This window comes from Bos indicus x Bos taurus, chromosome 29 (genome assembly GCF_003369695.1).
Source record: "Bos indicus x Bos taurus breed Angus x Brahman F1 hybrid chromosome 29, Bos_hybrid_MaternalHap_v2.0, whole genome shotgun sequence".
NCBI lineage: Eukaryota > Metazoa > Chordata > Mammalia > Artiodactyla > Bovidae > Bos > Bos indicus x Bos taurus.
The window spans coordinates 12,577,986-12,650,074 of NC_040104.1; the positions used below are offsets into that span (position 1 = coordinate 12,577,986).

Here is a 72,089-nt window from a genome sequence, read left to right on the forward strand (position 1 = left end):
TGTGCTGGGAGGGTTCTGTGCTGCCCAGGGCCTCCTGGGGCCATGAGTTTGTGAGAACTAGACTATCTTAAGATATCTTAAGATATCTTAAGATAGCATATCTTAAGATATGCTAGCTATCTTAAGATAAAGCCTACTTTTGTCTTGATCAACTTTGACTTTGAAGCCTTTAACCCAGAACCCAGAACACATTATTTACTTGTACATTTTGGATGATATAAAATACCTTGTGGATGCATATGACATTTCTTCCAATACTGAAACCATACAATTGAAGTACTACTCTGCCCTAAATCTTTGATGCAGACTGACATCATAGACTGCCCCTGATATCTGCCATTAGACCCACTACCTAAAGCCTGTTGTATGTCCCTGGGCTGTCCCTGAAGTCTTCACTTCGCAATTTGACAACTTATCCTCCTAGCAATCTCCTCTCCAATGAGGACAGCAACGCATTGTCAGGGTCCAGCCTCAGTAGAGTCCAGGGATACCCTCAGGATGAACAGGTCAGTGAAAGATGACACGGGGAGACCAAGCTTAGGTGAAGTGGGGTCTGCAGCTTTATTTTTAAAAGGAGCTTTTATACCCTGAGTTACACATTTCCAAAAGTGAAAGATGCAGAGTCATGCAGAGTCAGCTCAACATTCCATCAGTTTTGACCTTTATCGAAACCAGGATGTTTTCTACATACCTTTCCATTTACAAGGGTCTTATGTTATGTACATTATCTTTTGGCCCGGAGGCCTGTTGACATTTTATGACACTTTTCTGGTAAAGGTTGGTCAACCAGAAAACTTGTTTTCCCTTAAAGTGTTTTTTCTTTATTTTTTCAATCTGTGTCAGCCTCAGAAAGTACTAAATAAAGTTACATTCTTATGGAGCAAAGGTGCAGTGGGTTACAACAACAACAACAAAAAGAACTTATTAACTCAAAGGTCTAATGTTGTTAATGCCAAGGCTACTACTTGTTTTTCCTACATTCTAACTATATTAACTAATGCACTCCCAGGCACACAATGGATAAGGGATATGGAAACTTGGCAGCAAGCATTGGCTCAACAATGAAACCCTTCACCAGTACTATTCTAATAATTTTTCACCCCCCAAAGGGCTCTATGCCCATTAGGACTTTTAGAATGCTCAGGCTTCCCATGCCTTTTATGGTTGGGAAGTTGTGAACAATCATGTGAGTTAGTTGCAAGAGTATGGATAAACCCGCCAAGCAAGCTAAAATGCCAACAGAGGGGTTTGAATTAAAATATTCCTTTCATGCCCAAGAGACTTATTAACTAGAGCCCTAAGTTGATTTTCTTCAGAGAAAGGTGGTCAGGGATGCTGCTACTGCTAAGTCGCTTCAGTCGTGTCTGACTCTGTGCGACTCCATAGATGGCAGCCCACCAGGCTCCCCCGTCCCTGGGATTCTCCAGGCAAGAACACTGGGGTGGAGTGCCATTTCCTTCTCCAATGCATGAAAGTGAAAAGTGAAAGGGAACTCACTCAGTCCTGTCTAACTCTAGCGACCCTATGGACTGTAGCCTACCAGGCTCCTCCATCCATGGGATTTTCCAGGCAAGAGTACTGGAGTGGGGTGCCATTGGTCAGGGATAGCCCCCTGTTAATGTCAGAAGAGTTGGTGAAAGGCATAATATAGTAAACAGTAGACAGACAGACTTTGGTTTCAGGGTAGATGCTCGAGCAGGTCGACGGAGTCCCTCGAGTCCTCATCAGCCTTGCCTGTCAGGTCTCCTCCACATGACCTTGTCATGGGTGGGATCTCCTGTGCTGGCTCCCGGCAATGCATATCTCATGAAGTGGCTAGGAAGATGACATGAAACCATGAATGTCAAGCATGGTCCTTAGTATCCATTTTCATGATGTTCTTAGCAGTTTTTTTCTCCAGGAAGGCAAGGTTCTCCATCTTCTTAGATGTCCATACAGATCAGTTTGATTTTCCAACCAACCTTCAAGGAAGAGATTGCAGTTGAATTCTCTGTATTCTGAGAAGCTTCAAAGTCCACTTACCAAGGACACTAATGAAGGAGAGATTTTGTCGAGACCTTTGTGTTTTTTTCAGACCTATTTTTGGCCTAAAGGCCTAAACTTCAGCATGTTAGAGCATATATAATTAGGGACTCTGGGTCACCACTACATGCTAAGAACCTGAACTTTCCTGAGTACTTGGAGCCAGGAGAGAAGCATGAAGTGGCTTGCGCTCCTCAACCTGGTAGCCTTCTCAGATTGCAGGGTCATGTAAGTATGGAGACTGTAAGCCACATCATATTCATTTCTGTGATTTTTCTTTTCATCTGATTATTATATTTATCCATTTTAGAAGGGAATGGTATATTTCCTTGACAATCTTAAAGTTCAACCTTTACTTATTGATAAGTACGTTGCTATAGGAACTGTGGGTCCCAAGGGTCGTGGTGTAGATTTGCATAGCTGCACAACTCTTGGGGTCCAGTCATGTCATGACCTATTGAAATTGGAACTCCTTGCAATTGTTCAGTGCACAGTCAATGCAGATGTAGGTGTGGTCCTGTGGAATAGCACTTTTCTACATTTTATTTAGCATGTTCTATTTGTTCCCTCTCTATTTCAGTGTGTATATGTCTATGTCTGCATCTCTGTATCACTGTCATTTATCTCTCCATCTCTTCGGAAGGCTCTGAGTGTATTTCTCTCTGTGTTGTTTTATTTTAACTTTTCATTTGACTCATCTTTCCTTCTCAAGCCTCTACATTTCTATAACTTGTTCCCTATCTCCTGGATTCTTTTTTCAACTATCTCTTCTCTTTCACCTTGGAGAAACATTGGGAGAGCTACTTATACACTGTTTTATATCTGACAAGCAGTGTGACCACAGCCAATTCACAAGCCTCTTGCATTTCTAATTCCTCCCTTGTAAAAAAGGATAGGAATCCCCCTTCTGCCTCCTTTCCTGAGATTCTATGAGAAGGATACAGTGGAATGGCAACAGCAATGCTAGTGGCTGTCATTGTTGAGACTTCCTATTTATCAGGCACCTTATATCCATCACTTCACTATCCCCAAGATATCCTATTTGGAGGGTTTGAATCATTACATTCCACTATTTTACCAAAGGGGAGACTGAGAACCCACATGGTCATATGGCTTACCCAGCATTACAGAACAGAATCTTTATTCAAACCTACGTCTTTGGGTTCAGCAATACGTGAACCATCAACTTTCAGATGTTCAAGCTTGTTTTAGAAAAGGCAGAGGAACCAGAGATCAAATTGCCAACATCTGCTGGATTATGGAAAAAGCAAGACAGTTCCAGAAAAACATCTATTTCTGCTTTATTGACTATGCCAAAGCCTTTGACTGTGTGGATCACAATAAACTGTGGAAAATTCTGAAAGAAATGGGAATACAAGACCACCTGACCTGCCTCTTGAGAAACCTATATGCAGGTCAGGAAGCAACAGTTAGAACTGGACAGGGAAAAACAGACTGGTTCCAAATAAGAAAAGGAGTACGTCAAGGCTGTATATTATCACCCTGCTTATTTAACTTATATGTAGAGTACATCATGAGAAACGCTGGGCTGGAAGAAGCACAAGCTGGAATCAAGATTGCCGGGAGAAATATCAAGAACCTCAGATATGCAGATGACACCACCCTTATGGCAGAAAGTGAAAAGGAACTAAAAAGCCTCTTGATGAAGGTGAAAGTGGAGAGTCAAAAAGTTGGCTTAAAGCTCAGTATTCAGAAAATGAAGATCATGGCGTCTGGTCCCATGGGAAATAGATGGGGAAACAGTGGAAACAGTGTCAGACTTTATTTTTGGGGGCTCCAAAATCACTGCAGATGGTGACTGCAGCCTTGAAATTAAAAAAAAAAAAAGACACTTACTCCTTGGAAGAAAAATTATGACCAACCTAGATAGCATACTGAAAAGCAGAGACATTACTTTGCCAACAAAGGTCCATCTAGTCAAGGCTATGGTTTTTCCAGTGGTCATGTATGGATGTGAGAGTTGGACTGTGAAGAAAGCTGAGTGCCAAAGAATTGATGCTTTTGAACTGTGGTGTTGGAGAAGACACATGAGAGTCCTTTGGACAGCAAGGAGATCCAACCAGTCCATTCTGAAGGAGATCAGCTGTGGAATATCTTTGGAGGGAATGATGCTGAAGCTGAAACTCCAGTACTTTGGTCACCTCATGCAAAGAGTTGACTCATTGGAAAAGACTCTGAAGCTGGGAGGGATCGGGAGCAGGAGGAGAAGGGGATGACAGAGGATGAGATGGCTGGATGACGTCACTGACTTGATGGATGTGAGTTTGAGTGAACTCCGGGAGTTGGTAATGGACAGGGAGGCCTGGCATGTTGCAATTCATGGGGTCACAAATAGTCAAACATGACTGAGTGACTGAACTGAAATGATGCATAAAATTCTGATAATAAGTTGAATTATAAAAATGATTAGAAAATCCACAGTGCCATTGCAATGACAGTTATACCTTGACACTGACATCTAATTGTAGCATCTTCTTTGTTTTCTTTGTCAAATGTTCAGTGAAAAAATACCTCTAAGGAAAGTGAAGACCATGAGAAATACCTTCAGTGAAAAAAACATGCTGAACAATTTCCTCAAGGAACATGCTTACAAACTGTCTCAGATTTCTTCTCGTGGCTCAAATATAATTATTCACCCCCTAAAGAACATCACGGATATGAATGTTTTGGGAGGATGGTGCTCCAAAGCATCCCCTGGTGCTCTAGCCTCCCACTGGGGCTCAACTGGAGATGCCAGGTGGGAGGCTGTCGCTGGGGCTCCTGCAGGAGCAGAAGCACTGGGCCAAAGAGGCCCCACGCAGAGGAGAAGGCACTATCATCCTCAACTCTTGTCTTGGTGACTGGGCCCAGAAATTACCAGGTGGCAAGTAAACATCCATTTCTGTGTCAAAGATGTGTCATTAGTTTGAGGGAGATTGTTCCTTTTGAGCAGAAGGCAATGACAACCCACTACAGTCCTCTTGCCTGGAAAAACCCAAGAACAGAGAGGCCTGGTAAGCTGCAGTCCATGGGGTTGCTAAGAGTTGGACATGACTGAGTGACTTCACTTTCAATTTTCAGTTTCCTGAATTGGAGAAGGGAATTGCAACCCACTCCAGTGTTCTTGCTTGGAGAATCTCAGGGATGGTGGAGCCTGGTGGGCTGCTGTCTATGTGGTTGCACAGAATCGGACACGACTGAAGCAAGTTAGCAAAGCAGCAGCAGCAGCAGTTCCTTCTGAACTAAGGGAGTGAACTAGTTACAGATGAAGAGTGAACCATCTCTGATCAGAAGATAGAACCAACTGCAAAGCAATTGTGAATAACCAGGCAGAGGAATTCAGTTTCCACAGATGCAAGAACCACAGCAGTAAAAAGTTACTGAACCCGTATTCTGTGTAAGGCCATAAGAATCTCACATAGTGGTTACTGTTTTTTGATTAGAAAAAGGACTTATTTTGTCTTCAAGAATGCCCATGCCAGCCTCAGAGATAGGCAAAGAGTAAATACATGTCAAATGAAAGGGTCACTTGTATGGTGTTGATTGGATGTGGTCTAAGTTTAGAGGGAGTGGCTGGGGTTGATCAAGAAGGACCTCCTGGAGAAGGGGGTGCAAAGGCTGAGTTTGAAGAGACTACAGAGTTTCTCAAATGAAGGCACGAGGACTTCCCTGGGTGTCCAATGGTTCTGGATGCCCCGTGGTTATGCCTCTGAGCTTCCAGTGCAAGAGGTACCACTTCAATGCCTGGTCATAGAATCAATATCCTGCATACAATGTAGCATAGGAAAAAAAAAAAAATCAAATGCAAGCACCTCTGTGATCAAAGGCTGTGAGCTTCACAGTGGTTGGAAAGTGATCTCAAGAGATATATAGCACCCAGAGGGAGACATCAGTGTGGGAATAGAGGGTAGCCAGTTCTTCACTAATCCACTCCCTCCTTCTATCTGTAGATGCTCTACATGGGTAACATCACCAATGGAACACCCCCTCAGGAATTCCAGGTTATCTTTGACACAGGCTCATCTGACTTGTGGGTACCCTCCCTCTTTTGCCCCAGTCCAGCCTGTTGTGAGTACAGACACCCCATACCCGGACCATCCTTCACTTGCCCTGCCACCTTGTTTCCACCCTTGGCACCTGATGACACTCATCTCTTGTGTCTGCAGCTACACAAGTTAGGTTCAGACATTTCAAGTCTTCCACCTTCCGGCCTACCCAAAACACCTTCTGGATAGCCTATGGATCTGGGAGCTTGAAGGGATTTCTTACTTATAACACTGTTCGGGTAACATGTAAAAAGAAGCTGAGTCAGGACTAGCTATGGAGTGACCCCTGCTTGAAAAACAGATGCAGGACCATCTGGCAGGACCCTTCCTAGCCTAACTCCCATAGGTATTGACCATCTTATCCACAGGATCCTGTCCCTGGGGAGGCAGTGCCCATGGTGACACACAAGCAAACAGATTAGCTAACCCAGAGAGTGACTTGAGGTATGGACTTGCAGCTCCTCTGCCCATGAGCAGTTCAAGACTCATTTTGCTGGGACCGAGAAAAGGGGAAAAAAAAAATCACCTACTTTTATATTCACAGACTGTTCCAGGCAGTTTCAAGTAATACTTGGTTTAATCCTGCAACAGCCCCACACAGCAGGTGGTTTGATTAGCTCATGAGACATATAAGGAAACTGAGGTGCAGACAGCAAGGGCCTTGCTGAAGTCACACATGTTGTAAACGGTGGAGATGGGTTGGCTTTTCAGGACTGAAATTGCTGTAGGGTGTTTAGGGACAGGATAAAACTGATCTGGGGATCCTTGGGGCAGTCAAGGGCTTCAGGTATCCATAGTGGAAACTGGAGGCCGGAGATGTCAAGGGGCCTGATAAATGAGTTTTCACTCTAGGTGCCTTTGAGAGTCTCATAAAACGTATGGCCTGCCTCCCCAAAGTACTTGAGTAGTTCCCCTCTCTCACTTTCTCTCTCATACACACTCACACAAATACACACATATCTCCAAAAGTTAATATCCCAGGCAGCAATTTCTTGATACCTGCAAGAAAGACTATGTTTTTGGCTTCTGTCTTCCTGGACAGATGCAGAATTCACAGTACCTTACAGAGAATTCACTCCATTCCTGTTATTAGGTCACAGTGTTGACAGAAAAGGCTACCTTGCTCTCGACTCATTTTGTCCACAAGGGGGCACTAATAGGTCCTGGCCTGACTCTAGGTTACCCCACCTGTACAGAAGCCACAAGGCCAATTTGACTCACTCAGGTGGTGTTTTTCAGAGGGGCAGATGTTTTAAAATTTACAGCCTCTCACAAATGAAACACAAATTTTCCTTCCAGCATGGTCTAGCCGTTTGAGGTCCACCAAAAACACAGCCCAGCCTCAATTCTTCTCTGAGGACATAATGGCAATGTACCCAGCCCAGTCCTAGCCCCACTTCTTGTATCTGTAAGTGGGAACACCCTTCTTTCCCACAGATAAGGGACCTTGTAAGTACTGACTAGCTGTTCGGTCTAAGCGTTGTGGAATACGAGTGTGAGGGTGTACCTTTTGATGGCATCTTGGGCATACCAGACCACCTGACCTGCCTCCTGAGAAACCTGTATGCAGGTCAGGAACAACAGTTAGAACTGGACATGGAACAACAGACTGGTTCCAAATAGGAAAAGGAGTACGTCAAGGCTGTATATTGTCACCCTGCTTATTTAATTTATATGCAGAGTACATCATGAGAAACCCTGGGCTGGAAGAAGCACAAGCTGGAATCAAGATTGTTGGGAGAAATATCAATAACCTCAGATATGCAGATGACACCACCTTTATGGCAGAAAGTGAAGAGGAACAAAAGAGCCTCTTGATGAAGGTGAAAGTGGAGAGTGAAAAAGTTGGCTTAAAGCTCAGCATTCAGAAAACGAAGATCATGGCATCTGGTCCTATCATTTCATGGGAAATAGATGGGGAAACAGTAGAAACAGTGTCAGACCTTATTTTTGGGGGCTCCAAAATTACTGAAGCCATGAAATTAAAAGATGCTTACTCTTTGGAAGAAAAGTTATGACCAACCTAGACAGCATATTGAAAAGCAGAGACATTACTTTGCCGACAAAGGTCCGTCTAGTCAAGGCTATGGTTTTTCCAGTGGTCATGTATGGATGTGAGAGTTGGACTGTGAAGAAAGCTGAGTGTCGAAGAATTGATGCTTTTGAACTGTGGTGTTGGAGAAGACTCTTGAGAGTCCCTTGGACTACAAGGAGATACAAGCAGTCCATTCTGAAGGAGATCAGCCCTGGGATATCTTTGGAGGGAATAATGCTGAAGCTGAAACTCCAGTACTTTGGCCACCTCATGCAAAGAGTTGACTCATTGGAAAAGACTCTGATGCTGGGAGTGAATGGGGGTAGGAGGAGAAGGGGACGACAGAGGATGAGATGGCTGGATGGCATCACTGACTCGATGGACGTGAGTCTGAGTGAACTCCGGGAGTTGGTGATGGACAGGGAGGCCTGGCATGCTGCGATTTATGGGGTCTCAAAGAGTCGGACACGACTGTGTGACTGAACTGAACTGAACTGGGCTTGAACTACCCCAACATATACGTCTTTGGAGCTATCCCCATCTTTGACAACCTGAAGAATCAAGGTGACATTTCTGAGCCTGTTTTTGCCTTCTACTTGAGCAAGTAAGTCTGAGATGGACACTCCCTTTCTCCAAATTAGCTATAAGATGCTTTCAGTTGCACAAAAATTATTGAACACTTGATAAAGAAGAATCCTGAGAGATAATATAACCCAGGGTAAACATAGCCCCAGGGCTGTACCTGGCTTCACCACTGGTTTTATTGGAACACAACCCTGTTCCTGGGCTTAAGACCAGTAACTTGGTCTAGGGGGTTGAGTGAGGAGGAAGACTAATGGAAGGCCACCTGAAAAAATTTGGAGGAAAAAGCAGTACGATTTGCTTATGAATTTGATCAGGAAGGAAGGAGAAGGATGGTGGATATCTTTCCTTCCTCATTAGCATTCCACTGGGAGCCCTGGCCAGCAACCTAATTTGCAGGAGCCAGTGAAAAATTAAAGTGTGGGATACAAAACAAAAATGTGGGACCTCTTGTTCAAGAAATACAAGGTATTTCAAGACAGGCAGAGCAGAGGTGGGGTCCCTTCTGAGTGTGGCGCCCTTTGAACAGTAGAGGTCATAGGCCAGCAGAGCAAAATCTGGTTGTCCTGAACCCATACCGTTAGAACTCCCAGGCTTTGATTTTCCTTAAAAATGACAAGCTGGACAAGGAGAAAGCCAATATGCTTCAGCACCGTGTCCTCTGAGTGTGTCTGAGCACTCAGGTCACAGAAGGTAGGGCATCTTCAGAAGATAGAGTGGGTGGAGCCCAGCCAGGTGACTCAGCTTCTATCCTCCTCTGTGCCACTAATTAGCCAGTAACCGACCTTGGTCTAGATCTCAATAGCTCCTAGCCTCGATTTCTGCATCTGTACACGGGGACCTTTATTAGGGCCTTGATAAGTGGACCATCACAGCTCTCAGACAGTGCTGTTATTACTGTCCTCCAAGGATCCCCCCTCTCTTCTCTCTTCACATGCAGGTGAAAGGCGGTGAGGTGATGTTTGGTGGGGTGGATAAATCCTACTACAAGGGAGCACTCAACTGGGTACCATTGATCCAAACGGGTGACTGGAGTGTACACATGGACCAGTAAGCCTCTCCCTCTGAGGGTCAGCTCAAGTGATGCTCCCGCTACTGTACATGGACACAGGCAGACACACACAAATGCATTCTCAGACACACAGTCACACAGACATATACACCACCCACAACGACACTGACACACAGACACATTGAAGGACACAAGCAGACACATATAAACATACACAGAGACACATAAAAACATGCATAGCTAGTCAGAGACACACAAGCACTCACAGAGACACATACAAACACACATAAAAACACATATACAAACAAACACACATGCAGATAGATATTCAAATAACCCATGGGTTCATAATCCCCAGGCCTTCTGAGCAGGGCTCTACCAGGTTCCTAAAAGGGTCTGGAGAGGTCTGTGCAGCTGGGAGAGGATTGCACCCACTGCCCTGTGAGGCGTGGAGCATGGCTAGAGGACTCTACAGTGTGATGAACAGAGGATCAGGGAGAATTTCTCCAGCCTGAAGAGAGGTATAAGATGAGCAACTGTCCGTAGCTATCTTCAGCCAAGGAAGTTCTCAGTACAGATAAATGTCAGTTAAAAAACAGGGAACATCCTGAACAAATCACGAGAACTGGTCTCCTAAGGGAGCAACTACTAAGAAGTGTAGAGAGATTTGCTGGAGTCTTAAGATGTGAAAGCAACAAATAAAAAAGATACCCCAAGTTCATGGGCACACAGTGGGGCAGGGGCTATAACAGAATCAGGAAGGTGGAATCCAGGAGTGACCTGAGAACAAGAGGCATAATTGATAGGATTCTGTGTGATACCCTCAGGCAAAAGCTGACCCATTAGTTCTTTGGCACATTTTTTGAATGTGTTGTTTATTTTTTTTAGAATTGAGCTGCAGGAGTTGCTTGTATATTTTTGAGATTAATTATTTGTCAGTTGCTTCATTTGTTAACATTTCCTCCCACTCTGAATGCAGACTTTTCACCTTGCTTATAGTTTCCTTTGTTGTGCGGAAGCTGTCAATTTTGATTAGGTCCCATTTGTTTTCTTTTTGCTTTTATTTCCAATATTCTGGGAAGTGGGTCATAGAGGATCCTGCTGTGATTTGTGTCAGAGAGTTTTTAGCTATGTTCTACTCTAGGAGTTTTATAGTTTTCTGGTTGTACGTTTAGATCTTTAATCCATTTTGAGTTTATTTTTGTGTATGGTGTTAGAAAGTATTCTAGTTCCATTCTTTTACAAGTCATTGGCCAGTTTTCCCAGCACCACTTGTTAAAGAGATTGTCGTTTTTCCATTGTATATTCTTGCCTCCTTTGTCAAAGATAAGTTGTCCATAGGTGCGTGGATTTATCTCTAGGCTTTCTATTTTGTTCTGTTTATCTATATTTCTGTCTTTGTGCCAGTACCATACTGTCTTGATGACTGTGTCTTTGTAGTAGAGCCTGAAGTCAGGCAGGTTGATTCCTCCAGTTCCATTCTTCTTTCTCAAGATTGCTTTGGATATTCGAGGTTTTTTGTATTTCCATACAAATTGTGAAATTATTTGTTCTAGCTCTGTGAAAAATACCACTGGTAGCTTGGTAGGGTTTCCATTGGATCTATAGATTGCTTTGGGTAGTATAGTCACTTTCACCACATTGATTTTTCTGATCCATGAACAAGGTATATTTCACTATCTATTAGTGTCCTCTTTGATTTCTTTCACCAGTGTTTTATAGTTTTCTATATATAGGTCTTTAGTTTCTTTCAGTAGATATAGTCTTAAGTATTTTAATCTTTCATTGCAATGGTGAATGGAATTGTTTCATTAATTTCTCTATTTTCTCAGTATTAGTGTATAGGAATTCAAGGGATTTCTGTGTGTTGATTTTGTATCCTGCAACTTTACCATATTCATTGTTGAGTTTTAGTAATTTTCTGGTGGTGACTTTAAGGTTTTCTATCTAGAGGATCATGTCCTCTACAAACAGTGAGAGTTTTACTTTTTCTTTTCCAATTTGGATTCCGTTTATTTCTTTTTCTGCTCTGATTTCTGTGGTCAATACTGCCCAAACTATGTTTAATAATTGTGGTGAGAATGAGCACCCTTGTCTTGTTCATGACTTTAGGGGAAATGCTTTCAATTTTTCACCATTGAGGATAATGTTTGCAGTGGGTTTGTCATATATAGCTTTTTTATGTTGAGGTATGTTCCTTCTAGTCCTGCTTTCTGGAGAGTTTTTATCATAAACGGATTTTGAATTTTGTCAAAGACTTTCTCTGCAACTATTGAGATAATCATATGGCTTTTATTTTTCAATTTGTTAATGTGGTGCATTACATTGATTGATTTTTGGATGTTGAAGAATCCTTGCATCCCTGGGATAAAGCCCACTTGGTCATGATGTATGATCTTTTCAATATGTTGTTGGATTCTGATTGCTAGAATTTTGTTAAGGATTTTTGCATCTGTTTTCATCAGTGATATTGGCCTGTAGTTTTCTTTTTTAAGGCATCTTTGTCAGGGGTTGGTAGTAAGATAATGGTGGCCTCATAGAATGAGTTTGTAAGTTTACAATTGTCTGAAATTTTCTGGAAGAGCTTGAGTAGGATAGGTGTTAGCGCTTCTCTAAATTTTTGGTAGAATTCAGCTATGAAGCCATCTGGTCCTGAGCTTTTGTTTGCTGGAAAATTTCTGATTACAGTTTCAATTTCCATGCTTGTGATGGGTCCGTTAAGATTTTCTATTTCTTTCTGGTTCAGTTTTGGAAAGTTGTACTTTTCTAAGAATTTGTCCATTTCTTCCAAGTAGTCCATTTTATTGGCATATAATTGCTGATAGTAGTCTCTTATGATCCTTTGTATTTCTGTGTTGTTGTTGTGATCTCTCCATTTTCATTTCTAATTTTATTGATTTGATTTTTCTCCCTTTGTTTCTCTATGAGTCTGGCTAATTGTTTGTCAATTTTATTTATCCTGTCAAAAAATCAGCTTTTGCCTTTGTTGATTTTTGCTATGGTCTTTTTTGTTTCTTTTGCATTTATTTCTGCCCAAATTTTGAAGATTTCTTCCCTTATATTAACACTGGGGCTCTTCATTTCTTCCTTTTCTAGTTGCTTTAGGTGTAGAACTAGGATATTTATTTGACTTTTTTCTTGTTTATTGAGGTATGCCTGTATTGCTCTGAACCTTCTCCTTAGCACTGCTTTTACAATGTCCCACAGGGTTTGGGTTGTTTTGTTTTCATTTTCATTTGTTTCTATGCATATTTTGATTTTGTTTTTGATTTCTTCTGTGACTTGTTGGTTATTCATCACTGTGTTGTTTAGCTTCCATATGTTGGAATTTTTATTAGTTTTCCTCCTGTAATTGAGATCTAATCTTACTGAATTGTGGTCAGAAAAGAAGCTTGGAATTATTTCATATTTTTTGAATTTACCAAGGCTAGATTTATGGCCCAGGATTTGATCTTTCTTGGAGAAGGTTCTGTGTGCACTCGAGAAAAAGGTGAAGTTCATTGTTTTGGGGTGAAATGTCCTATAGATATCAATTAGGTCTAACAGGTCTATTGTATCATTTAAAGTTTGTGTTTCCTTGTTAATTTTCAGTTTAGTTGATCTAGCCATAGGTGTGAGTGGGGTATTAAAGTCTCCCACTATTATTGTGTGTCAGAGTCCAGCTCCAGCAGCCAGGGAATCATCCTGAAGGGGTGAGCGGTGTCAGCAGAGGACGATGTAGCCTCTGACTCAAAGCACGGAACTACATGTTTATTTCAAGCTTCAGGTTTTCTTTTATACTTTCACCAAAGCATTAGGTCAGAGGTTTGACATTTTTAGTTTCCCCCACCCAGATTTATTGCCTCCACAGATCATTGTTGTCTTACAAACAGAGTTCCTGCTTTAGCGATTCTTTCAGAATCCACTTTACTATCTATTATCTACTTTCTCTTAAGTGTCCTATACTTAACTTGTGATTACATTGTAACTCATGCCACATTCTTCAGTTTATTTCTTGTCTTTCTAAATCCTGTTTTCCCCTAGCATCTTAAGATCATTATCTCCTAAAAAGGCTTCTAGCTATTCTTAATTATTCCTAAGCCCTAAACTCAGCAAACTTCTTTAGCTATAAATATTTTCCTCACAAACAGGTCTCAGAAAACAATCCTTCCCATGGCCTCAAGCTGCGGCCTATGGGCTCATCCTGGAACATTCTTTGTAAAGATCCTTGAACAAATGGCAATGGTAACTTTATAGATTACTTTCTAGGCACAACTGCAGAAGGCTTTGTGCTTTCTCATGTTTCTCTCAAGAACAATAAGCACCTTAACATTCTTTTCAGTCAACTCAATGGGAGAAAGGAAAGAACAAGTCAGAATCACAAGACCTAACTCCTTCATCCCGGTTCCATGCCTGAGGAATGAAGAGAGGGTGTTGAGCCCGTGCCTCCATTTTGTCAGTCATGCCTAACGTGGCTCCCGACAATTGTGTTATTGTTAATTTCTCCTTTCATACTTGTTAGCATTTGTCTTACATATTGCAGTGCTCCTAGGTTGGGTGCCTTTATATTTATAACTGTTATATCTTCTTCTTGGATGGATATTTTGATCATTATATAGTGTCCTTCTTTGTCTCTTTTCACAGCCTTTGTTTTAAAGTCTATTTTATCTGATATGAGTATTGCTACTCCTGCTTTCTTTTGGTCTCTATTTGCATGGAATATCTTTTTCCAGCCCTTCACTTTCAGTCTGTATGTGTCCCTTGTTTCAAAATAGTTCTCTTGTAGACAACATATATAGGGGTCTTGTTTCTGTTTCCATTCAGCCAGTCTTTGCCTTTTGTTTGGGGCATTCAACCCATTTATATTTAAAGGTAGTTGTTGATAAGTATGATCCCATTGTTATTTACTTTATTGTTTTGGATTTGAGTTTCTACACCCTTTATGTGTTCCTGTCTAGACAAGATCCTTTAGCATTTATTTGAGAGCTGGTTTGGTGGTGCAGAATCCTCTCAGCTTTTGCTCATCTGTAAAGCTTTTGATTTCTCCTTCATATTTGAATGAGATCCTTGCTGGGTACAGTAATCTGGGCTGTAGGGTTTTTTCTTTCATCACTTTAAGTATGCCCTGCCATTCCCTCCTGGAGTAAAGAGTTTCTATTGAAAGATAAACTGTTATCCTTATGGGAATCCACTTGTATGCTATTTGTTGTTTTTCCCTTGCTGCTTTCAATATTTGTTCTTTGTGTTTGATCTTTGTTAATTTGATTAACATGTGTCTTGGGGTGTTTGCCCTTGGGTTTATCCTATTTGGGACTCTCTGGATTTCTTGAAGTACGTGCTTATTTCCTTCCCAAATTTAGGGAAGTTTTCAACTGTTATCTCAAGTATTTTCTCAAGGTCTTTCTTTTTGTCTTCTTCTTCTGGGACTCCTATGATTCTTATATTGGGGCGTTTAACATTGTCCCCGAGGTCTCTGAGATTGTCCTCATTTCTTTTAATTTGTTTTTATTTTTCCTCTCTGTTTCATTGATTTCTACCATTCTATCTCTTACCTCCCTTATCCTATCTTCTGCCTACATTATTCTACTGTTGGTTTCCTCCAGAGTGTTTGTGATCTCATTTATTGCATTATTCATTATATATTGGCTCTTTTTTAAATTTCTTCTATGTCGTTGTTAAACCTTTCTTGCAACTTCTCAATCCTTGTCTCCAGGCTATTTATCTGTATTTCCTTATTGTTTTCAAGATTTTGGATCATTTTCACTATCATTATTTGGAATTCTTTATCAGGTAGATTCCCTATCTCTTCCTCTTTTGTTTGTTTTGGTGGACATTTATTCTGTTCCTTTACCTGCTGGGTATTTCTCTGCCTCTTCTTCTTGTTTATATTGCTATGTTTGTGGTCACCTTTCTGTATTCTTGCATTTTGTGGAGTTCTCTTTATTGTGGAGTGTTCTCACTGTGGGTGGGTTTGGACGGGTGGCTTGTCAAGGTTTCCTGGTTGGGCAAGCTTGTGTTGGTGTTCTTGTGGGTGGATCTGGATTTCTTCCCTCTGTAGTGCAATGAAGTGTCCAGTAATGAGTTATGAGATGTCAACGGGCTTGGAGTGACTTTGGGCAGCCTGTATGTTGAAGCTCAGGGCTACGTTCCTGTGTTTCTGGAGAATTTGCATGGTATGTCTTTCTCTGGAACTGTTGGCCCTTGGGTGGTGCTTGGTTTCAATGTAGGTATGGAGGAGTTTGATGAGTTCCTATTGATTAGTGTTCCCTAGAGTCAGAAGTTCTCTGGTGTTGTCAGGATTTGGAGTTAAGCCTCCCGCCTCTGCATTTCAGTCTTATTCTTAAAATAGCCTCAAGACTTCTCCATCTATACAGCACCAATGATAAAACATCTAGGTTAAAGATTAAAAGTTTCTCCACAGTGAGGGACATCCAGAGAGGTTCACAGAGTTACATGAAGAAGAGAAGAGGAAGGAAGGGAGGTAGAGGTGACCAGGAGTAGAAGAGGGGGAATCAAAAAAGGAGAGAGCAAGCTAGACGGTAATCACTTCCCTATGTGTTCTCTACAGTCTGGATCCCTCAGAGATGTTCACATATTTTAACAGAGAAGAGAAGAGAGAGGATGGAGGTAGAGTTACCAGGAGGAGAAGAGGGGGAATCAAAAGAGGAGAGAGCAAGCTGGCCAGTAATCCCTTCACTATCTGCTCTCCACAGTCTGGATCCCTCAGAGATGTTCACAGAGTTACACAGAGAAGAGAATAGGGAGGAAAGAGACAGAGGTGGCCAGGGGAGATAAAGAGGGAAATCAAGAGGAGAGAGACAGATCCAGCCAGTAATCAGTTCCCTAAGTGTTCTCAGCAGTCCGGAACACACGAACAGATTCACAGAGTTGGGTAGAGAAGAGAAGGGTTAAGGAGGAGATAGAGGCGACCTGGTGGAGAAAAAGGAGATCCAAAGGGGAAGAGAGCAATCAGGCCAGTGATCTCACACCCAAGTAAAAATGGTTACTGAATATTGGGTTTAAAGGTACAAAATTGAAAACAAATACCAAAAAGCAAAGGTTAAAAATCTAGAGTGGAAGTTGGATTCTCAAAAATACAATATTAAAGGAAAAAAACTCACAAAAATTATAATATATATATATATATATATATGAATTTTGCTTTAAGAAATAGGGTCTTTTTTTTTCTCAAAGTAATAGTAAGTTATAAAAATGAAATTTAAAGGAGTAGTAGAGGATTTAAAAATTAAAAAATTAAATTTAAAAACGAAAATAGTAAAAATATATCTAGGACTTTCTCTGGTGTTGTTGTGGGCAGTGTGGGGTCAGTTCACTTTCAGATAGTTCTTTGATCCAGCTTTTACTTCTCAAGATCTATAGGCCCCTTCCTATGTAGTCGGTGCTAACTGCAGGATTTTAATCTATTGCATCTGTCACTTCCAGGGTGGTTCCCTCTGTTTTAGCTTCTTCTGTTTGCTGGTCTCTTCAGTGTCTAATTTCTGCCCTGACCAAAGCAGGTGGTGGTAGACAATTTTTTAGGCTCACTTGTTCATTCGTTCTGTGGGGAGGGAGGAACACTGCAAACAAATATCACTGGCGTGTGTGAGGAGTTCTCCCAGTGTCTCAGGCACACTGTGTTTGCCCCTGCTCATGGCGTGTGTGCTTTCCCAGTCTATACTGTTCAGGCTCTTGGTTGCTCTGCCGAGAACTGCCTGAGGTGGGCCCTGGGTTGCATGCACTTTCCAGGTCTAAGCCGCTCAGGTTCAGGTAGTCAGGTACTCCTCAAAGGTGCAGACTTGGTTGGGCCTACGTTTTTGTGCCCTTCCATGTCTAAGCTGCTCAGTTGACCAGGTGTTTGGTGAGCATGGTCGCTCGTACTTATTGCCTCTCCCTTCCCTGCTGCTCAGTTTTCTGGGTGTACAACCGGCACACCTTCTCAGGAGGATATTGACCATCCAGAATCCGAAGAAGACTTGGTTAGCAATGAAGCCTGCTTGCAGTTATGTAGATTATGCCTCTCTGGGGCCATGATTGACCCCTTCTGGCTCTGGCTGCACTCGCTCCCCTGTTCCTGGCAGGGGATGGACCAGTCCGCAGCCAGCTACCTATGCTCAGTCCTTTGTTCTGTGAGCAGGCCGGGCAGTGTCTTAGTTTAGGGCTTTTCACTGGGGTAGCAATCCCAGGGTCTGGTTTGCTACCTCCAGTTAGTTCCCTCAGATTGCCCTGGGGCATTCAGGCTTGGTCCTTGCTCTAGCAATGCAGCCCGCACCTCCCTGCCCAGTCCATGCTTGCTAGTGGTGGATGCGGGTGTCTGCACTGCTTCTCTGCTTGGAGTTACTGTTGGGCATGTAATCTGTGGGTTTAAATTATTTATTTATTTTTCCTCCCAAATATGTTACCCTCTGAGGTTCCAAGGCTCACCACAGACTCATCAGTGAGAGTGTTTCCTGGTGCTTGGAAGCGTCTCTGTTTTTTAAGACTCGCTTCTCAGGATGGATCTCCATCCCTGACCATTTTGTCTCTTTTTATCTGTTTCATTTTTTCCTACCTCCTTTAGAAGACAATGGGCTGATTTTCTGGGTGTCTTATATAATCTGTGTGCATTCAGAAGTAGTTTTGTGGAATTTACTCCGCATTCAAATGTTCTTTTGATAATTTGTTGGGGAGAAAGTGTTCTCCCTGTCCTATTCTTCTGCCATCTTAGGACTGTCCCCGAAATTACTCATAATTCCCATGAGATCAATAGGGCCCTGAAGACAATATTGCCTTGCTAGTGGGCAATAGTAAACCTGGTCTAAAAGCTGGTTTAATCTCAGCTTAAAAAACTTTACAGCAAGCATTCAAAAAATTCAATTGTTTCCAAAACATTAACAGTGTTTGCCAACACTGAAAGAAATAATTTATAAAAATTAAAAAACATGCAGCATCCAAAAGTGACCACATCCACAATCCAATTTAAAATTTCCATATAAATTGTAAAAGTATGTGTCCTAGTTTCATCTCAATATTGTAAGGTAATTATCCTCTGATTAAGATAAATAAATAAATTTAAAAAGAAAAAAATCCAGATGCATAAAGAAGCAAGAAAATATCCATAACGAGGGCAAAATCAATTTGTAAAAACACAAGTAAAATATATATGACATAATTAGCAGGGAAGGACATTAAAATGCCTACTACATCAATAATCCTTATATTCATGAAGCTGAAGAATACTAAGTAGTTAAATAGAGACATGTAAAATAGAAATGCAGAGACTGTGGGGAAAATTTAATTTTGCATCAGAGACCTTTGAAATAACTTTAAAAGTGCTAAAATATATGTAAATGGAATCACACAGGAAGTGAAAGACAGGAGAATAGATCAAAGGACTTCATAATTACTGGTTGAAAAATTTCCAGCTATGATGAAAGTTTTAAAGCTGTTAACACAGAAGCTCATTTAACTCAAGGACAAGAAATACGACAGCTCGACAAAGGCACATCATAATTCATGGATTAAGACAATCAACCAAAGAAATGTAACCAGAAGGAAAAACAGACACAGTAGAACAAAAAATGGGAATGACAGCAGATTAGGCAAATGAAAGAAATAATGTTAATCAGGGTACACTGGCACCCCATATTAATTTCTGAGAGAAATATAATTGACTCAGAATTCTATACCCAAGAAAAATACATATCAAAAACAAGATAGAATACTTTCTCAGACAGACAACAACTACAAGATTGCATCCCCACTAACAGACCAATGTTATAAATGTTTTTTAAAAGGTCTCAAGTCAGAAGGAATTTAAAACAAGTGAAAATCTGGATCTACAGGGGGAATGAATAGTACCCAAAATGATAAACATGTAATATGTATTAAAAGGTAAATATAGGGACTTCCTTGGTGGTCCAGTGGTTTAGGATCTGCTTTGTAATGCAAAGCATTTGCAAATGGCAAAGGTTTGTTCCTTTGCCAAAGAACTAAGATGCCACATGCCACTGAGCAACTATGCCTGCATGTCTCAAATAGAGTTTACATGCTAGAAGTACTGAGCTTTCCCTCCTCAAATACAGAGTCCCTACCACAAGAAAGATCCTGCATGCCACACTAAGACCCAGTACAGACAGAGAAATGATAAATGAATAAATAATTTAATAATTATCATAATTAATAATGATAGACTGGAAAGTTAAAGATGCATCCCATAGATCTTAAAACTACTTAAAAACAGTTACAGTGAATAAAGTGACAAAGGATATAAAAGGGAATCATAAAACCTACTCAGTCACAAAGAAGTCAGGGATAAAAAAAGACATAGAAAGAAAGAACATGGGACAAACTGAAGATAAAGAGCAAGATGATAGAATTAAACCCATCTAGAGTTATCCCCTCAGATGTGAACCCACACTGAAGATATACCCCAGGACCAAGATGACAGCAGATCCCCATACACTGCACTGTGAAGCCGAAACAGAGCCTGCCAGGCTCCAGCCCCTTGTGCCTGGGCACAGAACAGCACCAAAAGTTTATAAGGAACAGTAATTTAGAAGACTTCAATCATACAAAGTGCATCCTCTGTTTATAAAAAGTGGCATTATAAATCAATGTTCACTGGACAGAAGAAAAAGAAGGCGCTAGTATAGTGTTGATCTTCCCACTTTTACAACTCTAATTCTGCCCAGGAAGGAGCAGATAAATTATCTGCCCAGGAAGGAGCAGATAAATTATAAGACTTACATCTCTTCAATACTAGACATACTTGACATGCGTAGACAATAGTAGACATACATGTTTGATTTTCATGGTTCAGTCTCCTCTCTTGCTCATCCTGGGCAACAAGGACTGCGCCTCTAAACCACAGCTCAATCACTACACACAAAGTCGGATGATATTTGCCGAGTCTTTCACATAAACCAGTGAAAACGTGTTTCCTCCTATTTCACACTCCTGGCTCTTTTCAACCAACCATGACTCTTGTCCTACCTCCTGGGAGCCTGGTCCTCTATCACTTGCAACCATGTTCCCATACACCAGGCCTCAATTACACCCAAAGGAATTCCTATTCAGAGTGGCCATAATACACGCAAAAAGGGAAAGAAAAGGAAGCTCCTTACTCTACTCTGTTTCTTCACTACATACATTCACTGAAAACCTGTGTACCAAGTTTGTTACATACAAAAGTTCAAGTTGAAAACTTTCAAACATGTAAAAGTGCATTTGCACGTGCAATCACATCAGTTAATTCACAGATCTGACACACATTGTCGTGGGCACATCCAAGACAAGTTGGTGTGCATTTGTGTACTTTACTGTACAGAACTGTACAGAGTACAATAGTGCAGGACTTTTATTTCAAGCCTATGCTGTCTGAATGGAAGCATAAATGCAATTCTATTTTTAAAGGTGTACTTAGTTGCTCAGCTTGTCTGAATTTTCAACATATGGACTGCAGTATGCCAGGCTCCTCTTGCCATGGGGATTTTCCAGACAAGAATACTGGAGTGGGTTGCCATGCCCTATCCAGGTACGCAAGATTTAAAATGTTTCTTTTATTGTTTGTGTTTGTTTTTTATGTATTATTTGTGTGAAAAGTATCATAAAGCTATTAAACTACAGTAATATATAGCCAATTGTCTTAGTTGGCTACCTAATTAACTTTGCTGAATTTATGAAGAAATTGGTATTTTTGAACCCCCCCCCCTTTCAAATGTAACTTGTTCATATACAGGGGACTTACTGTTCTGCTAAAACCTGTGGATCCAAAAGTAAACACATCCCCTCCAGCTCCTAGGAAGTCACATTCTTGGTTGGGATTTTAGAGGAAACGTGAGATCTCCATAATTCTATTTCAGTCTTTTCAAAAGACCTTGATCAGGACAAACAAACACTAAAGTAGAAATAGTAATTGTGTTTCTATCCATTTCTAGAAAGTGTTGCTAACTTCCCAGTACTGGATCTTGTAATGCTGCTGACTGGTTGGCGAAGTGATGTGAAAAGAAATAAGAAAGGTGAGACAGATAGGTCAGGTTGTGAGGTAACAAAGACAAGATATTTAGAAGCTGAAGAATTGAGAGAGATTTGGGACCTGAGTTGGAAAAGCAGTTTTCAAAACAAATTGGGTCATGTGGTATGTGTAATCCTCACTTCATCCCTTAGCAGATCTCTACTGACCAGTCTGCCTCTATATTCTGGAGCACAGTTCAGATCCATCTAGCTGTTTCTCATTGCTGCTCCTTTCTCCTGGCTCCCACACTGTGGCCAGCCGTTTAGCCTATTCCATTCATTTTATTGTTGTTGTTGTTTTGTTTTGTTTTTGTTGTTCTTTAAGGCAGGTGCTGCAGGCTACCTACAAAATGATCAATTCTCTGTTTCTTTTTCAAAACAGAAAATAGTTTGATATATAGCCATGAGCCCAGTAGTTACAGGACTGCACTTCCTACCCACCCATGCTCTTAGTCATGACTGGTGACTTAAAAATTCAAGCAGATCTGTAAGAGAGATTTCTTGGAAGACTGCTTTCAAGGAGCTGATTTTGCTGAGAGATGGGACTCTTCCCTTCCTGACTTTCTTTCTAACTGCAGCCTGAATTTTAGTTGTGATGGCTAGAACTCCTGCAGTTGTATTGGACAATTATGTAAACTTGGAGATGGATACCACCAAAGCTCTCGCTGGCCCACCTCCAGATTTGTTTCAGTGGGAGAGAAAAATCAAGTTTATCTTGCTAAAGTTATAGTTGCTTTAGGTTTTTTCAATGTACATCCAAATTTAATCCTGAATCTACTGTGTGTTTAATATGATATAGCCTTAATATTTTGTTGGGTTTAGTGAATATATTTATATTTACATTTCTCTAATTTTTTATTTTATAAATTGATTCATCAACCATTATACCTAAATTGTATAAATGCAAAATTATGATTATAAGCATACTTTCCTTTTGAATTTTTATACTTTCTTATCTTCTTTCCTTGTTTTCTCCATATTTGTACAGCCTGGGCCATGTCCTCTATTATAACCTCATCTGTATCTATCTCCGCAGGCCAAAACAGGCTTAGAGATGTGTGGGGTGAACCAAAGAAGAATAAATTACAGAGACCTGAATGAAGGGTGGTGGCCCTTGTTACTCATCATGAATGTTCTGAAGTAGAATCACATTTCCCTGCCCTTCTGTGTGCCCATCACCCCCAGGTTTGCCATGACCATGGAAGATACTTTGGCCAGTGGAATTTGAGTAGAGGTGATACGTCACTTCCAAATGGAAGTATTATTTTCTGTCCCACTAGCTGGAATGCAGATGTAATGACAGGAGCTGGAGCAGCCATGTTAGACCAGAGGTAAGTAGCACAGGTGGAAGATGTGACAAGAAACAAGTTGGGCCTTCATCTCAGTGTAAAGACCTGCACTAGCATTATGACAGAGAACTGAAGTTGTATTGTATTTAAAACAATGTTATTTAGGTTTTGATTACAGTCGTTGAACCTGTAAGGGAACACTCATAATAGAATAACTGATCTTTGTGTTAGCTTTGTCTTGACATTAGGCTCTGAATGAGACAATATCTACTGACGTATACTTAGAAGTGAGTCAAGTGACAGCCCTGTTCTCTGGAAGCTATGCTCTAGGGTGGGATTCAGAAACTGAAACAAGAACAAAGCCACATGTCAGGACAGCTTCAAGATCCTGTAGGAAACTTTGGGAGGGGAACATGAATCAGTCCTGATCTCAGGAGGTTGCCTGAAGCAGGGACAATCCTATATCAGTCTCCTCATAAATAGACCATGGTGCCAAGTTTCATGTAAAAGTGATTTATTTCAAATTTTTCCCAGAGTGTTTTCCCTTTTGACCCAGTGCTTAAGATATGCGTTTGAGACCTGGTTTGTGAAGATTGCAAATGCTCCAGGGCAACTAAGCCTGTGGGCCACAACTACTGAGCCTGAGTGTTTTAGAACCTGTGATTTACATCAAGAGAAGCACAGGACTGAAAAGCCAGTGCACTGCAATTACAGAGTAGACTCTGCTCACTGAAAATAGAGAAGCCCTGAGCAGCAGTGAAGACCTGATGCTGCTGCTAAGTCACTTCAGGCGTGTCTGACTCTGTGTGTCCCCATAAATGACAGCCCACCAGGCTCTGCCATCCCTGGGATTCTCCAGGCAAGAACAGTGGAGTGGGTTGCCATTTCCTTCTCCAATGCATGAAAATGAAAAGTGAAAGAGAAGTCGCTCAGTCATGTCTGACCCTCAGTGACCCTATGAACTGCAGCCTTCCAGGATCCTCTGTTCATGAGATTTTCCAGGCAAGAGTACTGGAGTGGGGTGTCATTGCCTTCTGTGCAATGAAGACATAGTGCTCAAAAAAAAAAAAAAAAAATTCTCCCAGGGAAATCAGTGAGGTTTCATGGAAAGTAGGACATGAAAAAGGATGAAACTAGTCTGGGTCTGCTATCATGCAAGTCATGGAGAGGGAAGCTACAGCCTGTTTTCACAGGAACTTGGGACATAAGTTGTGCCTCAAATGTGCCCCAACCCAAGGCTAGGGAGCTGAGATTTCACTCTCCAACTAGAGCCTCCCTCTCATGCTTCAACTAACACCGAACGGGTGTCTCCAATCCCTTGTATTAGATCCTCCAAAGACAAATCAAAGGTGCCACTAGAAGCAAAAGACACCAAAGCTCAGGAAAATGTAACCTCAGATAATGTCTAGATTTTTGCACCCAGTCTGCCATCTCCAGCATCATGTCTGAAATCCTGCTAGTCTAAAGACCTCCATGGGTCTCTACATGTAAGCATTGTTAAAAATATTTCGAGTTTTAGTTTATATAAGAGTATAGTTGATTTACAACATTGCATTAATATTAGTTGTATGGGAATTTAATTCCCTTATACATACGTATGTATCCATTGTTTCTTGGATTTTTTTCCCATACAGGATATTACAGACTATTGAGCAGAATTCCTGTACTGTACAGTAGGTCTTTGTTGACTATCTATTAAATAAAGTAGTATACATATATTAAACTCTCAATTTGTCCCTCTCCCACCTTTCCACTTTGGTAACTATAATTATTGTTTTGATGGAGGGAACGGTCTAGGTACTCTTTGGATGAGGGTCTGTGCTTGTGAGAGTGGAGTGGCCAGGGAAAGCAAGTCTGAGAGAGACCCATTTGAGATGATGCTAAATATTGAGGAGGACATGGCCATGCAAAACCTGGGAGATTCTAGATGTGGGAAGTAGCCCTTGCTAAGGACTAAGGTAACCAAGTTTAATAAATGGCTACCCTCCATGACCTCATCCCATGCTTCAGTTGTGAGTTAGCATCAATGAGTCATGTCAGCCTCCCCAAGAAGGGAGAACCTGGGGCTATCATGAGGCTGAATATGCTCTGGACTCAGGGACATTTACACAAACTGGTTATCACCAGGAGCATCACGTGCCAGGGGCATCACCTCTGCCTCTGACTATCTCCATGTACTTGTTCTCAGGAGAAGAAATGCCAAAGAACTGATAGAGCAAAGAAACAAGTAATGACTTTTGTTTCATCTTGCCCCATGTGATTCCCATGGCCCTTTGACCACATTGCTCTCTGCCCAAAACTCTTTCCTCTTTTGCATCTTCAAAGGTGGCTTGTGCATAACATCAGCACCTGGCTGTGAAGCCTGGTGGCTGGAACTCAACTCACAGTCAGCTGGGGCCCAGAGAGGTCCAGCCTTGTCCTGTGTTTCTGTCCTTTTTCTCCAACCAGATTTGTAAAGCAAAGTCCCTATAAAATATAAGGGTGATTGTAATTATCTCAAGGCCTTTGAATTTCCAAGGTCTCTTTGGCGCATCAAAGAGAGAACACATCCCCTGCATCCAGGCTAGTCTCAGACCCCAACCTCACACAGCCAGTGGTTCCCTGAGAAAACATAAAGCACATACCTAAGTTACCAGAAGGCTGAGAAGAGAAAGCTTCTCGCTGTAAATGCATGTTCATGTTACCCAGTCAGCCAAAGGTCTGTCTTCTGTGAATGAGGAGTGGGAGCTCTGGGGATCTGAGTTGGGAATGATCAATTACCACCTGCATGACTACCTCCTAGAGTCACTACAGCTGGGGCTCTCCCACTGGGCCTGGAACCCAGAAGAAACAGCCCTGAATATTGCTTTCCTGCTCCTACACAGAGGCAGGTGTGCGGATAAAATCGGAACCAGACTTGAGGGGCAACAGGAAAGAAACTTCCACTCTGGTGCTTGCAGACATCTTAGAGCTACCCAGCAGTGGATGCAATTGAGATTTATCTCATCTTTCCCTTCCTGGAAGTCTCCTAGCCTGGGAACCAGAGTTCCTGGGTCCCAAGTCTTCACTAACTTACCAGCAGCTAAGGTGAGTCATACACCCCAGGGTTCAGTTTCCCATCTCTTGGATGAGGGAGGCTGGACTTGCTCCAGAACATTTGTTCCAGATTGAGGCTCAATGCCAATCAGTGAACAAGTGGCTCAGAGGTGGGTGTTGCTGGGGATGATGGTGGTCAGGGAGATGCAACTGTCTGGTGAAGTTCATGGGTCCTGGGCTCAGGGCTGAGAGTGGTAGACCACTTGGCACACAGCTGCTTTGACACCGAAGTCTTAGAGGCCTTGCTCCCTGGAACTTACCATCATTTGGGTTCTGTGGGATGAGATCAGGTAGTTATAAGTCAGAAGTTACCACTGCGGAAGCTTGTAGATTCCTCAGCGGAAACACAAATTAGGCTGATGAATCATCTCTCCAAACAAACTCTGGGAACAAGATATGCCAGGACTCTTAGACATCTTTTGGATGATCTGCCATTTGCTCTCTGGCTTGGGATGATGCCCACTCTTAGAGTGGAATCAAAGGGCCTCTGGGGGAGCCTTTCCCTCTCCCTGTGACTCATTAGCAGTGAGTACAGCTCTCTCCCCTCCACTTCTGCGGCAGGAATTCCAACAGGAGTTACGTGAAATCCAAGTTTAACCAGAAGACTCAAGAAGGTCTTGCCCTCAGGTAGGCACAATTCTTTTCCCAGTGCATCTTCCTTCCCTCCTGGGTCGTGTGCACGCTGCCCACCTCCTGGTTACTGGGTTCTGATTCCTCCTCCCTTCACTTGTAGATATCTTGGCAGTCCCACCTGTGGCTCCCTCCCTACCCAAGCCCAATCCTTCACCTGCAGATGGCACTAAAGAAATGAAAACCAAGACGGGTGTTCCCAGTTCATTCTTTCTAAAAATGTATGCATTCCTTCTGCTTCCAGACCCTGTCCTGAATCATCAACATCTCCAGCTAGATGATTTCAGGTTAGCAGAGGAATGGAGATGCAGATGGAGGAGGAGAGTGGTAAAGGTGTCAGGTGTGGGGGACAGTTTTCTGATGACAAGAGATGAATTGGAGTAAGGAGCATGTGGTCCTCCAACGACTCATTCATTGGGAACCTGCCTGAATCTGTTATCTTGGGCTCCTCAGGCTATCACTAAGACAGAAACTTCAAAATGGACTTTCTATAAACTTCTTACTGCAAAACAATTTCAAACATAACAAATATAATAAAGAAGAGTGTCATGAACCCTATATTTCATCATTCAGCATCAATAACTACAAAACTAACCTCTTAGTCCCACAGGTTGTCATAGACTGGAGACTATGCAACATCAAGGTGGTGACCAATTGAGTTCCAAGCAGAGACATTCTTGACTTGCATCAGTCTTTCTCTTGTTGGTATGTTCTCACATGTGGTGATTGAAGGGAAGGAAGAAGTGGGAGAATAAGAGAGAAAAAGAGGGATAGGCTAATCCCACCATGAGGGACCACCATCAAAACCCCATGTCAACCTGGGTACCTCCCAAAGGTCCTACTTCCTAATACCATCACATTGGGAGTCAAGGGTGGACACAATTCAATCCATAGCAGCTATGCATAACATAGCAGCTATTTTTTTTTAAATCAAGACAGACCATCATTTCATTCTCTCTTTTAACTCTTATTCATTTTTTCCTGAAGGGTTTTAGGGACAAGACATACATTTCACCAAATGTACATAATGAGTATTTGTGGTAGAATGATAGGATATGAAAAAAATGTTCTTTTGTTCCCACGAAAATGAACATTTTATATCCAGTCCATGTGCAAATTTCCCTGATTCTCAAAAAAGCAGATGTCTTTTCACAGTTTATTGAAAGAATGTAGTCATATGTTGCACTTGGTTCATATCACAGCTCAGATCATGAACTCCTTATTACCAAATAAAGACTGAAATCGAAGAAAGTGGAGAAAAGCACTAGACCATTCAGTTATAACCTAAAACAAATCCCTTATGACTATACAGAGGAAGTGAGAAATAGATTTAAGGGACTAGATCTAATAGACAGAGTGCCTGAATAACTATGGACAGAGGGCTCATGACATTGTACAAGAGACAGGAATCAAGACCATCCCCAAGAAAAACCAATGCAAAAAAGCAAAATGGCTGTCTGAGAAGACCTTACAGATAGCTATGAAAAAAAGGGAAGCAAAAAGCAAAGGAGAAAAGAAAAGATATACCCATTTGAATACAGAGTTTCAAATAATAGCAAGGAGAGATAAGAAAGCCTTCCTCAGTGATAAATGCAAAGAAATAAAGGAAAACAATAGAATGGGAAAGACTAGAGATCTCTTCAAGAAAATTAGAGATACCAAGGTAATATTTCATGCAAAGATGAGCTCAATAAAGGATAGAAATAGTATGGACCTATCAGAAGCAAAAGATATTAAGAAGATGTGGCAAGAATACACATAAGAACTGTGTAAAAAATATCTTCACGACCAGATAATCAGGATGGTGTGATCACTCACCTAGAGCCAGACATCCTGGAATGTGAAGTCAAATGGGCCTTAGGAAGCATAACTGCGAACAGAGCTAGTGCAAGTGATGGAATTCCATTTGAACTATTTCAAATATTGAAAGATGATGCTATGAAAGTGCTGTACTCAATACACCAGAAAATTTGGAAAACACAACAATGGCCACAGGACTGGAAAAGGTCAGTTTTCATTCCAATCCCAAAGAAAGTCAGTGCCAAATAATGTTCAAACTACAGCACAATTGCACTCATCTCACACGCTAGTAAAGTAATCCTTAAAACTCTCCAAGCCAGGCTTCAGCAATATGTGAACCATGAACTTCCAGATGATCAAGCTGGTTTTAGAAAAGGCAGAGGAACCACAGATCATATTGCCCACATCTGATAGATTATCAAAACAGCAATAAATTCCAGAAAAACACCTACTTCTGCTTTACTGACTACGCCAAGCCTTTGACTGTGTGGATCACAATAAAACGTGGAAAATTCTTAAAGAGATGGGAATACCAGACCACCTGACCTGCCTCTTGAAAAACCTGTATGCAGCAACAGTTAGAACTGGACATGGAGCAACAGACTGGTTCCAAATAGGAAAGGAGTATGTTAAGGCTACATATTGTCACCCTGCTTATTTAACTTATATGCAGAGTATATCATGAAAACTCTGGGCTGGAAGAAGCACAGGCTGGCATCAACATTGCTGGGAGAAATATCAATAGCCTCAGATATGCAGATAACACCATCCTATTGCAGAAAGTGAAGAAGAATAAAGAACCTCTTGATGAAGCTGAAAGAGGAGAGTGAAAAAGATGGCTTAAAGCTCAACATTTAGAAAACTAAGACAATCGTATCCTGTCCCATCACATCATGTCCAATAGATGGTGAAACAGTGGAGACAGTGGTTGACTTCATTTTTCTGGGCTCCAAAATCACAGCAGATGGTGATTGCAGTCCTGAAATTAAAAGACACTTAAACATTGGAAGGAAAGTTAAGACTAACCTAGACAGCATATTGGAAAGCAGAGACATTACTATGTCAACAAATGTCCGTGTAGTCAAGGCTATGGTTTTTCCAGTGATCATGTGTGGATGTGAGAGTTGGACTATAAAGAAAGCTGAGTCCCGAAGAATTGATGCTTTTGATATTTGGTGTTGGAGAAGACTCTTGAGTTTCCCTTGGACTGCAAGGAGATCCAACCAGTCCATCCTAAAGGAAATCAGTCCTGAATGCTCACTGGAAGGACCGATGCTGAAGCTGAAACTCCAATACTTTGGCCACCTGATGCAAAGAGCTGACTCATTTGAAAAGATCCTGATGTTGGGAAAGATTGAGGGCAGGAGGAGAAGGGGATGACAGAGGATGAGATGGTTGGATGGCATCACCAACTCAATGGACATGATTATGTGTGGACTCCAGGAGTTGGTGATGGACAAGGAGGCCTTTCATGCTGCCATTCATGGGCTCACAAAAAGTTGAACACAACTGAGCAACTGAACTGAACTGAAGTTGTTGAACATAGTGTCAGATTTCTTTCTTCTTTTTCTTTTCGTTTTCTTTGGTTTTGTTTTTGATGGGCATGATTTTTGTTTTTCCTTAGAAGATATTCCATTCTGAATGTAGAGTCATAAGACTGAATTTTAAAGCCACTTACGTAATGTGTTGTTATAGGTAGCTAGTCAACAACTTGATGCAATTAGATTTATTAGTCTTTGTTCTCAATTTGTTCAGTTAAGTTCAGTCCTTCAGTTGTGTCTGTCTCTTTGCAGCACCATAGACTGCAGCATGCCAGGCTTCCTTATCCATCACCAACTCCTGGAGCTTACTCAAGCTCATCTCCATCGACTTGGTGATGCTATCCAACCATCTTATCCTCTGTCTGTCGCTTCTCCTCTTTTCTTCAATCTTTCCTAATATCAGGGTCTTTTCCAATGAGTCAGCATGTTTAGTATGCATTCAGTCTCTTTTTAAATTAACCAACATGAATTCAATTCCTCTCTGTTACCACTGCACTCCCAACTCTAGGCCAGAAACAAAAAACTGCAAAGACTGAAGGCTGATTCCAGCACATCGCTGTGGAGATTTTGTTCCCACTTATTTTTTGGGAAAAAAAAATAATTGCTAACATTAAAATCAGTAGATTGTACATAAATATACAAACTTCTGATTCTCTTGAAAACATGGCCAACTGGCCTGCTTTCCAGCATGGGTGAAGTGGAGGAAAGTCTGCTCCCAGTGGTAAGGCCTGTGCTGCCCAGATTTCAACATGGTCACCTAGTCCTAGTATCATATCTCCTGCCTCTTGGGGCCATGAGTTTTTAAGAATGAGACTTCTAACTCTCTTAAGATAAAGACTACTTTTGTGTTGATCAACTTTGACTTTGAAGCCTTTAACCTAGAACCTAGCACACAGTTCTTCCTTGTACATTTGTTGGATGATATAAAATATCTTGTGGATGCATATGACATTTCTTACAATACTGAAAGCATGCAATTGAAGTACTGCTCTGCCCTAAATCTATGATACAGACTGGCATCATAGGTGACCCTGATGTCTGCCATTAGACCCACTACCTAAAGCCAGTTGTATGTCCCTGGGCTGTCCCTGAAGTCTTCACTTTGCCATTTTTCAACTTATCCTCCTAGCAATCTCTTCTTCAATGAAGACAGCAATGTATATCTCATGAAATGGCTAGGAAGATGACATGAAACCACGAGTGTCAAGCATGGCCCCTAGTATCCATTTTCATGATGCATTTAGCAGTTTTTTTTTTTTTTTTCCAAGTAGGCAAGGTTCTCCGTCTTCTTAGATGTCTATGCAGATCAGTTTGATCTTCCAGCCAAGATTCAAGGAAGAGATTACAGTCAATTCTATGTATTCTAAAAAGCTTCAAAGTCCACTCGCCAAGGACACTGATGAAGGTAAAGATTTTATCAAGAGCTTTGTGTGTGTGTGTTTTTTTTTTTTTCAGATCTTTTAGTGGCCTAAAGGGGAAAACTAGTGTAGGTCAGAGCATATATAATTAGGGGCTCCCGGTCAGACTACATGCTAAGAACCTAAACTTTCCTGAGTACTTGGAGCCAGGAAAGAAGCATGAAGTGGGTTGTGCTCCTTGGGCTGGTGGCCTTCTCAGAGTGCATAGTCAAGTAAGTACAGTGACAGTATGTCACATCATATTCCTTTCTCAGATTTTTCTTTTTATCTGATTATTTTTCCACCCATCAGGTTGAGAAGAGAATGGAATATTTCCCTAAGAGTCTTAAAGTTCAACTCTTACTTATGATAAGTAACTTGCTATAGGAACTGTGGATCCCAAGGTCTTGGTGTAGATTTGGGTTGCACAAATCTTGGGGTTCAGTCATGTCATGACTTGCTGAAAATACAACTCCTTGCAACTGTTCAGTGCACAATTTATGCAGATGTCGATGTGGTCATGTGGAATAGCACTTTTCTCCATTTTATTCAACATGTCCTCTTTTTTTCCCTGTCTACTTCAGTGTGTATATGCCTATGTCTGCATCTCTGTATCACTGTCATTTATCTCTCCATCTCTTTGGAAGTCACTGGGAGTGTATTTCTCTTTGTGTAGTTTTCTTTTAATTTTTCATTTGACTCTTACTTCCTTCTCAAGCCTCTGAATTTCCCTTCCTTGTTCTCTATATCTTGGATTCTTCTTTCAAATCTCTCTTCTCTTTCAACTTGGAGAAAGATACACTGTTTTATATACACTGTTTTATATCTGACAAGCAGTGTGACCAGACCAAACTCAGAAACCTCTTGCATTTCAAATTTCTCCCTTGTAAAAGAGGATAAGAGTCCCCCTTCTACCTCCTTCCTTGAGGTTCTATGAGAAGGGATGTGTGGGATGGCAACAGCAATGCTAATGGCTGTCATTGTTGAGACTTCCTATTAATCAGGTACCTTATATACATCACTTCACTTATCCCCAAGATATTCTATTTGGAGGGTTTTTTTTTTTTTTTTTTTGTTACATTCCACAATTTTGCCAAAGGGGAGACTGAGACACCACATGGTCATATGGCTTACCAAAGACTGCAGAAAAGAACCTGTATTCAAATCTATGTCTTTGCCATGGTTATAGGCATAAAATTCTGATAATAATGCACCTGATAAAAATGATTAGAAAATACACAGGGCCATTACAATGACAGTTATACCTTAACACTAACAGCTAATTCTAGCATCTTCTTTGTTTTCTTCATCAAATGCTTGGTAAAAGAATACCTCTAAGGCGAGTGAAGACCATGAGAAAAACCCTCAGTGGTAAAAACATGCTGAACAATTTCTTGAAGGAGCATGGTAACAGATTGTCCAAGATTTCTTTTCGTGGCTCAAATCTAACTACTCTCCCGCTGAGAAACATCGAGGATGTGAGTATTTTGGGAGGACTGTGCTCCATAGAGCCTCCTGGTGCTCTAGCCTAGCATGGGGCTCATCTGGAGGTGCCAGGTGGGATGTTGGGGTTGGGGTTCCTGAAGGAGGCAGAGACACTGGAAAACAGGGGCCCTAACCAGAGGAGAAGGCACTTTCATCCTCAACTGTTGGTCTTTGTGACTGGGTTTGGCAATTAACAGGTGGCAGGTAAATATCCATTTCTTTGTCAAATATGTGTCATTAGTTTGAGGGTGATTGTTCCTTCTGAAGTAAGTGAGCCACTCAGTTACAGATGAAGTGTGAACCATCACTGATCAAATGGTAGAACCAATTGCAAAGCAACTGTGAATCCCTAGGTAGAGGAATTCAGTTTCCACAGATGCAAGAAAAACAATAGTAAAAATTCACTGAACTTGTATTCCATGTAAGGCCATAAGAATCTAACACAGTTCTTACTGTTTGTAGATTAGAAAAGGGCTTATTTTGTCTTAAGGAATGCCCATGCCATCCTGAGAGATTGTCAAAAAGTAAATACATGTCAAATGAAAGGGTCACCTGTGTGGTGTTGATTGGATGTGGTCTGAGTTTAGAGGGAGTGGCTGGGGTTGATCAAGAAGGACCTCCTGGAGAAGGGGGTGATAAGGCTGGGTTTGAAGAGATGACAGAGCTTCTCAAATGAAGGCACCAGGATTCCCTGGGTGTCCAGTGGTCATGGAGGCCCAGTTGTTATGCCTCTGGGCTTCCCATGCAAGAGGTACCACTTCAAAGCCTAGTCATAGAGTAAATATCCTGCATACAATGTAGCACAGGAAAAATATATCAAATGCAAGCACCTCTGTGACCAAAGTCCGTGAGATGCAAGGTGGTTAGAAAGTGATCTTAAGAGGTATGTGACACCCAATGGGAGGCATCAGTGTGGGAACAGAGGGTAGACAGTTCTGCACTAACCCACTCCCTCCTTCTCCCTGTAGTTGATGTACGTGGGTAACATCACCATTGGAACACCCCCACAGGAATTCCAGGTTGTCTTTGATACAGGCTCATCTGACTTTTGGGTGCCCTCCGACTTTTGCACTAGTCCAGACTGTAGTGAGTACAGATACCCTGTACCCAAACCATCCTTCACTTGCCCTGCCTCCCTGTTTTCCACCCTTGGCACCTGATGACACTCATCTCTTGTGTCTACAGTTACACACGTTAGATTCAGACAACATCAGTCTTCCACCTTCCGGCCTACCAATAAGACCTTCAGCATCACCTATGGATCTGGGAGAATGAGAGGAGTTGTTGTTCATGACACAGTTCGGGTAACAATGTAACAAATGCTGAGTCAGGACTGGCTATGGAGTGACCACTGCTTGTAAAACAGATGCAGGACCATCTTGCAGGATCCTTCCTAGCCTAACTCCCATAGATATTGGCAATCTTACCCACAGGATCATGTCTCTGGGGAGGTAGTACCCATGGTGACACAGGACATAGCAAATCAGCTAACCCAGAGAGTGGCTTGTGGTGTGGACTTGCGGCTCCTCTGCCCATGAGCACTTCAAGGTTCATTTTTCTGAGAGCAAGAAGAAATGATAAAAGCACCCACTTTTATATTCACAGACTGTTCCAGCCACTTTCAGGTGATAACTGGTTTAATCCTGCAACAACCCCACACAGCAGTTACTCTGATTAGCTCATGAGACATATGAGGAAACTGAGGTGCAGACAGCAAGGGCCTTGCTGAGGGCACACATGTGGTAAAAGCTGGAGTTAGGCTGGCTTTTCAGGACTGAAGATGCTGTGGATGTTTGGGGACAGGATAAAACTGATCTGGGGACCCTGGGGGCAGTCAAGGGCTTCTGGTATCCAGAGTGGGAAACTGGAGGCCTGAGAAGTCAAGGGGCCTGATAAATGAGTTCTCAATCTAGAGGACCCTTGAGATTCTAATAAACCTATGGCCTGCCTCCCCCAAAATACTTGAGTACTTCCCCTCTCTCTGTTTCTCTCTCATACACACTTACAGAAATATACACATATCCCCAAAAGTGAATTCCCCAGGCAGTAATTGCATAGAACCCTGCAAGCAAGATTGTGTTTTCAGCTTCTGTCTTCCTTGACAGATGCATACTCCACAGTACATTACAGAGAATGCAGTCCATTCCTGTCATTAGGTCACAGTGATGCCAAAGAGAAAGCTATCTTGCTCTTGATTGTTTTGTCCATAAGGTGGCACCAATGGGACCTGACCTGACTCTTGGTTGTCCCACCTGTACAAAGCCAGGAGGCCAATTTGACTCACTCAGGTGGTGTTTTTCAGAGGGGCAGATTTTTAAAATTCACAGCCTCTCTCAAAAGGAACCCAAATTTTCCTCCCAATTTGGTCTAACCATCTATGGGCCACTGAAGACAGAGCGCAGCCTCAATTCTTCTCTGAGGATTTAATGGCAAGGCACCCCAGCCCAATCCTAGCCCCACTTCATGTATCTGTAAGTGGGAACACTCTTCTCTCCCACAGATTGGGGACCTTGTAAGTACTGACCAGCCGTTCGGTCTAAGCGTGTCAGAATACGGGTTTAAGGACAGAGCTTATGATGGCATCCTGGGCTTGAACTACCCCGACGAATCCTTCTCTGAAGCCATCCCCATCTTTGACAAGCTAAAGAATGAAGGTGCCATTTCTGAGCCTATTTTTGCCTTCTACTTGAGCAAGTAAGTCTGAGATGGACAATTACTTTATCCAAATTAGCTGTAAGATGCTTTCAGGTGCATGAAAATAATAGAACACTTGATAAAGAAGTATCCTGAGAGATGATCTAAACCAGGATAACTATGGCCCCAGGGCCCTACCTGGCTTCACCCCTGGCTTTTATAAATAAAATTTTATTGGAACACAACCCTACTTGTGGGCTCAAGACCAGTAACTTGGTCTAGGGGGGTGAGTGAGGAGGAAGGCTGATGGAAGGCAACAGGAAACAAGTTGAAGGAAAGGCATTAGGATTTGCTTATGAAATTGATAAGGAAGGAAGGAAAAGGTGGATATGGAAAATGGTGGATATCTTTCCTTCTTCATTAGCATTTCACTGGGAGCCCAGGACCAGATACCCAACTTATGGAGCCATTGAGAAATGAATGTGTGGGGCACAAAAATATGGGACCCCTTGTTCAAGAAATATTAGGCATTTCAAGACAGGGAGAGCAGAGGTGGGGTCCCTTCTGAGTGTGGGCCCTTTGGACAGTGGAGGTCACAGGTCAGTGGAGCCAATTCTAGGTGACCTGAGCCCATACCCTTAGAATTGCCATTCTTTGATTTTCCTGAAAAATGACAAGCTGGTCAAGGAGAAAGCCAAAACACTTCAGCCCCTGTCCTCTAAGGGTGTCTGAGCATTCAGGTCGCTGGAGGTCCAGGGCATCTTCAGAAAACACAGTGGGTGGAGCCCAGTCAAGTGATTCAGCTTCTAATCTCCTCTGTGCCATTCATTAGTCAGTAACAGACCTCAGTCTGGATCTCAATGTTTCCTAGAAGCTATATCTGCATCTGTACATGGGGACATTATTAGGGCCTTGATGGGTGGACAAGCACAGCTCTCAGACAGTGCTGTTGTTACTGTCCTCCAAGGATCACCTCCTCACTTCTCTCTACAGAAAAAAGCGGGAGGGCAGTGTGGTGATGTTTGGTGGGGTGGACCACCGCTACTACAAGGGAGAGCTCAACTGGGTACCATTGATCGAAGAGGGTGACTGGAGTGTACGCATGGACGGGTAAGCACATGTGTACCAGAGTGTACACATGACCCTCCCTCTGAGGGTCAGCCCAAGTGATGCTCCCACTACTGTACATGGACACAGGCAGACACACACAAATGCTTTATCAGACACACAGTCACACAGACATACAGACCACCCACAACGACACAGAAAGACACACAGACACATGGAAACAAACAAGCTGACACATATAAACCTACACAGAGACACATAAAAACATGCATAGCTAGTCAGAGACACATAAGCACACACATAGACACAAACAAACACACATACAAACAAACAAAAAAGCCCATAAATACACAAACAACCCATGGGTTAATAATATCCAGGCTTTCTGACCAGGGCTCTGACAAACATCCTAAAAGGGTCCAGAGAGGTCTGTGCAGCTGGGAGAGGGCTGCACCCAGTGCCATTGAGGTGGGGAGCATGGTTAGAGGATTCTACAGTGTGGTGAACAGAGGATCAGGGAGAATTTCACCAGCCTGAACAAAGCTATGATAAGATGACCGACTGTCCAGGGCTACCTAGGATGTAGGAAATTCCCAGTACAGATAAATGTCATTTTAAAAACAAGGATATTCCTGAGAAAATGGGGAAAACTGGTCTTCTTAGGGAGCAGCTACCCAGCAGTAAAGAGAGCTTGGCTGCAGTCTTAAGATGTGAAAGCAACTAATAAAAAAGACAACCCACGTTCTTGGGCACACAGTGGGACAGGGTCTATAACAGAGAATCTGGAAGGTGGGATCCAGGAGTGCCCTGAGGACAAGAGACATAATTGATAGGATTCTGTGTGACACCCTCAGACAAAAGCTGATCTATCCTTTGGTGTTTCTGTGGGCTAGTCATGCATTTCCTGACAAGGGTCTCAGGGTCTGAGCTGGTTGTAGGAGCAGTGCTGGGAGACACCCTCTCCCAGAGGAGCTCCTCTCTCCCCCTACTCTGAGAATCTGCTGCCCCTGCAAATCTCCATCTTCACACTGTAGTTGACCCATTATTTGTTCCCCACCAGATACAGCTCTCTGGATGTTTCTTATTGTTTTCTCAGTCTTCATTCACTCATTGAACACACAAGCATTGGGCATCCACTGTGTGTCAGACACTTTAGGGAGGCAAGGAGAATAAAACTCACCCTCACATCTAAGAAGGCAGATATACATGATGTGACCTGCCCACATAGTGAATTGTGACTTTGGTACATGCTAGACATGAGGAGGAGAAGGCAATGGCAACCCACTCCAGTACTTTGCCTGGGAAATCCCAGGGACAGCAGAGCCTGGTGGGCTACCCTCTCTGAGGTCTCACAGAATTGGACACGACTGAAGTGAGTTAGCAGCAGCAGCAGCAGACATGAGAAAGGATCTACAGAGATTGACCAAGACAGGAGACTGATAAACACCGGGGGAAAGACTTCCCGAAAACAATACAATTAAACTGGACTCTGGAAGATGAGAAGTAATTTGCTCGTCAAAGGGGAGTGGAATCTTCTAGGAAGGAAGACCAACTTGTGTAAAGGTAAAAAATATCCTGGTGTATTCAAGTAGTGCATTCGAGGATGTCAAGAAAGGTGCTGTGTTGAGAGGAAAGGAAAAGAGGACCAGAAACGAAGCTGTTTACTAGACAGTCGGGAAGGGGACAACTCCGGGGAGACTCAGAGTGACCTTGATGTCTGCTTTCTTCCATTGTCTCTCAGCATCTCCATGAAAACAAAGGTAGTTGCTTGTTCTGACGGCTGCGAGGCTGTTGTTGACACTGGGACATCACTGATAAAAGGCCCAAGAAAACTGGTCAATAAAATACAGAAGCTCATTGGTGCCACGCCACGGGGTTCCAAGGTGAAGGGTCATGCCCCAGGGTCACTCCCAGTCTCCATACACAACACGGATCTCCCGGGCCAACCTCTCACCCTCTGTCTCTAACAGCACTACGTTTATTGTTCTGCGGTCAATGCTCTGCCCTCTATTATCTTCACCATCAATGGCATCAACTACCCAGTGCCAGCTCGAGCCTACATTCTCAAGGTGAGGGGACAATTCTGAGGGTTGGTTCTCAAACTGGAGCTTGCAGGAACCCTTGGGCTGCTGCTGGGAGGAGGGCGCCCTCTGGAGGCCATGTCACACCATTGCAGATGCTGCTGAGCCCTGTGGCTGGGCCAGTGCCTCGGACAAATCCAGTCACTTGAGAGTAAAGGGCTGTGTGGGACACCGATTTTCCTGAAATAAATGTGGAGATGCCACACCATATGGCATGGTGGGAGTCACAAGGAGAGGGGAATACTAAGGTCCTCAGTCCTCAAAGAGCTTCAGTTCTGAACATGTAGGTGCATGAACATGAAATTCAGCTCTAGCAGTCCCTGAAATAGGCCATGTTACAAGTAGAATGGCTGGGGACAGTCCCAGTGTGCTGTCCTAGCATAAGTTAACAGTCTCTGTTCCTTTCTCGAAGTTTTCTTGGTTTGTAGATAAATTACATGCTCAGCCTAGTTCTTGGCTTCATCTTCCCCTTGCTCTGGCCAGGTGCCTCCTTTGTGAGTTGGGGTACCTGACCCCTCTGTGGGGAGGTTGGATCCTAAGGAGAATAAAGGGTTCACAGTGACTGCTCAGCCTCAGCACAGGGTGGAGGCTTCATGTCAGCTCCCTGTGAGAGTTCAGAGCAGGCTGATGGGCTCAAAGAAGGCTTTGAGGAAGAGAGGGAATTTCAGGAATTCTAAAACCACAAACTCATTGAGCCATATGGAGGGTTGCTTGGTTCTAGGCAGAACTGCACTGGATTCCATGCAAATGGCATCTCGAGGTGGTCTGCACTGGGGCACTGGGGACTTACTAGGGGTGATGAGGGCTACAGACTGACCAGTGGGGATGGGAAACAAGAGTATATTACCCAACCAGGCCTGAAGTGGCCAAAGAGGGTGAGTGTGGGCCAAAGGAGGCTGCTCAGTGTTCCTGAGTTAAGTCTTCAAGAATGTGTTGTGGGCACTGCTCTATTTAAGATGGATAACCAGCAACAAGTTACTTTGTAGCACAGGGAACTCTGCTCAGTTTTATGACAGCCTGGATGGGAGGGGTGTCTTTGGGACCAAGATACTCGGATACATAAAGTTGAGTCCCTTTACTGTCCACCTGAAACTCATAATATTGTTAATCAGCTATACTCCAATACAAAATAAAGTTTTTAAATAAAGTACAGATTGTGGGGATGCAGGAGGAGAACCAGCATTCTCTGCAGAGAAAACAAGGAGCAGGAGTCGGAAGGAAAGAAACAGGGAGAAAGGGGAACTAGGGACACGTCTGTTCTTTTCTAAAAAATTATATTGAAGTGTGCCTAATCTTCAGTGTTGTCTTAAGTTCTGCTGCACAACAAAGTGACTCAGTTATACATGTAAATATATATATATATGTTTTTCATGTGGTTTATCACTGAATATTGAATATAGTTCCTTATGCTCTACAGTAGGACTTTGTTGTTTTTCATTCCTCTGTTTCCGCAACTCCTAGTCCTCCACTCACCACATCCTTCTTCATGACAACGTCATGTCTTGGACCTCTTTGGTTTTGGATGAACTCTCATATCCTCTGCTGCTGAGAAAACCCCTTGATACTTACTAAAAGAGGGAAATAAAACAAAGAATTGTGCTGGGTCTGGATACTGGGGGGAGTCACCGGTAAGGGCTCATGCTGACTGGTGTGTGTCTCTGACTCCCCCAGGATTCTAGAGGCCGCTGCTATACCGCCTTTAAAAAGCAACGATTCAGTTCATCTACAGAGACCTGGCTCCTGGGTGACGCCTTCCTGAGGGTGTATTTCTCGGTCTTTGATCGAGGAAATGGCAGGATTGGCCTGGCACAGGCAGTGTAAATGCTTGGAGTGGTTCAAGAATCAGTAAGGCTGCTTCTAACACACACTCACTCACACTAGGGCACTCCTGCCCAGGATGGTGGTGAACTGTATTTGGTGGTCTGTACACCCTATTCTCAGTGAAGAATAAACGGTTTCACTCTTAATGGTGCTGAAACAAATGTTTGCCCCTGTTTGTGTCTGAGAGTGAAAGATCTAGAACCAAGTCTGAATCAAAATTGAGAGAAGCCCTACTCCAACTGGCTTCAAGGAAAAGGGAGACTCATTGAAATGATTCTGGGAATCCAGGACACAAGAATCAGAGCAAATACAAAGATCTCAGTGACTGGACCCAATAAATTAGAAGTCATCAATTCTCTCTCACTCTTGCTCTTTCCCTTCGCACTTCTTTGGTGGTCTTAGCCTGGCAACTTTCTTCCTTAAGGCTTCTACACCTAGTGAGGGAGTCCAAGCTACCTGGCCTAGGGTGTTAAATCCTGAAGGCATCACCTAGTAAGAAAAGAAGATTGCAGACATAGTTCAAGGGTGTTCTCTGAATGACCCACCTCAGATCACATGTACAGCCCTAGATCAGCCACCCTGGCAGGAAGATGGGGTCTTATCACTGGCTTTACATGGTCTTAGGCCCTGACCAGGCAGCACACATGATTGTCAATTTCCTCCAGAACTACATAACTGAAGCTGGGGAGGGGCACCCCCAAGGATAGCGACTGGCAGATGGTCTAGGCCCTCGAAGAGTTTGTGATGACCCACCAACTCCACCCCCTCCTCATTCAGAGGAATTATAGGGGTAATGAAATAGTCTCTCTTTGTCCCATCTCAGATGATCTTATCACTGGGCTTCTCCTCCAGGGGACTGTGGGTGAGGTACTTCATGCAGAGCAGATTCCCTCTTGTTCCCACACCCCAGTCACCAGCTCTCTGCCACATATGCCTGCTCTGTCCTTTCCAGTCCTACTTGGTAAGTGGTGGCCCCAGTGGATCCCAGAGCCATCCCCCTCCTCCAGGGCCCAGAATGCCCCTCCCTTGGCCTCCATGCTGCTGGGGAGAATGCAACGCATGTATTAGGAGACCCAGGGAACACATAGCCTTCAGCCTTTCTGAGCTTCTCCATGGGTGGAGCTACAAACTGTTTGCTTGGAGCTGCCATGGTTAGGCACTTTTGCAGTGGAAGCATCCATTCTTTCCCCCTGGAGGCCCTCAGTAGGTGCCTCAGCTGAGACAGCAGTGGTCAGAGGTTGATTTCCTTTCAGATTGGTTTGATCTCCTTGTTGTATAAAGGACTCTCAAGTATCTTCTCAAGCACCACAGTTCAAAAGCTCAATTCTTTGGCATTCACTGTTTCTTATGGTCCAGATTGCACATCTGTACCTGATTACTGGAAAAACCATAGCTTTGACTCTACAGACCTCTGTAGCAAAGTGAGTCTCTGCTTTTTAATACACTTTGCAGGTTTTTAATAGCCTTTCTTCCTTCCAAGGAGCAAGTGTGTTTTAATTTTGTCGCTGCCGTCAAGGTCCATAGTGATTTTAGAGGCCAAGAAAATAAAATCTGCCACTGTTTCCACTTTTCCATCATCTATATGCCATGAAATGGTGGGACTGGATGCCGTGAATATTGAGTATCTTTTTGTGAATAGTTTTTTGAATGTTGAGTTTAAGCTAGTTTTTTCATCTCCTTTCCTCATCGCAAGGCTCTTTAGTTTTTCTTTGCTTTCTGCTATTAGGGTAGTGTCATCTTCATATCTGTGGATGTTGATACTTCTCCCAGCAATCTTGATTCTAGCTTGGGATTTATCCAGACCAGCATATTGAATGATGTATCTTACATATAGGTTAAATAACCAGAGTGACAATGTATACCTTGTCATGCTCCTGTCCCAATTTTAAATCTTTCAGTTGTTCCATGTCTGATTCTAATTGCTGCTTTTTGACCTACATGCAGACTTGTTAGGAGAAAGGTAAGGTGATCTGGTACTCCCATTTCCTTAAGAATTTTCCACAGTTTGTTGTGGTCCACAGTGAAAGGCTTTAGCATAGTCAGTGAAGCAGATGGAAATGTTTTTTCTGGGATTCCCTTGCTTTCTCTATGATCCAATGAATGTTGGCAATTTGATCTCTGGTTGCTCAAACCAGTTTGTATATTTGGAAGTTCTCAGTTCATGTACTGTTGAAACTTAGCTTGAAGGATATTGAGCATTACCTTGCTAGCAAGTGAGATGAGCACAATGGCATGATAGGTTGAACATTCGTAGGAATTGCCTTTCTTTTGCATTGGAATGAAAACTGACCTTTACCAGCACTGTGGTCACTGATGAGCTTTCCAAATTTGCTGACATATTGAATGCAGCACATTTACAGCCTCATTCTTTAGGAATTTTTAACAGCTCAGCTGGAATTTCATCACCTTCCCTTTCTTTTCTTGTAGTGATGCTTCCTAAAGCCCACTTGACTTCATACTCGAGTATCTGGCTTTATGTGAGTGACCCCAGCAACATCCCTATCCCGGTCATTATGAACATTTTTGTATAGTTCTTCTGTGCATTCTTGCCACCTCTTCTTAATCTCATCTGCTTCTGTTAGGTCTCTGACTTTTCTGTCCTTTATTGTGCCAATCTTTGCATGAAGTGTTCCTCTGGTATCTCCACTTTTCTTGAAAAGATCTATACTCTTTACAATTCTCTTGTTTTCCTCTAATTCTTGCACTGTTCACTTATGAAGACTTTCTCATCTCTCCTTGCTATTCTCTGAAAGTCTGCATTGCACTGGGTATATCTTTCCCTTTCTTTTTTGCCTTTCACTTCTCTTATTTTCTCAGCTATTTTTTAAGTCCTCCTCTGGAAACCACTTTGCCTTCTCACATTTGTTTTTCTTGAGGATGGTTTTAATGACCACCTCTTGTACAATTTTACAAACCTCCATCCACAGTTCTTCAGGCTACCAGACCTAATCCCTTGAATCTATTTTTCATCCCCACTATATAATCATAAGGGATTTGATTTAGGTCATAGCTGAATGTTGTAGTGGTTTTCCTTACTTTCTTCGATTTAAATATGAATATTGTTTGCTTCTGCCTAAGCATTGCTTCCAGATCACAACCCACCACTTCCAGTGGGTGTGGATCAAAAACATACAATTTTAGGACAGTTACCTGGGGTTTGTGCTTGGCTTTTAACATGCTTAGCTATGTGAGCTTGATTAAGTCTCTTGACCTCAGTTTTCTCATCTGGAAAATAGGCACTATGATGATGATTACAGCTTCTAGATTGCATGTGTGCCTGAAAAGAGCAAGTGGCCCTGAGAGGGCTTTCTGGGTTCCTGAGTCTGGAACAAATATGAATTATTCTGCCACCTGGGAGAAGGAAATCTTCTGTTTAGAGGTTATGGCTGCCATCCTCAAGGCTAAATATTGATGTTTCTGAACCCTGATCCAGAACTCTGACTGAGCCTATGCTTCTGTTTTCTGGGCTCACAAAAGAGCTAATTATTACTGTCTCAGATTACTCCCTTCCTCAGCTTTACCAGTCAGCCTTTCCTTGTCAACTGCTTCTCCCCTGAAATCACACTGCAAGGAAAGTTGTAAAAGTTCTCGCTCTCTTGTCAGTTTACCACATCTCCAGCGTAGCAAGAAGTAGCTGTTATGGCTATTTTTCATAGCAACAACTATGGCAACCTGTACAGTCCAATCTCAGCCTGTTAAGTGAATCTTTCCCCATTTGGCCCCTCATGTTTAAATTACCTATAGTTGCCTTAGTAATCATCTTATGCTTGCTGTTTAATGTCAAAATATGTGTGGACCTGATGGAGTTTTCTTTCCCAAGCATAATTCCAACCATGCAATTAAGTAACCAAACATTTAGTCATCTAACTACCCACAGGAATTCACAGAAGCAAACCACCCATCATGCATTTCTTGCTTGCCCCAAAACACCATTGAACTGATCTACTGAAACAATGTGATACATTGGCATGTACACTCCAGAAGAGACATTTTTTCTCTGGATTTGTTTTCCACCTAGTGCAGAATGTCTACCATAAGCTTGGCCTTCCATCAGGTGGTCACCTAAATTTTGCAGACTCAGCCCACTCCAGATTCCTTCCACATCCCTCAGTAAAATTGAGAGAAAAGACTCAAAGTTCTCACTCCTGCAGAAAGCAGTTTTTTTGGTTTTCTTAGAAAACAATATTTGGTAACACATTCAAAATCTTGTGCTCCTTGCCTTGGATTCAAGGACCTGCACCAGAGAATGGGAAGCCTCCCCTTCCACCTAAATCTTTCACCACTCCCACCAGGGCCACAGGCTTGACCAGACCCCAAAGACTTCTGCCTGCTTCCTAATATCTTCTGTACATTAGTTCAGTTCAGTCTCTCAGTCATGTCCAACTCTTTCCTATATCATGGGGTGCAGTATGCCAGGTTTCCCTGTCCGTCACCAACTCCTGGGGCTTGCTCAGACTCATGTTCATCAGGTCGGTGATGCCACCAAACAATTTCATCTTCTGTCTTCCCCTTTGCTTTCTGTCTTTAATCTTGCCCTTTATCAGGGTCTTTTCTAATGAGTCAGTTTTCCCATCAATAGGCCAAAGTATTGGAGGTTCAGCTTCAGAATTGGTCCTTTCAGTGAATATTCAGGACTTTTTTCCTTTAGCATGGACTGGTTGAATCTCCTTGCAGTCCACGGGACTCTCAAGAGTCTTATCCAACACTACAGTTTAAAAGCATCAATTCTTTGGTACACAGCTTTGTTTATGGTCCAACTCTCACATCCACTCACGACTTCTGGTAAAACCATAGCTTTGACTATACAGACCTTTGCTGGTAAAGTAATGCCTCTGCTTTTTAGTATGCTGTATGGTTTTTCATAGCTTTTCTTCCAAGGAGCTAGCGTCTTTTTTTTTTTTTTCCACAACTGTGGTCACTATCTACAGTGATTTTGGAGCCCAGGGAAATAAAGCCTGTCACTGTTTTCATTGTTTTTCCTGGTATTTGCCATGAAGTCATGGAACTGGATGCCATGATCTTCATTTTTCGATCTTTACATACCACATCAACACCATCCCAAAGAAAAATAAATGCAAAAGGCTAAATGGTTGCTTGAGGAGGCCTCACAAATAACTTAGAAAAGAAGAGAAGCAAAAGGCAAAGGAGAAAAGAACGACATACTCATCTGAATGCAGAGTTCCAAAGAATAGCAAGAAGAGTTTTTTAAAAAGCCTTCCTGAGTGATCAGTGCAAAGAAATAGAGGAAAACATTAGAATGGTAAAAACCAGAGATCTCTTCAAGAAAATTAGAGATACGGAGGGAATGTTTCAGGCAAAGATGGGCACAATAAAAGAGAGACACAGGATGGACCTAACAGAAGCAGAATATATTAAGAAGAGGTTGAAAGAATACACAGAAGATCTGCACAAATAGATATTAATGACCAGGATAACCACGATGGTGTGATCACTCACCTAGAGCTAGACAGTCCTGAAATGCGAAGTCAAAGAGGTCTACAGAAGCATCACTAAGAGCAAATCTAGTGGGTGTGATGGCATTGCAGTAGAGCTATATCAGATCCTAAAAGATGATGCTGTTAAAGTGCTGCACTCAATATGCCAGCACATGTGGAAAACTCAGCAGTGGCCACAGGACTGGAAAGGTTGTTTTCATTGCAATCCTCATAAAAGGTGATTTTAAAGAATGTTCACCTACCACACAGTTGCACTCATCTCACATGCTACCAAAGTAATTTCTCCAAGCAAGTCTTCAATGATGCATGAACTGTGAAATTCCATATGTTCAAGCTGGATTTAGAAAAGACAGAGGAACCAGAGATCAAATTGCCAACATTCGTTGGATGATAGAAAAAGCAAGAGGATTCTAGAAAAACACCTACCTCTGCTTTATTGACCATGAAAAGCCTTTGACTATGCGGATTACAACAAACTGTAGAAAACTTACAGAGATGGGAATAGCAGACTACCTTACCTGCCTTCTGAGAAATCTGTACGCAGGTCAAGAAGCAACAGTTAGAACTGAACATGGAACAAAAGACTGGTTCCAATTCGGAAAAGGAGTAGGCAAAGGCTGTATATTGTCACCTTGCTTATATAACTTATATGAAGAGTACATCATGAGAAATGCCCAACTGGATGAAGTACAAGCTGGAATCAAGATTGCTGGGAGAAATATCAGTAACTTCAGATATGCAGAAGACAACACCCTCATTGCAGAAATTGAAGAGAAACTAAAGAGCCTCTTGATGAAAGTGAATTAGGAGAGTGAAACATCTGATTTAAACTTCACATTCAAAAAATGAAGATCATGGCATTTGGTCCCATCACGTAATGGCAAATAGATGGGGAAACAATGGAAACAGTGAGAGACGTTATTTTCAGGGGCTCCAAAATCACTGCAGATGATGACTGCAGTCATAAAATTAAAAGATGCTTACTCATTTGAAGAAAAACTATGACAAAATTTTACAATTTTTTAAAAAGTAGAGACATTACTTTGCTGAAAAAGTTCAGTATAATCAAAGCTATGATTTTTCCAGTTGTCATGTATGGATGTGACAGTTGCACCATAGAGAATGGTGAGCAATGAATAATTGATGGTTTTGAACTGTGGCATTGGACAAGAATCTTGAGAGTCCCTTGGACTGCAAGGATATCCACCCAGTCATCCTAAAGGAAATCAATCCTGAATATTCATTGGAAGGACCGATGCTGAAATTGAACCTCCAATACTTTGGCCAACTGATGTGAAGAATGACTCATTAGAAAAGACCCTGTTACTGGGAAAGATTGAAGGCAGGAGGAGAGAGGATGACAGAGGATGAGATGGTTTGATGGAATCGCCGGACGGACATGAGTTTGCCCAAGCTCCAGGAGTGGCCAAGCGAGCCCTGGCGTGCTACAGTCCACAGGGTTGCAAAGAGTCTGACATGACTGAGCGACTGAACTGGACAGAACATACCACATAGCAAATACTATTTGTAATGGGCATGTTTCTCCAGCAGGACTGGGGCTCGCTATGGCCCCAACATATATCCCCAATCAAGTTTGCACCCATGCACAGAAGTCAGTACCTAGCATTCACAAGGCATTCAGTGAGTTCTAACTGCAGGGGGACCTCCATTTTAGTCGACATAAAAGATTAAAGGACACATTTATCCTCCTGCCACTAATAACTCCAAAGTAGGAAAGACAAATGAAAGAGCACTGTTTTGCATCTAATATCTGGCAGCAGAGAACAGATCCCTGACGTGAGGAGCAAGCAAGGAGAGTTCTACAACTGCCCCAACTCTAGAAATAGTTTCAAACACATACATGGAAGTTGTACCTAGGCACAGACAAACAGTCTCCGCAGGAAGAGAGATTTATGACTATATAGTTAGAGTTCACAGGAGAGAGCTACATACAGAGAACTGTAGGAAGGTACAGGTGATACCCTTCCAGTTTTCTGCAGAAAGTTGATTGTACTGGTTTGAATTATAGGGAACAATGCTTGAATCTCAAATTGCACCAAGTCTAATTGTGTCCTCACCCACCAGCATGTAAATTACCCATTTTTAATGTAAATTTATTTATATTATTTGGAGGCTAATTACTTTACAATATTGTATTGGTTTGCCATACATTGACATGAATCCACCATGTGTATACACGTGTTTCTCATCCTAAACCCCCCTCCCACCTCCCTACATATACCATCCCTCTGGGTCAATCCAGTGCACCAGCCCCAAGCATCCTGTATCATGCATCGAACCTGGACTGGTGATTCATTTCACATATGATAATATACATGATTCAATGTCATTCACCCAAATCATCCCACCCTTGCCCTCTCCCACAGCGTCCCAAAGACTATTCTATACATCTGTATCTCTTTTGCTGCCCTGAATACAGGGTTATAGTTACCATCTTTCTAAATTACATATATATGTGTTAGTATACGGTATTGGTGTTTTTCTTTCTGGCTTACATCACTCTGTATAACAGGCTGCAATTTCATCCACCTCATTAGAACTGACTCAAATGCATTCTTTTTAATCTGAGTAATACTCCATTGTGTATATGCACCACGGCTTTCTTACCCATTCATCTGCTGATGGACATCTAGGTTGCTTCCATGTCCTGGCTATTATAAACAGTGCTGCGATGAACATTGGGGTACACATGTCTCTTTCAATTCTGGTTTCCTCAGTGCATAGGCCCAGTAGTGGGATTGCTGGTTCATAAGGCAGTTCTAGTTCCAGTTTTTTAAGGAATCTCCACACTGCTCCCCATAGTGGCTGTACTAGTTTGCATTCCCACCAATAGTGTAAGAGATTTCCCTTTTCTCCACACCCTCTCCAGTATTTATTGCTTGTAGACATTTGGATAGCTACTATTCTGACTGGCATGAAATGGTACCTCATAGTGGTTTTGATTTGCATTTCTCTGATAATGAGTGATGTTGAGCAACTTTTCATGTGTTTGTTAGATTCAATGCAATCCCTATCAAGCTACCAATGGTATTTTTCATAGAGCTAGAACAAATAATTTCACAATTTGTACAGGAAAAACAAAAAAACAAAAAACCTTGAATAGCCAAAGCAATCTTGAGAAAGAAGAATGGAACTGGAGGAATCAACCTGCCTGACTTCAGGCTCTACTACAAAGCCATAGTCATCAAGAAAATATGGTACTGGCACAAAGACAGAAATATAGATCAATGGAACAAAATAGAAAGCCCAGAGATAAATCCACGCACCTATGGACAACTTATCTTTGACAAAGGAGGCAAGAATATACAATGGAGAAAAGACAGTCTCTTTAACAAGTGGTGTTGGGAAAACTGGCCAATGACTTGTAAAAGAATGAAAGTAGAATACTTTCTTACACCATACGCAAAAATAAACTCAAAATGGATTGAAGATCTAAATGTACAACAAGAACCTATAAAACTCCTAGGGAAAGCATAGGCAAAACATTCTACAACATAAATCACAGCAGGATCCTCTATGACCCACCTCCAAGAATATTGGAAGTAAAAGCAAAGAAAACAAATGGAACCTAATTAAAATTAAAAGCTTCTGTACAACAACAGAAACCATAAGTAAGGTGAAAAGACAGCCTTTAGAATGGGAGAAAATAATAGCAAATTAAACAACTGAAAAGAACTAATCTCAAAAATATACAAGCAATTCCTGCACCTTAATTCCAGATAAATAAATGACCAAATCAAAAAGTGGGCCAAGGAACTAAACAGACATATCTCCCTAGAAGACATACAGATGGCTAAAAAACACGATGGCTAACAAACAAGTGTGTCTTTCAATTCTGTTTTCGTTGGTGTTTATACTCAGCAGTGGGATTACTGAGTCGTATGGCCATTCAATTTCCAGTTTTTTAAGGAATCTCCACACTGTTCTCCAGAGTGGCTGTACTAGTGTGCATTCCCACCAACAGTCTAAGAGGGTTCCTTTTTCTCCACACCCTCTTCAGCATTTACTGCTTGTAGACTTTTGGATAGCAGTCATTCTGACTGGCATGAAATGGTACCTCACTGTGGTTTTGATTTGAATTTCTCTGATAATGAGTGATGTTGGGCACCTTTTCATGTGTTTGTTAGCCATCTGTATGTCTTCTTTGGAGAAATTTCTGCTTAGTTCTTTGGCACATTTTTTGAATGTGTCGTTTATTTTTTTGGAATTGAGCTGCAGGAGTTGCTTGTATATTTTTGAGATTAATTATTTGTCAGTTGCTTCATTTGTTAATATTTCCTCCCATTTTGAATGCAGTCTTTTCACCTTGCTTATAGTTTCCTTTGTTCTGCGGAAGCTGTCAATTTTGATTTGGTCCCATTTGTTTTCTTTTTGCTTTTATTTCCAATATTCTGGGAGGTGGGTCATAGAGCATCCTGCTGTGATTTATGTCGGAGAGTGTTTTACCTATGTTCTACTCTAGGAGTTTTATATTTTCTGGTTGTACATTTAGATCTTTAATCCATTTTGTGTTTATTTTTGTGTATGGTGATAGAAAGTGTTCTAGTTCCATTCTTTTACAAGTCATTGGCCAGTTTTCCCAACACCACTTGTTAAAGAGATTGTCTTTTCTCCATTGTATATTCTTGCCTCCTTTGTCAAAGATAAGGTGTCCATAGGTGCATGGATTTATCTCTGGGCTTTCTATTTTGTTCTGTTGATCTATATTTCTGTCTTTGTGCCAGTACCATACTGTCTTGATGAGTGTGGCTTTGTAGTAGAGCCTGAAGTCAGGCAGGTTGATTCCTCCAGTTCCATTCTTCTTTCTCAAGATTGCTTTGGATATTTGAGGTTTTTTGTATTTCCATACAAATTGTGAAATTATTTGTTCTAGCTTTGTGGGGAAAAAAAAAAAAAAAAAAAAAACCTTTGGTAGCTTGGTAGCTTTTCCATTGGATCTATAGATTGTTTTGGGTACTATAGTCACTTTCACTATATTGATTTTTCCGATCCAGTGTGTTGATTTTATAACCTGCAACTGTACCATATTCATTGTTGAGCTTTAGTAATTTTCTGGTGGAGTCTTTAAGGTTTTCTATGTAGAGGATCATGTCCTCTGCAAACAGTGAGAGTTTTACTTCTTCTTTTCCAATTTGGATTCCTTTTATTTCTTTTTCTGTGCTGACTCCTGTGGCCAATACTTCCCAAACTATGTTTAATAATAGTGGTCAGAGTGAGCACCCTTGTCTTGTTCATGACTTTAGGGGAAATGCTATCAATTTTTTACCATTGACGATAATGTTTGCAGCGGTTTTGTCATATATAGCTTTTTTATGTTGAGGTATGTTCCTTCTAGTCATGCTTTCTGGAGAGTTTTTATCATAAATGGATTTTTAATTTTGTCAAAGGCTTTCTCTGCATCTATTGAGATAATCATAATTTATTTTTCAATTTGTTAATATGGTGTATTACATTGATTGATTTGCAGATGTTGAAGAATCCTTGCATCCCTGGGATAAAGCCCACTTGGTCATGATGTATGATCTTTTCAATGTGTTGTTGGATTCTGATTGCTAGAATTTTGTTAAGGATTTTTGCATCTGTTTTTATCAGTGATATTGGCCTGTAGTTTTCTTTTTTGTGGCATCTTTGTTAGGGGTTGGTAGTAAGATAATGGTGGCCTCATAGAATGAGTTTGTAAGTTTACCTTTCTCTGAAATTTTCTGGAAGAGCTTGAGTAGGATAGGTGTTAGCTCTTCTCTAAATTTTTGGTAGAATTCAGCTATGGAGCCGTCTGGTCCTGAGCTTTTGTTTGCTGGAAGATTTCTGATTACAGTTTCAATTTCCATGCTTATGATGGGTCCGTTAAGATTTTCTATTTCTTCCTGGTTCAGTTTCAGAAAGTTGTACTTTTCTAAGAATTTGTCCATTTCTTCCAAGTAGTCCATTTTATTGGCATATAATTGCTGATAGTAGTCTCTTATGATCCTCTGTATTTCTGTGTTGTTGTGGTCTCTCCATTTTCATTTCTAATTTTATTGATTTGATTTTTTTCCCTTTGTTTCTCGTTGAGTTTGGCTAATTGTTTGTCAATTTTATTTATCCTATCAAAGAATCAGCTTTTGCCTTTTTTGATTTTTGCTATAGTTTTTTGTTTCTTTTGCATTTATTTCTTCCCAGATTTTGAAGATTTCCTCCCTTCTACTAACACTGAGGCTCTTCATTTCTTCCTTTTCTAGTTGCTTTAGGTGTAGAACTAGGTTATCTAGACTACTATCAGCAATTATATGCCAATAAAATGGACTACTTGGAAGAAATGGACAAATTCTTAGAAAAGTACAACTTTCCAAAACTGAACTGAATTGAGATCTAATCTTACTGCATTGTGGTCAGAAAAGAAGCTTGGAATGATTTCATTTTTTTTGAATTTACCAAGGCTAGATGTATGGACCAGAATGTGATCTATTTTGGAGAAGCTTCTGTGTGCACTTGAGAAAAAGGTGAAGTTCATTGTTTTGGGATGAAATGTCCTATAGATATCAATCATGTCTAACAGATCTATTTTATCATTTAAAATTGGTGTTTCCTTGTTAATTTTCAGTTTAGTTGATCTAGCCATAGGTGTGAGTAGGGTATTAAAGTCTCCCACTATCATTGTGTGCCGGAGTCCAGCTCCAGCAGCCAGGGAATCAGCCTGAAGGGGTGAGCGGTGTCTGCAGACAATGATTTATCCTCTGACTCAAAGTACGGAACTACATGTTTATTTCAAGCTTCAGGTTTTCTTTTATACTTTGACCAAAGCATTAGGTCAGAGGTTTGACATTTTTAGTTTCCCTCACCCAGATTTATTGTCTCCAGAAATCATTGTTGTCGTACAGTAGCAACTGTCATACGGTTGCTTCAGTACTTCTCTTAGAACCCGCTTTACTATCTATTATATACTTTATCTTACGTGTCCTATACTTGTGATTACATTGTAACTCATGCCACATTCCTCAGTTTATTTCTTATCTTTCTAAATCTTGTTTTTCCCTAGCATCTTAAGATAATTATCTCCTAAAAAGGCTTCTAGTTATTCTTAATTATTCCTAAACCCTAAACTCAGCAAACTTCTTTAGCCATAAATATTTCCCTCACAAACAGGTCTCAGAAAACAATCTTTCCCATGGCCTCAAGCTGCGGTTGATGGGCTCATCCTGGAATATTCTTTGTAAAGATCCTTGAACAAATGGCAATGGTTACTTTATAGATTATTTTCTGGGCACAACTGCAGAAGGCTTTGTGCTTTCTCATGATTCTCTCAAGAACAATAAGCACCTTAAAATTGTTTTCAGTCAACTCAACAAAAGAAAGGAAAGAACAAGTCAGAATCACATGACCTAACTCCTTCATCAGAGAAGGCGATGGCACCCCACTCCAGTACTCTTGCCTGGAAAATCCCATGGATGGAGGAGCCTGGTGAACTGAGCTAGTTCACTTTCATTTTTCACTTTCATGCATTGGAGAAGGAAATGGCAACCCATTCCAGTGTTCTTGCCTGGAGAATCCCAGAGACGAGGGAGCCTGGTGGGCTGCTGTCCATGGGGTCACACAGAGTCAGACACTACTGAAGCGACTTAGCAGCAGCAGCAGCAACTCATTCATCCCGGTTCCATGCCTGGGGAATGAGGAGAGGGTGTTGAGCCTGTGCCTCCATTTTGTCAGTCATGCCTAACGTGGCTCCCAACAATTGTGTTATTGTTAATTTCCCCTTTCATACTTGTTAGCATTTGTCTTACATATCACAGCACTCCTATGTTGGGTGCCTTTATATTTATAATTGTTATATCTTCTTCTTGGATGGATATTTTGATCATTATGTAGTGTTCTTCTTTGTCTCTTTTCACAGCCTTTGTTTTAAAGTCTATTTAATCGGATATGAGTATTGCTACTCCTGCTTCTTTTGGTCTCTATTTGCATGGAATATCTTTTTCCAGCCCTTCACTTTCAGTCTGTATGTGTCCTTTGTTTCAAAGTGGTTCTCTTTAGACAACATATATAGGGGTCTTGTTTTTGTATCCATTCAACCAGTCTTTGCCTTTTGTTTGGGGCCTTCAACCAATTACATTTAAAGGTAATTATTGATAAGTATGATCCCGTTGCCATTTACTTTATTATTTTGGGTTCAAGTTTCTACACCCTTTCTGTGTTTCCTATCTAGACAAGATCCTTTAGCATTTGTTTGAAAGCTTATTTGGTGGTGCTGAATTCTCTCAGCCTTTGCTCATCTGTAAAGCTTTTGATTTCTCCTTCATATTTGAATGAGATCTTTGCTGGGTTCAGTAATATGGGCTGTAGGTTTTTTTCTTTTATTACTTTAAGTATGCCCTGCCATTCCCTCCTGGCCTAAAGAGTTTCTATTGAAAGATAAACTGTTTTCCTTATGGAAATCCCCTTGTTTGCTATTTCTTGTATTTCCCTTGCTGCTTTCAATATTTGTTCTTTGTGTTTGACCTTTGTTAATTTGATTAATATGTGTCTTGGGTTGTTTGGCCTTGGGTTTATCCTGTTTGGGACTCTCTGGATTTCTTGGACGTACGTGCTTATTTCCTTCCCAAATTTAGGGAAGTTTTCAACTGTTATCTCAAGTATTTTCTCAAGGTCTTTCTTTTTGTCTTCTTCTTCTGGGACTCCTATGATTCTTATATTGGGGTGTTTAACATTGTCCCCAAGGTCTCTGAGATTGTCCTCATTTCTTTTAATTTGTTTTTATTTTTCCTCTCTGTTTCATTGATTTCTACCATTCTATCTTTTACCTCCCTTATCCTATCTTCTGCCTCCATTATTCTACTGTTGGTTTCCTCCAGAGTGTTTGTGATCTCATTTATTGCATTATTCATTATATACTGGCTCTTTTTTTAATTTCTTCTATGTCGTTGTTAAACCTTTCTTGCAACTTCTCAATCCTTGTCTCCAGGCTATTTATCTGTATTTCCTTATTGTTTTCAAGATTTTGGATCATTTTCACTATCATTATTTGGAATTCTTTATCAGGTAGATTCCCTATCTCTTCCTCTTTTGTTTGTTTTGGTGGACATTTATTCTGTTCCTTTACCTACTGGGTATTTCTCTGCCTCTTCTTCTTGTTTATATTGCTGTGTTTGTGGTCACCTTTCTGAATTCTGTCAGTTTGTGGAGTTCTCTTTATTGTGGAGTTTCCTGACTTTGGGTCAGTTTGGACAGTTGGCTTGTCAAGGTTTCCTGGTTAGGCAAGCTTGTGTTGGTGTTCTTGTGGGTGAAGCTGGATTTCTTCCCTCTGTAGTGCAATGAACTGTCCTGTAATGATTTATGAGATGTCCATGGGTTTGGAGTGACTTTGGGCAGCCTGTATATTGAAGCTCAGGGCTATGTTCCTGTGTTTCTGGAGAATTTGAATGGTATGTCTTTCTCTGGAACTTGTTGCCCCTTGGATTATGCTTGGTTTCAGTGTAGGTATGGAGGCGTTTGATGAGTTCCTATCGATTAGTGTTCCCTGGAGTCAGGAGTTCTCTGGTGTTGTCAGGATTTGGAGTTAAGCCTCCCGCCTCTGCATTTCAGTCTTATTCTTAAAATAGCCTCAAGACTTCTCCATCTATACAGCACCAATGATAAAACATCTAGGTTAAAGATGAAAAGTTTCTCCACAGTGAGGGACATCCAGAGAGGTTCACAGAGTTACATGAAGAAGAGAAGAGGGAGGATGGAGATAGAGGTGACCAGGAGGAGAAGAGGGGGAATCATAAGGGGAGAGCGCAAGCTGGCCAGTAATACCTTCACTATTTGCTCTCCACAGTCTGGATCCCTCAGAGATGTTCAGAAAGTTACACAGAGAAGAGGGAGGAAGGAGACAGAGTGGCCGGGGGGATAAATGGGGGAATCAAAAGGAGACAGATCCAGCCAGTAATCAGTTCCCTAAGTGTTCTCAGCAGTCCGGAACACACGAACAGATTCACAGAGTTGGGTAGAGAAGAGAAGGGTTAAGGAGGAGATAGAGGCGACCTGGTGGAGAAAAAGGAGATCCAAAGGGGAAGAGAGCAATCAGGCCAGTGATCTCACACCCAAGTAAAAATGGTTACTGAATATTGGGTTCTTAAAGGTACAAAATTGAAAACAAATACCAAAAAGCAAAGGTTAAAAATATAGAGTAGAAGTTGGATTCTCAAAAATACAATATTAAAGAAAAAAAACTCACAAAAATTATAATATGTATGTGTGTATATATATATATATATATATATATATATATATATATATGAATTTTGCTTTAAGAAATAGGGTCTTTTTTTTTTCTTCAAAGTAATAGTAGGTTATAAAAATGAAATTTAAAGAAATAGTAGAGGATTTAAAAATTAAAATATTAAATTTAAAGAATTGAAATAGTAAAAATATACCTAGGACTTTCTCTGGTGTTGTTGTGGGCAGTGTGGGGTCAGTTCACTTTCAGATAGTTCTTTGATCCAGCTTTTACTTCTCAAGATCTATAGGCCCCTTCCTATGTAGTCGGTGCTAACTGCAGGATTTTAATCTATTGCATCTGTCACTTCCAGGGTGGTTCCCTCTGTTTTAGCTTCTTCTGTTTGCTGGTCTCTTCAGTGTCTAATTTCTGCCCTGACCAAAGCAGGTGGTGGTAGACAATTTTTTAGGCTCACTTGTTCATTCGTTCTGTGGGGAGGGAGGAACACTGCAAACAAATATCACTGGCGTGTGTGAGGAGTTCTCCCAGTGTCTCAGGCACACTGTGTTTGCCCCTGCTCATGGCGTGTGTGCTTTCCCAGTCTATACTGTTCAGGCTCTTGGTTGCTCTGCCGAGAACTGCCTGAGGTGGGCCCTGGGTTGCATGCACTTTCCAGGTCTAAGCCGCTCAGGTTCAGGTAGTCAGGTACTCCTCAAAGGTGCAGACTTGGTTGGGCCTACGTTTTTGTGCCCTTCCATGTCTAAGCTGCTCAGTTGACCAGGTGTTTGGTGAGCATGGTCGCTCGTACTTATTGCCTCTCCCGTCCCTGCTGCTCAGTTTTCTGTGTGTACAACCGGCACACCTTCTCAGGAGGATATTGACCATCCAGAATCCCAAGAAGACTTGGTTAGCAACAAGCCTGCTTGCAGTTAGGTAGATGATGCCTCTCTGGGGCCACAGTTGCCCCCTTCCGGCTCTGGCTGCACTCGCTCCCCTGTCCCTGGCAGGGGATGGGTCAGTCCGCAGCCAACTACCTATGCTCAGTCCTTTGTTCTGTGAGCAGGCCGGGCGGTGTCTTAGTTTGGGGCTTTTCGCTGGGGTAGCAATCCCAGGGTCTGGTTTGCTACCTCCAGTTAGCTCCCTCAGATTGCCCTCAGGGCATTCAGGCCCTGTCCTTACTCTAAGCAATGCAGCCCGCACCTCCCTGCCCAGTCCCTGCTTGCTAGTGGTGGATGTGGGTGTCTGCACTGCTTCTCTGCTTGGAATTACCTTTGGGCATGTAATCTGTGGGTTTAAATTATTTATTTATTTTTCCTCCCAAATATGTTGCCCTCTGAGATTCCAAGGCTCGCCACAGACTCGCCAGTGAGAGTGTTTCCTGGTGCTTGGAAGCTTCTCTCTTTTTTAAGACTCCCTTCCCAGGACGGATCTCCATCCCTACCTATTTTGTCTCTCTTTTTATCCGTTTCATTTTTTCCTACCTCCTTTCAAAGACAATGGGCTGATTTTCTGGGTGCCTTATACCTTCTGCCTGCATTCAGAAGCAGTTTTGTGGAATTTACTCAGCGTTTAAATGTTCTTTTGATAATTTGTTGGGGAGAAAGTGTTCTCCCTGTCCTATTCCTCTGCCATCTTAGGACTGTCCTGGAAATTACTCATAATTCCCATGAGATCAATAGGACCCTGAAGACAATATTGCTTTGCTAGTGGGCAATAGCAAACCTGGTCTAAAGGCTGGTTTAATCTCAGCTTAAAAAACTTTACAGCAAGCCTTCAAAATGCAATTGTTTCTAAGAAATTACCAGTGTTTTCAAACACTGAAAGGAATGATTTATAAAAATTAAAAAACATCCAGCATCCAAAGGTAAAGTGACCACATCCACAATCCAATTTAAAATTTCCATATAAATTGTAAAAGTATTTGTCTTAGTTTCATCTCAATATTGTAAGGTAATTATCCTCTGATTAAGATAAATTAATTAATTTAAAAAGAAAAAAATCCAGATGTGTAAAGAAGCAAGAAAATATCCATAACGAGGGCAAAATCAATTTGTAATAACACAAGTAAAATATATATGACATAATTAGCAGGGAAGGACATTAAAATGCTTACTACAACAATAATCCTTATATTCATGAAGCTGAAGAATATTGAGTAGGTAAATAGAGACATGTAAAATAGAAATGCAAAGATTGTGGGGGAAAATTAATTGTGCATCAGAGACCTTTGAAATAGCTTTAAGAGTGCTAAAATATATGCAAATGGAGTTACACAGGAAGTGAAAGACAGGAGACTAGATCAAAGAACTTCATAATTACTAGTTGAAAAATGTCCAGCTATGATGAAAGTTTTAAAGCTGTTAACACAGAAGCTCATTTAACTCAAGGACAAGAAATATGACAACTCGACAAAGGCACATCATAATTCATGGATTAAGACAATCAACCAAAGAAATGCAACCAGAAGGAAAAACAGACACAGTAGAACAAAAAATGGGGATGACAGCAGATTAGGCAAATGAAACAATGTTAGCCAGGGTTCACTGGCACCACATCTTAATTTCTGAGAGAAATATAATTGACTCAGAATTCTATACCTGAGAAAAATACACATCAAAAACAAGATAGAATACTTTCTCAGACAGACAACAACTACAAGATTGCATCCCCACTAACAGACCAATGTAATAAATGTTTTTTAAAAGGTCTCAAGTCAGAAGGAATTTAAAACAAGTGAAAATCTGGATCTACAGGGGGAATGAACAGTACCCAAAATGATAAACATGTAATATGTATTAAAAGGTAAATATAGGGACTTCCTTGGTGGTCCAGTGCTTTAGGATCTATCTAATGCAAAGCATTTGCAAATGGCAAAGGTTTGTTCCTTTGCCAGAGAACTAAGATGCCACATGCCACTGAGCAACTATGCCTGCATGTCTCAAATAGAGTTTACACGCTGCACGTACTGAGCTTTCCCTCCTCAAATAGAGAGTCCCTATCACGAGGAAGATCCTGCATGCTACACTAAGACCCAGTACAGACAAAGAAATGATAAATAAATACATAATTTAATAATTATCATAATTAATAATGATAGACTGGAAAGTTAAAGATGCATTCTATGGACCTTAAAACTACTTAAAAAACAGTTACAGTTAATAAAGTGACAAAATCTATAAAAGGGAATCATAAAACCTACTCGGTCACAAAGAAGTCAGTGATTAAAAGAGACATAGAAAGAAAGAACTTGGGACAAACTGAAGATAAAGAGGAAGATGATAGAGTTAAACCCATCTAGAGTTATCCCCTCAGATGTGAACCCACACTGAAGATATACCTCAGGCCCCAGATGACAGCAGATCCCCATACACTGCACTGTGAAGCTGAAACAGAGCCTGCCAGGCTCCAGCCCCATGTGCCTGGGCACAGAACAGCACCAAAAGTTTATATGGAACAGTAAATTAGAAGCCTTCAATCATATGAAGTACATCCTCTGTTTATAAAGAAATGACATTAGAAATCAGTGTTCACTGGACAGAAGAAGAAAAGTGCTAGCACAGTGTGGACCTTCCCTCCTTTACTATTCTAATTCTTTCCAGGAAGGACCAGAAAAATTGACATGACTTACATCTCTTTAATACTAGATACACTTGACCTGGGACACATGTTTGATTTTCATGGTTCATTCTCCTCTCTTTGGTCATACTGAGCAACAAAGACTGCTCCTCTAAATCACAGCTCAATCACTACAAACAAATCCAGAAGATATTTGCCGAGTCTTTCACATAAACCAATGAAAACTTGTTTCCTCCTAATTTGCACTTGCAACCATGTTCCCATACACCAGACCTCAATTATACACAAAGAAATTCCTATTCAGAGTGGCCATAATACATGCAAAAAGGGAAAGAACAGGAAGCTCCTTACTCTCCTCTCTTGTTTCTTCACTACATACATCCACTGAAAACCTATGTAGCAAGTTTGTTACATACAAAAGTTCAAGTTGAAAACTTTCAAACATGTAAAAGTGCATTTGCACGTGCAATCACATCAGTTAATTCACAGATCTGACACACATTGTCGTGGGCACATCCAAGACAAGTTGGTGTGCATTTGTGTACTTTGCTGTACAGAACTGTATGGAGTACAATAGTGCAGGACTTTTATTTCAAGCCTATGCTGTCTGAAAGGAAGCATAAATGGGAAGCCTTACAAATAGCTGTGAAAAGAAGAGAAGCGAAAAGCAAAGGAGAAAAGAAAAGATATAAACATCTGAATGCAGAGTTCCAAAGAATAGCAAGAACAGATAAGAAGCCTTCTTCAGCGATCAATGCAAAGAAATAGAGGAAAACAACAGAATGGGAAAAACTAGAGATCTCTTCAAGAAAATCAGAGATACCAAAGGAACATTTCATGCAAAGATGGGCTCGAAAAAGGACAGAAATGGTATGGACCTAACAGAAGCAGAAGATATTAAGAAGAGATGGCAAGAATACACAGAAGAACTGTATAAAAAAAATCTTCATGAGCCAGATAATCATGATGGTGTGATGACTAACCTAGAGCCAGACATCCTGGAATGTGAAGTCAAGTGGCCCTTAGAAAGCATCACTACGAACAAAGCTAGTGGAGGTGATAGAATTCCAGTTGAGCTATTCCAAATCCTGAAAGATGATGCTATGAAAGTGCTGCACTCAATATGTCAGCAAATTTGGAAAACTCAGCAGTGGCCGCAGGACTGGAAAAGGTGTTTTCATTCCAATCCTAAAGAAAGGCAATGCAAAAGAATGTGCTAACTACCGCACAATTGCACTCATCTCACACGCTAGTAAAGTCATGCTCAAAATTCTCCAAGCCAGGCTTCAGCAATACGTGAACCATGAACTTCCTGATGTTCAAGCTGGTTTTAGAAAGGGCATTGGAACCAGAGATCAAATTGCCAACATCCGCTGGATCACGGAAAAAGCAAGAGCGTTTCAGAAAAACATCTATTTCTGCTTTATTGACTATGCCAAAGCCTTTGACTGTGTGGATCACAATCAACTGTGGAAAATTCTGAGAGAGATGGGAATATCAGACCACCTGATCTGCCTCTTGAGAAATTTGTATGCAGGTCAGGGAGCAACAGTTAGAACTGGACATGAAACACCAGACTGGTTCCAAATAGGAAAAGGAGTATGTCAAGGCTGTATATTGTCACCCTGTTTATTTAACTTATATGCAGAGTACATCATGAGAAACGCTGGACTGGAAGAAGCACAAGCTGGAATCAAGATTGCCGGCAGAATTATCAATAACCTCAGATATGCAGATGACACCACCCTTATGGCAGAAAGTGAACAGAAACTAAAAGGCCTCTTGATGAAAGTGAAAGTGGAGAGTGAAAAAGTTGGCTTAAAGCTCAACATTCAGAAAACGAAGATCATGGCATCTGGTCCCATCACTTAATAGATGGGAAACAGTGGAAACAGCGTCGGACTTTATTTTTCTGGGCTCCAAATTTACTACAGATGGTGACTGCAGCCATGAAATTAAAAGACGCTTACTCCTTGGAAGGAAAGTTATGACCAACCTAGATAGCATATTCAAAACAGAGACATTACTTTGCCAACAAATGTTCGTCTAGTCAAGGCTATGGTTTTTCCTGTGTTCATGTATGGGTGTGAGAGTTGGACTGTGAAGAAGGCTGAGCACCGAAGAATTGATGCTTTTGAACTGTGGTGTTGCAGAAGACTCTTGAGAATCCCTTGGACTGCAAGGAGATCCAACCAGTCCATTCTAAAGGAGATCAGCCCTGGGATTTCTTTAGAAGGAGTGATGCTAAAGCTGAAACTCCAGTACTTTGGCCACCTCATGCGAAGAGTTGACTCATTGGAGAGGAATCTGATGCTGGGAGGGATTGGGGGCAGGAGGAGAAGGGGTCCACAGAGGATGAGATGGCTGGATGGCATCACTGACTCAATGAATGTGAGTCTCAGTGAACTCCAGGAGTTGGTGATGGACAAGGAGGCCTGGCATGCTGTGATTCATGGGGTCGCAAAGAGTTGGACATGACTGAGTGACTGATCTGATCTGATCTCAATGTAGACGGTACTACTATTCCATTTTTAAAGGTGTACTTAGTTGCTCAGCTGTGTCTGAATTTTCAACATATGGACTGCAGTACTCCAGGCTCCTCTTGCCATGGGGATTCTCCAGACAAGAAATCTGGTGTGGGTTGCCATGCCCTATCCAGGTACGCAAGATTTAAAATGTTTCTTTTATTGTTTGTGTTTGTTTTTTATGTATTATTTGTGTGAAAATATCATAAATCTATTAAACTACAGTAATATATAGCCAATTGTCTTAGTTGGCTACCTAAGTAACTGCCGGGGTCCAGCCCTGGCTGATCCAGGGAGGTCGAAGTGGGAACGGCGTCAGCGAGGATCAGGATACAATAGCTTCAATTAGATATTAATTAGAGATATAAAGAGTAATAGAATGAGGATAGCTCAGTAGGAAAATTCAGTGGAGAAAAGAGGCTGAGTAGCTTGGTTTACACCGGAGACCAATAAAACTTCAAGACAAGAAGTTTGCACCACTTACATAGGCCACAGGCGTCCTTCCATTCTCCTGAAGGAGAGGAGACACTGAGGCCTCCCGGGTCGGATCTTAGAAGCCCAGGCAAAATTAGTAAACTTGATGGGTTCTGTGCTCCAGATGGAGACTCAGCCAGAGTTTAAGAGAGAGAGTGACATGGGGAGACCAATATTTTGAGAAACTGATCCCAATTCTTTATTTTCCATGGTCTACTTTTATACACTGAGATGTTATACAAAAGTCATGTGGGGTCAGCAGTCTTGACTTTTATCAAAGTCAGGTGCTTCATACAAATGTATACAGAGGTCTTAGGGGTGTTACATCATCTTCTGGCCAGGGGGCCTGCTGACAATTTATGACCCTCTCCTTGTGACAGCAGTCAGTCAACCAGGACACTTATTTCTCCAGGGGTGATTATTCTTAAAACAGACGCCACCCAAATAAAGTTACATTCCTATAGGGTGAGGGTGTAGTGGGTTTTAGTTAAGGAAAGAATTTACTTAGCCTAAGGTCTAATGTGATTTATATCAAAGGTTAATACTTATTTCTTCTATATATTCATTAATGTGTATAAGGGCAGGGGATGTGGAGACTTAGCAACAAACATTGGCTCAACAAATGAAAAACCCATCACCAGTACAATTTCTAATCAGCCCACTATACTTATACTAATGGTTTTCTAACTTTTCTAAGGAACCTGTTTTTAGAAGGTTTAAAGCATCTCGTGCCTCTCATGGTTGGGAGGCTGTGAACAATCACATGTAGCCAGACAAGTCTGTCAGGCAGGCTAGAGAACCTTCAGAGGTGTTTGTAGGTTAAAACACTCCTATCACACCCAGGAATTATTATTAACTGGAGCTCTAAGTTAACTGCTTCTCCGAAAGAGGTGGTAGGGGACAGCCCCCTGTAAAGTCAGAGGTGTAGGTGAGAGCACAAAGTAGTAAAGTAGGCAGGCTCTGGTTATGGGGGTAGATGCTCAAGGAATTCCAGGGGACTCCTGAGACTCAATCCCACCTTTGCGTATGTTGAGCCTCCCTCCTCATGACCTTTGCTATGGGTGGAGTGCCTCATGCTGGCCCCCAACAAGTAACTTTGCTGAATTTATGAAGAAATTGGGATTTTTGAACGCGCCTTTCAAATGTAACTTGTTCATATACAGGGGACTTACTGTTCTGCTAAAACCTGTGGATCCAAAAGTGAACGCATCCCCTCCAGGTCCAAGGAAGTCACATTCTTGGTTGGGATTTTAGAGGAAACGTGAGATCTCCATGATTCTATCCATTTCAGTCTTTTCAAAAGACCTTGATCAGGACAAACAAACACTAAAGTAGAAACATTCATTGTGTTTCTACCCACTTCTAGAAAGTGTTGCTAAGGTTTCAATACTGGATCTTGTAATGCTGGTGGACTATTGGAGAAGTGATATGAACAGAAATAAAGAAGGTGAACAGGTAGTTCAGAATGTGAGGTAACAAAGACAAGATATTTAGAAGCTTAAGAATTGAGAGAGATTTGGGACCTGAGTTGGAAAAGCAGTTTTCAAAACAAATTGGGTCATGTGGTATGTGTAATCCTCACCTCATCCCTTAGAAGATTTCTACTGACCAGTCTGCCTCTATATTCTGAGCACAGTTCAGATCCATCTAGCTGTTTCTCATTGCTGCTCCTTTCTCCTGGCTCCCACACTGGGGCCAGCTGTTCAGCCTATTCCATTCATTTTTTTGTTGTTGTTGTTTTTATTGTTCTTTAAGGCAGGTGCTGCAGGCTACTTACAAAATGATCAATGCTCTGCTTCTCTTTCAAACCTGAAAATAGTTTGTTATATAGCCATGAGCCCAGTAGCTACAGGACTGCACTTCCTATGCACCTGTGCTCTTAGTCATGACTGGTTACTTAGAGATGCAAGAAGATCTGTAAGAGGGATATCTTGGAAGACTGCATTCAAGGAGCTGATTTTACTGAGAAATGGGCCTCTTCCCTTCCTTACTTTCTTCCTAACTGTTGTCTGTATTTTAGTTGTGATGACTGGACCTCCTGCAGTTGTATTGGACAATCATGTAACCTTGGAGATGGATACCACCCAAGCTCTGGCTGGCCCACCTCCAGCTTTGTTTCAGAGGGAGAGAAAAATAAAGTTTATCTTGCTAATGTTATAATTGTTTCATTTTTTTGCAATGTGCATCCAAACTTAATCCTGAAAATACTATGTGTTTAATATGATACAGCCTTATTTTTTTGTTGGGTTTAGTGAATATATTTATATTTTACATTTCTCTAATTTTTTGTTTTATAAATTGATTCATCAATCATTATACCTAAATTGTATAAATGCAAAATTATGATTATAAGCATGCTTTCCTTTGGATTTTGAATTTTTATTTTTTCTTACCTTCTTTCCAATATTGTTTTCTCCATATTTGTACAGCCTGGGCCATTACCTCTCTTATAACCTCATCCATATCCATATCTGCAGGCTAGAACAGACAGAACTGTGTGGAGAGAACCAAAGAAGAATGAATTACAGAGACATGAATGAAGGATGGTTGCCCTTGTTACTCATCATGAATGTTCTGAAGTACGATCACATTCCCCTGTCCTTCTGTGTGCTCACCACGTTTGCCATGACCATGGAAGATACTTGGGCCAGTGGAACTAGAGTAGAGGTGATATGTCACTTCCATATGGAAGTATTATTTTCTGTCCCACTAGCTGGAATGCAGATATAATGACAGGAGCTTGAGTAGCCATGTTAGACAAAAGGTAAGTAGCACAGGTGGAAGATGTGACAAGAAAGAAGTGGACCCTCATCTCTGTGGAGAGACCTGCACTAACATTATATGACAGAGAATTGAAATTGTATTGTATTTAAGACAATTTTATTTAGGTTTTGATTACAGTCATTGAACCTGTAACCTAACACTCATAATAGAATAACTGATCTTTGTGTTAGCCTTGTCTTGACATTAGGGTCTGAATGAGACAATATCTACTGACATATACCTAGAAGTGAGTCAAGTGACAGCCTTGCCCCTGGAAGCTTTGCTCTAGTGTGGGATTCAGAAATTGAAGCAAGGACAATGCTACACAGCAGGAGAGATTCATGATCCTGTAGGAACCCTTGGGAGGGGAAACTCAATCAGTCCTAATCTCAGGAGGTTGCTTGAAGCCGGGACAATCCTCTATCAGTCTCCTCATAAATAGGCCATGGTGCCAAGTTTCATGTAAATGTGAGTTATTTCAAAATCCATCCAGAGTGTTTTCCCTTTTGACCCAGTGCTTAAGTTGTGCGTTTGAGACCTGGTTTGGGAAGATTTCAAGTGCCCAATGGCAACTAAGCTGGTGACCCACAGCTACTGAGCCTGAGTGACCTAGAGCTTGTGAACTACATCAAGAGAAGCACAGGATTGAAAAGCCAGTGCACTGCAAATACAGAGGAGCCCCTGCTCGCTGACAATATAGAAGTCCTGAGCAGCAATGAAGACTTGCTGCTGCTGCTAAGTCACTTTAGTCATGTCCGACTCTGTGAGTCCCCATAGACAGCAGCCCACCAGGCTCTCCCGTCCCTGGGATTCTCCAGGCAAGAACAGTGGAGTGGGTTGCCATTTCCTTCTCCAATGCATGAAAGTGAAAAGTGAAAGTGAAGTCGCTCAGTCATGTCTGATCCTCAGCGACCCCATGCACTTCAGCTTTCCAGGCTCCTCCATTCATGGGGTTTTCCAGACAAGAGTACTGGAGTGGGGTGCCATTGCCTTCTCTGCAATGAAGACCTAGTGCTGGAAAAAGAAAAAAAAAAAAAAAGTTTCTCCCAGGGAATCGAGTGAGGTCTCAGGGGAGGCAGGACATGAAAATGGATTAAACCAGTCTGGGTCTGATATGCAAGTCATGGAGAGGGAAGCTACAGCCTGTTTTCACAGGGAACTTGGGATATAAGTTGTGCCTCAAACATGTCCCAACCCAAGGATATGGAGATGGATTTCACTCTCCCACTAGTGCCTCCCTCTCATCCTTCAACTAACACCAAGCTGGTGTCTCCAAACCCTTGTATTAGATTCTCCAAAGACAAATCAAAGGTGACACTATAAGAAAAAGACACCAAAGCTCAAGAAAATGCAACCTCAGAAAATGTCTAGATTTCTGCACCCATTCTGCCATCTCTAACATCATATCTGAAATTCTGCAAGTCTAAAGAACTCCAAGGGTCTGTACATGTAAGCATTATTTTAAATTCAGGCTTTAATTTATATAGGAGTGTAGTTGATTTGTAGCATTGTATTAATATTAGTTGTATGGGCAATTAATTTTCTTATAAATACACATGCATCCATTGTTTCTTAGATTCTTTTCCCATACAGGATATTACAGACTATTGAGCAGAATTCTTGTGCTGTACAGTTGATTATCTATTAAATATAGTATACATTTATTAATCTCAAACTCTCAATTTATCCCTCTCCCACCTTTCCACATTTGTAACTATAATTATTGTTTTGACAGAGGGAAATGTCTAGGCACTTTTTGGATCAGGGTCTGTGCCTGTGAGAGTGCAGTGGCCAGGGAAAGCAAGCCTGAGAGAGACTCATTTGAGATGATGCTGAATGTGGAGAAGGACCTGGCCCTGCAAAAATCTGGGAGAAAAACATTCTAGATGAAGGAAGTAGACCCTGCTAAGGACCAAGGTAAACAAGTTTAATAAATGGCTACCTTTCCACTGTCAATCTTCCTTCCATGCTTGGAACTTGGCCCACAGGTCAACCACCATGTACCACATCCCATGCTTCAGTTGTGAGTTAGCAGCAATGAGCCATGTCAGCCTTCACAAAAGGAGAACCTGGGGTTATCACGAGGCTGAATATGCTCTGGACTCAGGGACGTGTCCACAAACTGGTTATCACCAAGAGCATCAGGTGCCAGGGGCACCACCAATGCCTCTGACTATCTCCATGTACTTGTTCTCAGAAGTAGAAACGCCAAGTAACAGATAGAGCAAAAAAACAAGTAATGACTCTTGTTTCATCTTGCCCTGTGTGATTCCCATGGCCCTTTGACCACATTGCTCTCTGCCCAAAACTCTTTCTTCTTTTGCTTCCTCAAAGGTGGTTTGTGAATAACATCAGCACCTGACTGTTAAGCCTGGTGGCTGGAACTCAACTCACAGTCAGCTAGGACCCAGAGAGGTCCAGCCTTGTCCTGTGTTTCTGTCCTTTTTCTCTAACCAGATTCATAAAGCAAAGTCCCTACAAAATATAAGGGTGATTGTCATTCTCTCAGGGCCTTTGAATCTCTAAGGTCTATTTGGAGCATCAAAGTAGGGACACATCCCCTGCATCCAGGCTAGTCTCAGACTCCGACCTCACTCAGCCAATGGTTCCCTGAGGAAACATAAGGCACATATCTAAGTTGTCAGAAGGCTGAGAAGAGAATGCTTCTCGCTGTGAATGCAGGTTCATGTTACCCAGTCAGCCAAAGGTCTGTGTTGTTTAATGAGCATTGGGAGCTCTGGGGATCTGAGTTCGGTGTGAGTCAGTCACCACCTGCATGATGGCCTAGGGTCACCACAGCTGGGGCTCCCCACTGTGCCTGGAACGCAGAAGAAACAGCCTTGAATATTGCTTTCCTGCTGGTACATGGAGGCAGGTATGCTGATAAAATCGGAACCAGAATTGAGGGGCAAAGGGAAAGGAACTTCCACTCTGTTGCTTGCAGATATCTGAGAGCTGTCCAGCAGTGGATGCAATGGAGTTTTCTCTCATCTTTCCCTTCCTGGAAGTCTCCTAGCCTGGGAACCGGAGTTCCTGGGTCCCAAGTCTTCACTAACTTACCTGCACTAAGGTGAGTCATACACCCCAGGGTTCAGTTTCCCATTTTTTGGATGAGGGAATCTGGACATGCTCCAGAACACTTGTTCCAGAATGAGGCTCAATGTCAATCAGTGGACAAGTGGCTCAGAGGTGGCTGTTGCTGAGGATGATAAGGTTGCCTCTGGTGGGCAGGGGGATGTAACTGTCTGGTGATGTTCATGGGTCTTGGTCTCAGGACTGAGAGTTGTAGACCACTTGGCACACAGCTGCTTTGCCATCGAGGAACTTAGAGGCCTTACCCAACTGGAACTTACCATCATTTGGGTTCTGTGAGATGAGAGCAGGTAGTTATAATTCAGAAGTTATCAATGCGGAAGCATGTAGATTCCTCAGCAGAAACCCAAATTAGGCTGATGAATCATCTCTCCAAAAAAGCTCCGGGAACTAGATATGCCAGGACTCTTAGACAAATTTTATAGTATTTTAAATACTTTTTAAAGTAGGTGGGGGACACTGTCCCTCTCCCTTTGACTCATTAAGAGTGAGTACAGCTCTCTCCCCTCCACATCTGGAGCAGGAATTCCAGCAGGAAGGACGTGACCTCCAAGATTAACCAGAAGACTCAAGAAGGTCTGGCCCTCAGGTAGGCACTATTCTTTTCCCAGTGCTTCTCCTTCTTTTCTGGGTCGTGTGCACACTGCCCACCTCCTGGTTACCGGGTTCTGAATTCCTCTGCCCTTCAATTATAGATATCTAGGCAGTTCCACTTGTGGCTCCCTCCCTACCCAGGCCCAATCCCTAATGGGCAGATTGCACTAAACAAGGGAAAACCAGGACAGGTCTTTCCAGTTCATTCTTCCTAAAAATGTCTGCATTCCTTCTGCTTCCAGACCCTGTCCTGAGTCATCAACATCTCCAGCTAGATGACTGAGCTTAGGAAAAGAATGGAGATGCAGACTAGGGATGGGAGTGGTAAGGGTGTCAGCTGTGGGGGACAGTTTTCAGATGACAAGAGATGAGTTGGAGTAAGGAGCATGTGGTCCTCCAACCACTCATTCGTTTGGGACCTGCCTAAATCTGTATTCTTGGGCTCCTCAGGGTATCACTAAGACAGAACCTTCAAAATGGATTTTCCATAAACCTCTTACTGAAAAAAAAATTTTTTTTTTCAAACATAAGAAATATAAGAAAGAAGAGTGTCATGAACCCTATATTTCATCATTCGGCATCAATAACTACAAAACTAACCTCTTAGTCACACAGGTTGTCATAGACTGGAGACTATGCAACGTCAAGGTGGTGACCAATTGAGTTCCCAGCGAAGACATTCTTGACTTGCATCAGTCTTTCTCTTCTTGTTATGTTCTCACATGTGGTGGTGGAAGGGAAGGAAGAAGAGGGAGAATAAGAGAGAAAAAGGAGAGGCTAATCCCATCATAAGGGACAACCATCAAAACCCCATGTCAACCTGGGTACCTCCCAAAGGTCCTACGTCCTAATACCATCACATTGGGATTCAAGGGTGGACACAATTCAATCCATAGCAGCTATGTATAGCATAGCAGCTATCTGTTTTTAAATCAAGACAGACCATCGTTTCATTCTCTCTGTTTTAATGGTTATTCATTTTCCCTGAAGTATTTTAGGGACAAGATGAACATTTCACCAAATGTACATAATGAGTATTTGTGGTAGAATTATAGGATATGAAAAACATGCTCTTTTGTTCCCCCCAAAATGAACATTTTATATCCAGTCCATGTGCAAATTTCCCTGATGCTCAAAAAGCAGATGTCTTTTCACAGTTTATTGAAAGAATGTAGTCATATGTTCCACTTGGTTGTTCTCCTTTAGGACTAAATAACTGTTACTCTCCCAATTTTAATTCCATTTATTTGTTCAGAAACAGGGAGGAAGCAGGGTGGTTTGTCTTACAGAATGTCCCACTATTGGTTTTATTTTTTTTTAATTTTATTTAATTTTTAAACTTTACATAATTGTATTAGTTTTGCCAAATATCAAAATGAATCCACCACAGGTATACATGTGTTCCCCATCCTGAACCCTCCTCCATCCTCCCTCCCCATACCATCCCTCTGGGTCGTCCCAGTGCACTAGCCCCAAGCATCCAGTATGGTGCATCGAACCTGGACTGGCATCTCGTTTCATACATGATATTTTACATGTTTCAATGCCATTCTTCCAAGTCTTCCCACCCTCTCCCTCTCCCACAGAGTCCATAAGACTGTTCTATACATCACTGTCTCTTTTGCTGTCTCGTTCACAGGGTTATTGTTACCATCTTTCTAAATTCCATATATATGCGTTAGTATACTGTATTGGTGTTTTTCCTTCTGGCTTACTTCACTTTGTATAATAGGCTCCAGTTTCATCCACCTGATTAGAACTGATTCAAATGTATTCTTTTTAATGGCTGAGTAATACTCCATTGTGTATATGTACCACAGCTTTCTTATCCATTCATCTGCTGATGGGCATCTAGGTTGCTTCTATGCCCTGGCTATTATAAACAGTGCTGCAATGAACATTGGGGTACACGTGTCTCTTTCCCTTCTGGTTTCCTCAGTGTGTATGCCTAGCAGTGGGATTGCTGGATCATAAGGCAGTTCTATTTCCAGTTTTTTAAGGAATCTCCACACTATTCTCCATAGTGGCTGTACTAGTTTGCATTCCCACCAACAGTGTAAGAGAAATGCAAATCAAAACCACTATGAGGTACCATTTCACCCCAGTCAGAATGGCTGTGATCCACTATTGGTTTTAGAACAGGAGTCCACAATGCCAGCACAGTGGGTCAGGACCAGTACCAGTCCTTGGTCTATTAGGAACCAGACCTCCACAGCAGGAGGTGAGCTGCAGGCCAGTGAGTGAGGCTTCATCTGTATTATAGCTGCTCCCCATCACTCTCTCATCACCCCCAGAAGGGACAGTCTAGCTTGTTTTCCTGGAACTGTTTGTAGTTACATAACCTATGGTTAATAGAAACAAAAATAGCTTAAATATTGATGATTATTTTCCTTTCTCATTGCTCAGAATGGTGAGTTGGTGTCCTAGCAGTCTATCACAGTGACAAATTAGATGATGCCTATTAACATTTGGACACATTCGGCAAGCTTAAATTTCAATATTAAAAAACTAAGATCATGGGATCCAGCCCCATGCTTCATGGCAAATAGAAGGAGAAAAGGTGGAAGCAGTGACAGATTTCTTCATCTTAGCTTCTAAAACCACTGTAAATGGTGCCTGCATCCATGAAATCAGAAGGCATTAGCTTCTTGGCAGGAAAGCTATGAGAAACATAAACAGTGTGTTGAGAAGCAGAAACATCATTCTGCCCAACAAACTGGTATTTGTTTGGCCTTTTCTTTTGGATTCCTAAACATTCTGTCCAGTGCCAAGTGGTCTTTGAAGTCCCTAAGTTTTCTGGTCCTTCATGATTCCCAAGATTATTTTGTGCATTTCTCTACCCAGTCCTGAAATCAGCCATCTCTTTAAGATCGTCTGCTGGGAAATGTATTTAGAAGCTACATGTTAGACCTCAGAATAGTCACTGTC

At 41.7% G+C, this 72,089-nt stretch overlaps 1 protein-coding gene across 1 annotated transcript; it reads left to right on the forward strand.

Moving 5' to 3' along the window:
- The first annotated feature begins 2,197 nt into the window (after nucleotides 1-2,197).
- Nucleotides 2,198-40,634, forward strand: LOC113886002 (pregnancy-associated glycoprotein 1-like). Its single transcript, XM_027531951.1, is given in 18 exon segments — nucleotides 2,198-2,250; nucleotides 4,544-4,706; nucleotides 5,973-6,090; nucleotides 6,189-6,307; nucleotides 7,506-7,588; nucleotides 8,597-8,707; nucleotides 9,177-9,183; nucleotides 9,626-9,735; nucleotides 26,593-26,658; nucleotides 31,513-31,632; nucleotides 32,727-32,877; nucleotides 33,853-33,970; nucleotides 34,070-34,188; nucleotides 35,385-35,578; nucleotides 36,512-36,628; nucleotides 38,328-38,469; nucleotides 38,557-38,655; nucleotides 40,339-40,634. Coding segments are annotated over 18 exon segments (2,040 nt in total). The 3' UTR covers nucleotides 40,489-40,634.
- The last annotated feature ends 31,455 nt before the right edge of the window (nucleotides 40,635-72,089 follow it).